Consider the following 72,089-nt stretch of genomic DNA (forward strand, 5'->3'; position numbering starts at 1 on the left):
AAAAATGTCAACCGAACACATCACACCCTTGGTGGTGCAACCCTTTCCTAGACACTACATGAATGCGATATACTTTAATTTGTGCACCGGACTACCTTTTAGTGTCGATCGAACACGATACTAAAACACAAGATGCTTTGTGCATCAGACTACCTTTTATTGTCGACCGAATAAGATACTAAAATGTCAACCGAATACATCACACCTTTGGTGGTACAACCCTTTCCTGGATCCTGCATAAAAGCGAGATGCTTTTTACACCAGACTACTTATATATTATACGATACGAAAAATAATGTTAACCGAATACATCACACCCTTGGTGGTACAATCTTTTCCTAGATCTTCCATGAATGCGAGATGTTTTGTGCACCAGATTACCTTGTTGTATTGACCGGATACAACACTAATTTTTTTTTTTTTTTGCACAACCTCCTTCGTGGTAGCTGCATATATATATAGTTAAAATAGACCAATAAGATCCAGAAATCTATAGTCAAACCATGTACATTATTTTATTCATGTTCAATATTTCCCATATGAACAGCGTGCCTCACTATTGTTTCTTGACTTATCAATTCTAAGTTCCACGAAAACGACCTTCACTAATTACTGCACAGTCCACCTTCTTATGCCGTCCAATCTCACCATTAAATCATAGCTCCATTTCACCAATATTCTTTTGTAGCCAATTCTCCTAAACAAATTCTTGAAAAATAGAAGAAACAAAAACATAATCCTCACTCTTCTCTCCTCAGCAATGGCTAATCAAGATGGAAATAACTCAAGCTTATTCTCTCCTTACAAAATGGGAAAGTTCAATCTTTCTCACAGGTTTGTTTCTTTAATCACATCTTAAAATAATCTTTATACATTTTTCTGAGCTTTTCTTAACAAGTTTCCAAAAGGCTATTTTCTTTATATAAATGGATCATATGATAAATCTCATCACAATAAAAAAAAATTAATTTAACATGGGCTAGTTACCAATATTCTCCATAGGCCAGTTTCTGTATAACAACTTACTATAATTTACTGATTTGTCTAAGCTTTTCTAAATCAGAATCAAAAGGGTGTATTTATAATTCATATTTTTGGATCATGTAACAAATCTCAAGCTCTAAATGGACATTAACATCTTCAAATTTTAAGAACTGAAAATTTTCAATAAATTTTTTCTCAGCTTTTCTGATCAAGAATCCAAAAGGGTGTGTGTTTATAAATATTGATTATTTGACAAATCTATAACTTAAAATGGGGCAGAGTTATCTTTTACTTGTTGTTGGTGAGAGGTGGCAGGTGTCTTATGCACGCAAGCCGGTTCGGACTCCACGGTTAGGACTAAGAAAAAAAAAAGGCAAAATTTACAACTTTTACGTATTGAGATGATTGGATCACGTAAAATCTGATCTTGAATTTTTCATGGGAAAATGTGGGGGAAGATTTTTTTTTTTCTTGGACATATTTAGCCTTGATTGGGGATCATATTTATGTTTGGTTTGCCACGTGGCAGGGTAGTATTGGCTCCAATGACAAGGTGTAGAGCACTGAATAGTATTCCACAGCCAGCGCTGGCAGAGTATTATGCGCAGAGAGCAACCGACGGTGGATTTCTCATCACTGAAGGCACTATGATTTCTCCAACTTCAGCTGGGTATGTTCGTAAATTTGGTTATATTTCAGGGTCTTTTTGGTAAATAATACTTGGGGGTATTCAATTATTGATGCTCTTGGTCCCCATTGGACTATTTGAAAACTACTATTAAGCGAGTAATTTATTGACACGTGTACATGTACCACATAATTTACTAGTGGAATATTGTGGGTCCGAAGACACGCTTTGCATGATATATATATATATTTTTTAGAAAGTTCATATAATTTCGAAAGAATTATTAATGTAATGTCAGAAGAAGAGAAGGCCAGGGTTCGAGCCGTAAAAACAGTCTTTTGCAAAATGCAGGATAAAGTTGCGTATATCACTCACACAAAGTATATGTATTGCCTTTTAGAGGAGCTTTGTATATACATTCTTGAGTCATGTTGGTCGCCCGAGGTTTAGGATTAAGGCTTGTGATTCTTTTTAGTTTTATTTTCCCAATTACTAAAGTTAAGTGGGGATGGGAGACATGAGAACCGAACCAACACATATTATATTCTATAGTAAAAAAAAAGAATTTCGCTTCTCAAATAATAATAATAATTTTGTTCTTTTTGAGATGGGAGAGTATTTTAAGGTTATATTTACTTTTGCAACTTCAAAAGTTGCCAAAAAGAATTAAACATTGGTTAAATAAAGCATTAAATGCTTGTATCAAAATTATGGGACTTTCCATACATTACCTTATGGGCCCCACATTGCACTATGAGAAAAGTACTGTTAAGGACGAGTCACATCATGCCACGTGTATATTTTACCTCTATAATTTGTAATGTCAGCTCATAGTATATCTTACCATAATCTATTTTGCCATTATAATTTAGTTGTTGGAAGTTGTGATTTTTAGGCTCATACATTACTATTATCATCAATTGAACTTGAGTGAAGCTTGCTTTGCTAGATACTTTAGGAAAACAAATTCTACATTTTTAGAGATTACACAAAGGTTTAATTTATACACACATTGTTACTGTAACGAAATTTTTACGCTATCAGATAATTCAAAAGATATTTACACATAAACATCTTTGAAGTATGAGATTGAATTGGACCTTTAGGATTCAAAATCTAATGAAGTTGAGTAACATATTAAGCTTTGATATCTCCTTTCAGACAGTATAAATCATGTCAGACTTTCACATGGAAATACCTTGAATTGGAGAAGAACAAAAGGAATAAAAAGGAAAATATCAAAGTTTTTTTTGGTAATAAATATCAAAGTTATAAAGTTAGTAAATAGTACTCCATCATTTCAATTTATGTGACGTGGTTTGACTCTGTACAGAATGCAAGAAAGAAATAAAAAAATATTAAAACTTGTGATCTTAAACAAATTTTAATATTTTCGTGACTAACTTTTTAAACTTAAAGTCTCAAACATATCTTATCATTTATGTGGTTATAAAAGCTTCTCATTAAAAGTACAAGTTCAAGTTAAATTATTTTTTAAATATAAAAATATGTCAATCTTTTTGGAACAGAATAATAAGAAAATAATGTCACACAAACTATAACGAAGGAACTATAAAAATGTGAGATCCACCCTTTTTGCTCATATATTATGTGGTGTTTCAGGTTTCCACATGTGCCAGGGATTTTCACACAGGAGCAAGAAGAGGCATGGAAAAAAATTGTTGATGTAGTACATTCAAAAGGTGCTGTAATTTTTTGTCAGTTGTGGCATGTTGGTCGCGCATCTCATGAAGGTAATAAAACTGACTCGAACACCACGGTCATTATAAAAAAATGGTCAACGTGGTTATATTTACACCAAAGAAGATCAAGAGTGCCAATATTGTTTAGACAATCTTCTTTTTCTACTAGAGTTGTTGGCCACTACATTAGCTGTACTAATTGCTGGGGGCAAGGATGCATTGCTAAATTTTAATAGTTTTTTGGCAACACTGGATGTTCTTTCATTATATGTTCATTTCTTGGGACAGTTCATGCATTTAATTTTTTATAATCGAGAAATATTCGATGAAGGAGAATGGTCAAGTCGTCTCCAAGTGACCTATAGGTCAAAGGTTCGAGTCGTGGAATCAGACACTGATGCATTCTTACATTAGGGTAGACTACCTACATGACACCCCTTGGGGTGCAGCGGTTCCACTTGCGTGCCTTGCGTGAATGCGGGATGCTTCGCGCACAATGCTGCCCTTCTAACCAAGAAATATAGGAGAGTCAACTGCACACAAAGGCGGAACTATATTATAAAATGAGGGGTCATCGGCATCCATAAAGTTTGGCAAAAAATTTATATATACATGCATATGTCTTTAAAAAATAAGATTGTTTAGTAGTGGCACCTTATATACAAAGCAAATTTTGGCTGAATGTAAAAGAGCTCCCGCTACATCTAAATTGTGGCTCCGCCTCTGACCATACAGGATTCTGAAACTCGATAGATAATGGACCTGCCCCTCTACCTTTCATGTGACAATTAATATATAGAAGTTGAATAGTTTCAAATTGTTAGTTGTCTAACCAAGCTTGTATATATATATCTATTCATTAGTGTATCAACCTGATGGAGGTGCACCAATATCTTCAACTGAGAAGCCAATATCAAAGAGATGGAGAATACTAATGCCAGATGGAACTCATGCTATTTATCCAAAACCAAGAGCTCTAGGAATCAATGAAATCTCACAAGTAGTTGAAGATTATCGCAAGGCAGCCTTAAATGCTATTGAAGCAGGTTAGTTCTAAGTACATCTCAGTTTGAATATCTATTGCTTCTTTGTTATATCATTCTGTACAAGATTGGACCAGCCAAGCCAGGGGCGAATTAAGTGTTTCGGCACCTGGTTCAGCCGATCCCAGTATTTTTGACGTAAAGCATAAATTTTATGTAAAAACTCCCCAAAATTTCAAGAATTCATAATTTTAAAAGTACATTGAGTTCAGTGGTAAGAACCTTAAAGGTCGAACAGATAAACTTAAAATCCTGGATAATTATGTACAGGTTTTGATGGTATCGAAATCCATGGAGCTCACGGTTACTTGATTGACCAATTCTTGAAAGATGGGATCAACGACCGGACAGATGAATATGGTGGATCGCTAGGCAACCGTTGCAAATTCATAATGCAGGTGGTTGAAGCAGTCGTTACAGCAATAGGTGCTGATCGCGTAGGTGTAAGGATGTCACCAGCAATAGATCATCTCGACGCCATGGACTCAAATCCACTCAGCCTAGGCTTAGCAGTTGTTGAAAGACTAAACAAACTCCAACTTCAATTTGGTTCCAAACTTGCCTATCTTCATGTGACTCAGCCACGATACGTTGCCTATGGGCAAACTGAAGCAGGTAGGCTTGGAAGTGAAGAGGAGGAAGCGCGTCTAATGAGGACACTGAGAGACGCGTATCAGGGGACGTTTATTTGTAGTGGCGGATATACTCGGGAGCTAGGAATCGAGGCTGTGGCACAGGGTGACGCTGATCTCGTGTCATATGGTCGCCTTTTCATTTCTAATCCTGATTTGGTTATGAGGCTCAAGCTTAATGCACCTCTAACTAAGTATAATAGGAAGACATTCTATACTCAAGATCCAATTGTAGGGTACACAGATTACCCTTTTCTTCAAGGGAATGGAAACAGCGTACCCTCGTCGCGTCTGTGAGAAGAATAATTGGATTTTGTATGAACTGTGAATGCTTGATTTTGTTGGGCAGTTTATTAAGTAAACAAGGTATTATTGAGTTGTATATGCATCTATTTTGAGGTTGTGATGAAGCTGATTTTATGGAGAAAATTGTACTATTAATATAAAAGGTTTGATCAGCTAGATATGCTCTAAAATTACTGTTCTTAATGTTAAGCATAGGAGTAACTTTACCTTCTGTTTTTTCCTTCAAAGTTTATTTATTCCGCCTTCCATGCCTAGGTTGAACTCGTTAACCTAATGCTATGAAAAGATCATACACAAACAGCGTACAGAAGTTAAACTCATACCTATTCGAGGACGATGAATTCTTCTGGTGGAGGTGGTTTGTTAGTCCCTCAAACAAGCCGCTAGCAATGTGGCACGACTGTGGCAAGGACTTGGCATGTTGCAGCGAGTGTGACACGTAGTTAAGACGCTAACCCAAGATTGTGTAAGATAGTTTGTTATTGGCAAGTTGGAAGTGGGATTCTTCCCACTACGGAAGAAAGAAGTTCCGTGCCTGTCATGTGAAACACTCCCGGGACCGACCTTACTCGTACCGTGCTTGTTAGCCTCGGAATTGATCATTATGAAATAGCACATAACAGGCACGGGATTGTCTCAACAGGCACGAGACTGACTCAACAGGCACGAGATTAACTCAACAGGCACGAGATCCTAGAGTTAATTATTTATTTGAATTTTAAATTCAAAATTCGAATAAATAGTCGTGTCTTGTTTGTGAAACAAGACATCTTTTCTGAAAGGGTCTATTGGTTGCCTATAAATACACAAGAATTCCAACGAAGTGGATATAGAAAATCACAAGTGTTACTGCAGGCTTTGTTGTATCCTGAAGAGAATCGTTTTGTATTTTCCCTAAATTAGTATACAGGCGATAACTCTTTAAGGACAGTCGATTTTCACGCCTCAAAGCCAGTTTTGATTATTATTTTTCTAACAATCTTAAAGAGTTATTCTGCTATGGAGAAATTGATGTCTGTTGTTGAGAATCCGAAGGAGTTCATCAAACTTGATCGCTTTGATGGAACGAACTTTACCCGTTGGAGAGACAAGATGATATTCTTGTTGTCCGCTCTCAATATCTACTATGTTCTTGATTCTGCCTTGCCTCTGATGCCTGAGCCCACAGCAGAAGATTCTGACGTAGTCAAGGAAGAAAGGAAGAAACGAGAACATGATGAACTGTTGTGTCGCGGCCATATTCTGAATACTTTGACAGATCGACTCTATGATCTTTACTGCAATCTGAAGTCGCCAAGAGAGATTTGGACTGCTCTACAAACTGCATACCAGAATGAAAAACGAGGTATTGACAAATTCCTGGCTCTGCAGTACTTTGAATTTAAAATATTTGATACTAGGCCTATAATGGATCAGATTCATGAACTGCAAATCTTAGTATCAAAACTAAGTGATCTTGAAGTTAAAATTCCTGATGCACTTCAAATAGGTGCTATTCTTTCGAAATTGCCTTCCTCTTGGAATGACTATAGAAAGAAAATCCTACATTCTATGGATAAAATGACTGTGGAACAATTTCGTACTCACATTCAAATTGAAAGTGAGACTCGTGCTCGTGATGTTATTAGTCAGCCTTCGAGTTCCGCAGTCAATTTTGTCAGTCAGAATGATTCAGGAAGTGGGAACAAACATCTGAAAGTTTCCAAAAAGTCTTCTTTTAAAAAGAGAAAGAACTTTAGTTGTCATCATTGTGGAAAGAAAGGCCATATGATTCGGGACTGCAGATATAGAAAGGCAGGAATAAATTTCAATGCAGGCAAAACCGAAAAGTCTAAAAAGATTAAAAAATCTGGAAATTCTGAAAAGGCAAACTTAGTGGAAAATTCTGCCCAAGGACTGGTTGCCATGGTTTCCGCAATGCAAATTGGTATGGTCACAGAGTTGAATGTGGCTACCGCTGCTACAAATACTCAAGACTGGTGGCTAGATTCGGGTGCTACTATTCATGTCTGTTATGACAAGAAGATGTTCAAGACATATGCAGAAGTGCAGGATTCTGAACAAGTCTTGATGGGAAACCATGTTGCGGCAGATGTTGCTGGAAAAGGAAGTATTGAGATTAACTTCACATCTGGCCAGAAGTTGACGTTACTGAATGTGTATCATGTTCCTGATATGAAGAAAAACTTAATGTCCGCTGCTTTGCTGTCAAAGAAAGGCTTCAAGATAGTTATTGAGTCTGATCATGTAATAGTGTCTAAGAATGGTGTTTTTGTTGGAAAAGGCTATAACTGTAACGGCATGTTCAAATTGAGTATTAATGAAATAAATTATGTTTCTGCTTACATCGTTGAGTCTGATTCTTGTTTATGGCATGCTAGACTAGGACATTTAAATTTTGGCTCCTTGAATTATATGTCCAAAAATGGTTATATCTCATGTAAAACTCAACATATAAAATGTGAAATTTGCATACAAGCAAAGATGACAAAGAAACCATTTCGTAAAGTTGAAAGATCCACAGAACTATTAGATTTAATACATTCAGACTTGTGTGAATTAAATGGAGAATTAACTAGAGGAGGCAAAAGATATTTTATTACTTTTATAGACGACTTCTCTAGATTTACATATGTTTACCTACTTAGAACTAAGGACGAAGCTTTTCAAAAGTTTAAAGAATACAAGTCTGTTGTGGAAAATCAAAGGAGTAGGAAAATTAAAATTATTCGAAGTGATAGAGGCGGAGAATATTTTCCTAACGAATTTAATAAGTTCTGTGAAGAGCATGGCCTAATACATCAAATGAGTGCCCCTTATACTCCTCAACAAAATGGGTTAGCGGAAAGGAAAAATAGAACTTTGGTGGATATGGTTAATGCTATGTTACTTAATGCACATTTGCCACATAATTTATGGGGTGAAGCACTACTAACTGCATGTTATATTTTAAATAGAGTGCCTTCAAAGAGTATGCATATTTCGCCTTATGAGCTTTGGAATGGTAGAAAACCAAATTTAAATTATTTTAAAGTGTGGGGGTGTATATCCTATTATAGAGTACCTGACCATCAAAGAACAAAATTGGGTCCTAGAGGAATTAAAAGTATTTTTGTAGGATATGCACAACACTCCAAAGCTTATAGACTGCTAGATCTAGAATCTAATGTCATTATAGAATCTATACATGTTGAATTTATTGAAAATAGATTTATAAATGACAATGTTGATGAAATGACTGAAATAAATGGAAAACGTATCAATGCTAATAAATTGTCGCTTTCTGAAATTATTAAAACTAAGGAAAGAAGTGACGATATGCAAATAGAACCAAGGAAAAGCCAAAGAATAAGAAAAGAAAAACATCTTGGTTCTGATTTTATTTCTTCACAATTTATAGTATTTCTTGTTGAAGGAGATAGGACAAACGTTTGTAATCAAATTTCTATTATATTAAATGTTGAAGAAGACCCAAAGACGTTTCAAGAAGCAATGTCTTCTAGAGACGCTGCCTTTTGGAAAGAGGCCATTAATGATGAAATGGACTCAATTATATCCAACAACACTTGGGTTTTGGTTGATCTTCCTCTTGGATCAAAACCTATAGGTTGTAAGTGGGTCTTTAGGAGAAAGTACAATACAGATGGTTCTGTCCAAACCTTCAAAGCAAGATTAGTTGCAAAAGGTTTCACTCAAAAGGAAGGCATAGACTATTTTGATACATATGCTCTTGTTGCAAGAATAACATCCATTAGAGTCCTTTTATCCTTAGCCTCTATCTATGATCTTTACGTACATCAAATGGATGTTAAAACAACCTTTCTAAATGGGAACCTTAGTGAAGAAATATATATGCAACAACCTGAAGGATTTGTTCTTCCGGGAAACGAGAAGAAAGTTTGTAAATTGATAAAGTCTCTTTATGGTCTTAAACAAGCGCCTAAACAGTGGCATGAAAGATTTGATAGTGTAATACTATCAACCGGATTCGTACATAATAATGCAGACAAGTGCATTTACTCTAAATTTACAAAAGAATATGGAGTAATAATTTGTTTATATGTCGATGACATGCTGATTTTTGGTACGAATCTACAAGGAATTACCGAGACCAAGAAGTATCTAACCTCAGTTTTTAAAATGAAGGATTTAAATGAAGTTGATACTATTTTGGGAATCAAGGTCAAAAGAGATAACAAGCAAGTGACTTTGTCACAAGCACATTATATAGATAAAATCCTTACTAAATTCAGTCATTTAGGAATAAAGGGGTATAATACTCCTTATGATTCTAGTGTTAAGCTAACTGCAAATACTGGAAGAGCAGTAGCACAGTTGGAGTATGCAAGTGCGATAGGTAGTATGATGTATGCAATGCATTGCACTAGACCCGACATTGCATTTGTTGTTTGTAAACTTTCAAGGTTTACCAGTAATCCAGGTAATGATCATTGGAAAGCAATAAGTAGAGTACTTGGATATTTAAAATATACAAAGCACTTAGGCATTTGCTATAATGGTTTTCCTAATGTATTAGAGGGATATTCTGATGCAAGTTGGATTACAAGTGTTAATGATAATAAATCCACATCAGGATGGATATTTACTCTAGGCGGTGGAGCCATTAGTTGGGCATCCAAGAAACAAACATGTATTTCTCATTCTACTATGGAATCTGAATTTATTGCATTAGCAGCTGCTGGAAAAGAAGCAGAATGGCTGAGGAATATGTTACTTGATATAAAGTTGTGGCCACAACCTATGCCAGCCATTTCCATATTCTGTGATAGTGAGACTACAATGTGTGTTGCTCACAATAAAATATATAATGGGAAATCGAGACATATAAGCTTGAGACATGCTTATATAAGAGAATTAATTACAAATGGAGCTATAACTATAATATATGTGAGATCAAATAAGAATTTGGCTGATCCACTTACGAAGCCATTAGGTAGAGATGTAGTACAACAAACTTGTGGAGAGATGGGGCTGAGACCCTTAAATTAAATACAAGGAATAGGAACCCCACTTTGAGTTAGTATACACTCTAACAATATAAGTTCAATAGGTAATAACAAGTTACTTGTATTGTTTAAGCACTGATCTCCTCTTTAGGAGCCCTAATTCTAATGTACTACTTACTGTTATATGAGGAGTTAAGGAGTTGTTAAATTCTTGTTATAACAGGGGCATAAAGACAAACTCCAAAGTGCATACTGTTACATGAAGAGGTTGATTAATCTTAATGGAATTATTAATGTCTGGAGTAATAGGGACATATTAACTAATTCCACCTATATGAATATTGAAGTGGTGCCGCTTCTAGCAAGATTTAAAGGGTTGATCTTGTAAATATTCATGAATTCGGGATGAGCACATGACCGCAAACGTGCTAAAGCGAATACTGGATTTTCTAAGCTACTAGATAATGCTGTGTGTGTGGTATTTTCGGTTTTGGCACAAGGAGTTGTGGTTCAAATCTTAAGATACCATTAACTTCGTCAAAACTTTAATATACTTACACTAAAGGAAAGTTCAAATCTGTAAAAGATACTTTCAATTATTCACAAGTGTTATGAAGCGAAATAACAAACTAGTGGGGGATTGTAAGATAGTTTGTTATTGGCAAGTTGGAAGTGGGATTCTTCCCACAACGGAAGAAAGAAGTTCCGTGCCTGTCATGTGAAACACTCCCGGGACCGACCTTACTCGTACCGTGCCTGTTAGACTCGGAACTGATCATTATGAAATAGCACATAACAGGCACAGGATTGTCTCAACAGGCACGAGACTGACTCAACAGGCACGGGATTGTCTCAACAGGCACGAGACTGACTCAACAGGCACGAGATTGTCTCAACAGGCACGAGACTGTCTCAACAGGCACGAGACTAACTCAACAGGCACGAGATTAACTCAACAGGCACGAGATCCTAGAGTTAATTATTTATTTGAATTTTAAATTCAAAATTCGAATAAATAGTCGTGTTTGTTTGTGAAACAAGACATCTTTTCTGAAAGGGTCTATTGGTTGCCTATAAATACACAAGAATTCCAACGAAGTGGATATAGAAAATCACAAGTGTTACTGCAGGCTTTGTTGTATCCTGAAAAGAATCGTTTTGTATTTTCCCTAAATTAGTATACAGGCGATAACTCTTTAAGGACAGTCGATTTTCACGCCTCAAAGCCAGTTTTGATTATTATTTTTCTAACAGATTGCATCAGACTCGGCGGATATGTATATATAATATATATTGAAACCCAGCTTCTTTACTTTTATATTTTGATACCCGTTAGTGGAATTTTTTACTCTGCCGCCCCTGGAGTTTAACCAAACATGAGGAACTTTTAATTCATATAAGACTTGTAATATTAAACGATAGAGTGTTGCAACTCAAGTTTGGGAAAACTTCAATCATCTAATTAACGATGAAACAGAATATTTTCCCTTACTGATACCATAGATTTTGAATCTGAAATTGATTGACTGATGCAGTTTGGAGAAAACTATGGATTGTTGGTGGGATCGATGTAACAAGATGTCATGCAGAAGCGAAAAATAAATCAAACGACAAACGAAAAATACACCAAAAGAGTTGATTAATTGACTTACATACAGATGGTGATAAAGAAAAAATCTACTATAAAAAGATATATAAAATATCGAGAGAAACAATTCTTCCCTTAAACAAGATTCTTAATGACTACATTGTGGATGATATAAAGCGAAAAAAATAATTATCAATTTATAGAAGTCCAAAATATTTTTCGAGCGGCAAAGTATTGCTAAATTAGCGTATATAATGATGGAAGAACGCAACTTTTCTCTTAATGATCAAACAGAGGAGTAATAATGCTTATATTTTACCGACTCAACAACGTCAATTGAATTTGATAGCCATACAAAGAAAAATTGTTTAAGAACAAAACTTTCAACCTAAAAATAATTAAAAACAATACTATTGCATAAAATAACAACAAACTAAACTTAATTATAAGAAAACATGACTAACAAAAATGGTTCCACCAAAAGCAATATTAAACTATTCTAATCAAAGAGACTAAAATTAAAATCTTCTTCATCAGACTCTTCCTTCACCTCAACTTTCTTTTCCTCTTTTTTCTCTTCAACTTGAGCAACATTATTTTCAGCACCATTGACAACAGAAGAAGCAGCACCACATCCAAAAGCCATAGAAGTAGAAGCCAATTGTTGTTTGCCAGCAGCAATTAATTCAGTAATATCTTTGCCTTTGACTTGTGATAACAATAATTCGATTTTCGCCTCATCAATCTCAGCTCCAACAGGCAACAGAATTCAAGATTTTCCTTAAATCATCAGCTGAAGGATTAGTGTTGCCACCCAATTGTGCCAATAAATAGGCTGCGATCACCTTCATATTTAGTTAAGTTTCAAGATTCTTGAAAATAGAGAATACCTTGTTTTGTTCTAAAGAATACGAGAGACTGATTTTTGTTTAATGAGGAATATGTCTCCTATTAAAGGGTATATATAGGCACCATGTTGGGATTGTAGGAAATCCAATCCAAATTAGGACAGGTATAGGAATACGTAATTAAGACCATATTTCAGTTGGATTCTGGTACATAATTCCTAGTACTAATGGGATTGGGAAAGAGAGTAAAAGAAAAAGATTTAACTTGTATATACTACAGTCCAATAGTTTTCTTCCGTTTTAGCATATATTTTAAGTTAATTACCAATTTTACTGTAATAAGTGTTTCAAATAAGCAAACATTTAATTAATAAATAAATTTTAGTTGATTCTAAAGTCCTAAATATTAGAAAAATTATTAAATATCTATTTTGTCTAGTATGAACGTTATTTTTAAAGGCAGACTGGGACGGTCACGAGAGAATTCTTCAAAAAACTTTTTTTTTCAGTTAGAGTGAAGCCAAAACAAGGTGAAATACATCTTTAAAATTTTTAATTTCAAATATTTCTATTTATTTCCATTTACCATTCTCAATTCTTTCAGTTTTATAAATAATAAAGGATATCGATTATTACTTATCTAGTAAATTGAGATCTTAGTTCTCTCCTTTAAATGATTGTGATTACCCAAAAGGTCATCTCGTATTTTAAAACCTAATTCGGGGTTCCGAGGCCTTCAAAATTCCATTTTCTTTTTTCTCGATTTGCGTGAGCAGTTCGGGCGCGTTTCCGAAAAGCCTTTATATGAAAATTTGAGAAAATACTAAGTTTTGCCTTTAAAATTGATTTAAGCTGACTTCGGTCAACATTTTGAGTAAACGGACCCGGACCCGTGCTTTGACGGTCCCGGAGGGTCCGTAATAAAATATGGGACTTGGGCATATGCCCAGAATCGAATTCCGAGTCCCTAGCCCGAGGAATGAATTGTTGAAGAAATTTGTTAAACTGAAAATATAATAGTTTTTAGAAAATGAATAATGCTTGAGCTTATTGGTATCAGGCCCGTATTTTGGTTCCGGAGCCCGGTACAGGTTTAATATCGTATTTCAGTCATGTCTGTGAAATTTGGTAAGAAACGGGACTGATTGGACGTGATTCGGATCCTCAATTGTGAAAATAGAAACTTTAAGTGTTCTTGAGAATTTCATTGATTTTGATGCTAAATCCGTAGTTTTGGGTGTTATTTTAGTGATTTGTTCACCCGAACAAGTTCATATGATGTGTTAAGACTGGTGTGCATGTTTGGTTTGGAGCCCCGAGGGCTCAGGTGAGTTTTGAATAGGCTACGGGATGTCTAGGCTTAGAAAAGACCTTATGTAGGATAGTTGCAGGTCTCTGAACCTAGGAGCGCGGCCGCGCTGGAAACTTCGCGGACCGCGGTGAGATTTCATGATCGCGGTGGAGGGCTTCGCGGACCGCGGTGGGTAAGGCCAAATTTTCTCCGGTCGCGCCCATTAATTCGCGGACCGCGGTGAGGTTCGTGGGCGCACCCAATATTTCGCGGCCTTCGTAATAGGGATCAGAGAGGGCTATATAAATCGGACTTTTCATTCATTTTTCAATTTTTCAAAACCCTAAACCATAAGAGGCGATTTTTCAAATACTTTTTCTTCCCCAAATCATAAGTAACTGATTTTAAACTCATTTCTTTCACTTTTTAACTTCTTTTTACAAGATTTCATCCTAGAATCTAGGGTTTTCATCGTGGAATTGGGAATTGTTGGATAGAACTTATAAATTTTGAAGTTTGCGGATTTAGACCTCAAATTGAGGTCGAATTCCAAAACCAATTGTATATCCGGGCTCAGAGGTGAATGGATAATCGAATTTTGGTCTGAATTTCGGGTTTGGACCAAGCGGGCTCGGGTGTTGACTTTTGTTGACTTTTTCAAAAATGACTTAAATTGAATTCCTTGCTATCATGGGTAGTTCCTAAGGCTTAAATTTAATCTTTTGGTTGGTAATTTGCTAGATTCTATTGATTCGGAGGCTTGTGTGAAAGGAAAAGTTGTGATTGAGCTTTGAGATCGGCTGTGGAATCGAGGTAAGTGTTGTGGCTAACCTTAGCTTGAGGGAGTAGGTATTGTTGCCTTATTTGCTACATGTTTAGTTGTTGAGTACGATGTATAGGTGAGGTGATGAGTATCTATACGTTGTTGTCGGGTCATAGCATACGAGTGAGTCTTATACTTGTGACTGTTGTGTTTTTTATACGTATTATTCATGCTTAAACGGGTTATTCTTCATGTTAAACAAGTTTTATTATGTTTTCCTGGTATTGAATATTTGTTGAGTATTGACTCAAGTTGAGATTTATATTGTGAAGTTAAATGTTGAAACGAGGCTGTTTAATGATGATTCCCTTGTTGGGTTGCTATTGTTTCTGCTGTTTGGGTGAGGAAGAGTGTAAAGTACGAAGGGTAATGTCGTGCAAAATTATGTGTGAGTGATAAAGCACGAAGGGTGATGTCGTGCCATATTCTGTGAGTGTTAATGCATGAAGGGTGATGTCGTGTCGTATTCCATATTGATAATGTACGAAGGGTGGTGTCGTGCCATGTTATGAGAGAATTAATGCACGAAGCGTAATGACGTACCGCTTATGTTGTTTCTTATGGTAAGGACGAGAGTAAAAGCACGAAGGGTGATGTCGTGCACATGTTGCTATGTTATTATTCTGTTGGTTCAAAGCATGATATTTACTGTGTTTCTGTACTGTACTATTTTTAGAATTTGACATTCCCCTCAGCATGTTTTCCCCCTTCCCGTTATTATCTATTAAATTTCTGTTATTATTATTTTCTCGTAAATAATTTAACTGCACGGGTTCATGCTATTTGTTGTGTCCTAGCCTCGTCACTACTTCGCCGAGGTTAGGCTCGGTACTTACTAGTACATGGGGTCGGTTGTACCGATATTGCACTCTGCACTTTCTGTGCAGATTTTGGTGTCGGACCTCGTGATTAGAGTTGGGTTGCTGCCTTCAGTCCATCAGGTGACCTAAGGTAGATCTGCCAGCGTTCGCAGACCCTGGAGTCCCCTTCCCTCTATCTTAGTTTTCCTGTCTCCTTTCATTCATGAACAAATGTATTTCTTTTAAACCAGTATTTGAAGAAAATTCTTAGAAGTTCGTGGATTGTGACACCAGATTTTTTGTGATAGTCGTGTATTAGTATTTTAAACTGTTATAAAATTTTCGTACTTCATATTTGTCTAGTTTAAATTATTGTTAATTACTGTTTTGGTTAATGATTAATGTGTTAGAACCGTATCTGTTGGCTTACCTAGCATTCTAAGAGTTAGGCGTCATCACGATCCCGACGGTGGAAAATCTAGGTCGTGACAATGATAAATTAGACATGTCAATAAAATCCAATATTCAAAAAAAAATAGTTAATATGTTTATTAAAGAAAAAAAGTTGGGAAAAACATCACTGGAAAAATAATTAAGATAAATGTTACACGGGAAAAACTTCATAAAAATAAGGAAGGTATTGTAATGGAATAAATATGATCTTTTTACCCTTAGAGGCTTCGGGTTCGAGCTTCTAAAATAAAAAAGATCTTGATCGCTACTCCTTTTAATTGAGAAAATTGTAGTATTGAAACAAAAGGTTTGATAAGCTAGATATGTTCTAAAATTACTATTCTTTAAGCATAGGAGAAGATAGTTTATTTTAACTCCACAATATCGTATAGGTTATACTTAGTGACGGGGCCACCTTAGTCTAAGGGGTGTTAGACACGTCTTAGCCAGAAAATTACATTGTGTAGCTAGGTCCAAAATGTTCTTATATGTATATATACATAAGGGGTGCCAGACACGCCTTAGTCTAAGGAGTGTCAGACACGCCTTAGCCGGAAAATTACATAGTGTAGCTAGGTCCAAAATGTTCTTATATGTATATATACTATATGTTGAAACTTCTTAGCTTCTTGTAATATTAATCAAGAGATTATGATGCCCTCAAGTTGGAGGAACCTTCAATCATCTATCTATGACCAGGTCCATCTCAAGAAGATTGGGGCCTAAAGCCAAAATTCAGAGAGATGCCCTAAGTAAGAATATCAACAATAAAATTTGCAATGAAAAAATATAAAATAAAGGTAGAATAATAAAACTGGCTCAAGAATTTGATAAGCTGATATACAACAACAACAACAACAACAACATCAACAACAACAACAACAACAACAACAACAACAACAACAACAACAACAACAACATGCCCAGTGAAAACCCACAAATTAAAGTAGGGTCTGGAGAGGTAGAATATACGCAGACCTTACCTCTGTCTTGGAAGGTAGATAGGTTGTTTCTGAAAGACCATCGGCTCAAGAGAAAGCACGACAAAATAAAGGCCAGATAAGGACAATCAATTCAATGCAGTATGAAAATGAAAGTAACAAAAGCGAATAAGTCATGATAAAGCAGTCTGAAAAGGAACAGTAGCTATCACATATAAATAAAATAATCGAAGTACAAGAAATAATAGATAGTAGCAGAAATCAAAGGGTAAGAAACTATAGAGCAAGATAAGTTGATATAATGATATCGAAAAATATTGCATTGCTCCAATATAATGATTGTTTGTTGTAATGCTTTGAAGAAGACAACTTGTAAGCTCCGGTAAGTTGTCGATTGAGAGATTTTTTGTCACGACCCCAATCTCCCACCGTAGGATGTCGTGATAGCACCTAATCTCTAAGACTAGGTAAGTCTAACATACATTAAGAATAACGGAAATAATAATAGAAATTCAAATTTAAACCAACCAGCTATCATCAAAGAACTCCACAATACAGCTGACAATAACTCTCAAAATCTTGTGAGACTGAGTCATAAGTTCTATACGAGTATATTGAACGTCTCTAATATATCACTATCTAAATAAAGAGTATGCAATAGAAAAATAAGGACAGAGGGTGACTCCGAGGCATGCGAACGTCGGCTGTATACCTTGAAGTCTCTGATCAGGAAGATCTACTCATTGGTGCCTAGCCTGGTATGAGGTACCTAGATCTGCACAAAATAATATGCAGAAACGTAGTATGATGCACCAAATAGTACCCAGTAAGTATCAAGCCTAACCTCGGTAGAGTAGCAATGAGGTCAGGTCAAGACACCTACTGGAATAAATAAAGAAGCTGAACAGATATGGTACAGTATAATAATGGAAACAAGAAAATCATACAATGAAGAAATACAACAATATAAGTTACACTGAAACTAAGGCAATAAAGGCATCAAGGGAGGAACACATAATAAGAATAACAGGGAAAATGTGCAGACAAACACAAGTGATGTAAATGAAAGATAACAACAAGATTCACAATCACAATCTTTCCTTATATCACCGCGGGAGTCTTACTTTTAGTTTTGAAAATTATTTTTTTCGAAATAGCTACCCGCATTTTAGCCCACCTTATCACACCGCGTGGCTTCAAGTAGTTCCCCGACTAGCAACACGCGTATCAAGCGCACCTTATTTCACCGCATGGGTACAACCCTTATTCGTATACCACCACATGCGTATCAATATCACAATTTGCACCTCAAGTGTCCAAATATCACAAGTTGCCAAAAGAATCAATAATAATAATGTTTCCACAATAAATAACTCATGGCTCAACCACAATGAGTACAAGAGTCTTAACAATATCAATTGAAAGTTAATATCTCAACAAGAATAGTATTTCAATAATTTACAACTTTGCCTCAATGTGATCACGGCTTTTACAACTTCAACACCAAAACTCAACAATAAGATATTCCAGAAATAATAACTTTAAAAACAGTAACTCAACAGTCAAATAATTAACAATGCAATAAGGAAACAGTAACTTCAACTAAGCATGTAAGGGAAAATAATAAGTAAGAGATGAGACAAGTATAACAATGTCAAGTAAAGCAAGTAAGGATAGATTAACGATGATGAATATAACATATTATAACAATTCGATTAAAAGCATGAAAAGAATATACATAGCCTAAACCGGTCAATTATCACATATAGCCTGTATAACCATTCGTCATCTTGCGTACACAACTTTTACGTACCACAATTGACACAAAACAACTTCAATCCTAAGGGGTAATTTTCCTACACAAAGTTAGGCAAGATACTAACCTCAAAACATGCAAACTAAATCCACTAGTAAGCCTTTTTTTGAATATCCAACTATGAACGGTTCGAATCTATTCAAACTAACTTTATACCATAAATACAAACCATAGAAAACTATTTCGGACAATAAAGTTGCAATCTTTAAAGAAAAATAAAAAGTCAGGTCAAAAAGTCAACTCTGGCCCGCGTCTTGGAACCCGACCAAACTTATAAAATCTGAACACCCATTAAATAATGAGTCCAACTATACTAAAGTTATTCAATTCCGACCTCAAATCTTAAAAATATAGCTTGTGAGTTTTCACAAATTTTCTCAATTTTTCTAACCCAAAACACTAATTAAATGGAAAATCAATGATAGATTCATGTATAATAATCAAATCCGAGTCAAAATCACTTATACCCCGATCAACTCCTTGAAAATCTCTTCAAAATCGCCCAAAACCGAGGTCTCTAGCTCAAAAGATGGAAAATGGAACAAAACCCTCGAGTTGAAAATAATATATTGCTGCCCAGTTATTGCCTTACGTGATCGCGGAAAAGCACTCGCGATCGCGGAGAACAAAATTCTCCCTGCTCACAAAACCTCTTACGCGATCGCGTGACCTCAGTCGCGAATGTGGTAACCCGTCATCCTCAGCTTACGCGATCGCGGTCATGGCCACGTGAACGCGAAGAAAAACGCGTGCCTCAGCTCAGTCTCTCCTTCCTTATACGCGAAAAATGGTCCCACGCATGCGTTCGCGATGCACAAGCACCCCAAATTACGCGACCGCATCCCTGACTTCGCGAACGCGAAGAGTAAAAATCCATCAGTCACTAACTACTCTACGCGATCGTGCCATATCCTCTGCGAACGCGATGAAGGAAACCAGAAAATCAGAAAACCAACAATCTCAATGCAAGCACAAATGGTCCGAAGTCAATCCGAAACACGTCCGGGGCCCTCGGGACCCCGTCCGAACATACCAACAAGTCCTAAAACACGATACGAACTCGCTCGAAGCGTCAAATCACATCAAATAATACTAAAATCACGAATCGCACATTAATTAAAGCCTAATGAACTTATAAACTTCTAACTTCTAAAACTAATGTCGTAACTTACCAAACCAACTCCAATTGACCTCAAATTTTGCAAACAAGTCATAATTATACAACGAACCTATTCTAACTTACGGAATCGAAATCTAGACCCGATATCAGTAAAGTCAACTTTCGGTCAAACTTCTCAATCTTCCATACCTTCAACTTTCCAACTTTCGTCAATTTAAGCCAAAATGATCTACGGACCTCCAAATAAATATCCACACATATGTCTAAGTCCAAAATCACCATAAAAAGCTATCGGAACCATCAAAATTCTATTGCGATTCGTCTACACAAAAGTCAAACTCCGGCTAACTCTTTCAACTTAAGCTTCCAATTTTGGGACTAAGTGTCCCGTTTCACTCCGAATTTCATTCGAAACCAAACCAATCAACCCTGCAAGTCACATAACCACAATATAATATAGAGGAGGCAATAAATAGGAAAACGGGACTAAAATACTCAAAATAACCAGCCGGGTCATTATACTTTTCAATATTAAGAATAAGAATAGTAAAAGAAAAAATTGAAAAGGTAAATATTAAATAATAATTCGAGCTCGTATTAGTTGCTAGGATATAAATGAGGCAAAAAAATAGCTACGCTGCCCATGCAAGGAAACAACGATCCTCACATTAAAGTTTCGCTCCAAAAATTCTTTTTAAATTTAAATATACAATATATCTTTAAGAAAAAAATGGGGCCTCAAGAAGTTAGGACCCCAAGCGATTGCTTTACTAGCCTTATAGTCGAGTCACCCATGTATCTATCTAACGATGATATAGAATATATGTCCGTTATTGATGCCATAGAATTTGAATCAGAAAGTGATTGAGTTTTGCAGCTTTACTAGAGAAGTTGTTAAAGAACAAAACTTTCAACCTAAAGAGAGCTAAAAGCAGCAAACTACATATTCCATAAAATAACAGCAAACTACACTTAAATATAAGACAACATGACTAACGAAGATGGTTCCACCAATAGCAATATAAAACTATTCTAATCAAAGAGACTAAAGTAAAAATCTTCTTCATCAGACTCTTCTTTCTTTTCCTCCTCCTTTTTCTCTTCAACAGCAACTTCAGCAACATTACTTTCAGCACCATTGACAACAGAAGAAGCAGCACCACATCCAAAAGCCACAGAATAGAAGCCAATTGTTGTTTGCCAGCGGCAATTAATTCAGTAATATCTTTGCCTTTGACTTGAGACAATAATTGTTCGATTTTCGACTCATCAATCTCAGCACCAACAGGCAACAGAATTCAAGATTTTCCTTAAATCATCAGCTGAAGGATTAGTGTTGCCACCCAATTGTGCCAACAAATAGGCTGCGATCACCTTCATATTTAGTTAAGTTTTCAAGATTCTTGAATATAGAGTTTTCTTCAAAAGAATACGTGAGACAGAATTTTGTTATTATGAGGAATATGTCTCCTATTAAAGGGTATATATAGGCACCATGTTGGGATTGTAGGAAATCCATTCCTAATTAGGACAGGTATAGGAGTACGTAATTATGACCATATTTCAGTTGGATTCTGGTATATATTTCCTAGTACTAATGGGATTGGAAAAGAGAGGTGAAAAAAATATTTAACTTGTATATATTATAGTGTTTTCCGTTTTAACGTATGTTTTAAGTTAATTATCGTTTTTACTATATTTACGGGGATGGATATGGGGCTTAGCAAATGGGACGGACACGAGAGAACTCTTCAAAAAACTACTTTTTTCAATTGGAGTGGAGCCAAAACAAGGTGAGACGGATCTTTAAAATTTTTTGTTTTAGATATTCCTATTTATATCCATATCATTCTCAATTATTTCAATTTTATAAATAATAAGGGACATCGATTATTACTTATCTAGTAAACTGAGATCTTAGTTCTCTCCTTTAAATGATAAATTAGACATGTCAATGTTAATATGTTTATAAAAAAACAGCGTTCAAATAAGGAAAAAAAAGCAATCACTAAAAAAACAATAAGTATAAATGCTACATCAAAAAAAATTCATACAATAAAGAAAGTATTGTGGTGGGAGGGATAGGATCTCTTTGGTCTCCACCTTTAGAGGTCTTGGGTTCAAGCTCTTAGAATGAAAAAGATCCCGATCGCTACCCATTAGTTGGGGCTTCAAAAAGAGTACCGAACACTGGATAAGAAATCGGGAAAAAAAAGAGGGGCACAAATTGAAAGTCTTAGGGTAGAGAGGTTGGGTGGTACAACAATTTGACGGGGAAGACTTGCCCTAATGTCATCCCTATTTTAATTACCTTCATAAAGGGATGAAGGCAATTCAAAATTCAGATCTTCCATATAAATCTTCTCATATTCTGTGCTCTACAGTAACTTCAAAGAATATATAGCTGCAAATTCAACTCCCCCCACCCTCCCAAAACCAACTACAAACCTTACAAGTCTAACGTTATATATCAGCGGAAATCTCCACAAAATACATGTTGTGTTCAGTCCTAACTATCCCCTTAGCCATTTCCGTTCCATTATCCCCAATGTAATAGAAATTTAAAATAAAAAAAGAAAACCTTTAAATCACCACCCAAAATACCCTTGATTCAACTGTCGGCTATCAGCGGGCAAAAGCCAGGGGTTTGTTTTCGTGCATTTCCCCCGCAAGCAGATAGATCATAGGGAATAAAAGGAAATAATGTATGGCAATTAGTCAATTACACCAACCCCATCCAAAGTAACTGCAGCTGTACAGTAAAGCCATAAGACTGGTTGAGGATTAAAATAAATTTCTGAAAGAAATGAAAAGTTCAAGGTTCATCTCTTGAGAGTTGAGAGCTCATAAACCTCTTTAGATATTTCGAATGGGAACTAGATTGGGGCTCTCTATAAGAAAAATACATCTCTAATAGGTGGTATCTGCAATAACCAAAACATTTTCAGCCACACCACGATTTCCTAAAACCTAAAGACTGTAACTCAAAGGGAAAACATAAAATTTAATAAACAAAAACTTATTCCTGAATTGAGCTATATATATGGTACAAATCCTCTATGAAGGGATTCCTGAACTACCTGCTAACTCATTAGTGAAAGGCGGGCTGGACAAGAACAGTAAAACCCACTGATATAAATCATCAAGATGAACCATTTAAAGTCGGACTGCCTGGTAGGAACCTAATCCGACTGCAGTGTTTCAACTTGATGAGAGCTTCGTGTGCTCTCCCTCGCAACAGATCCACGTATACTGCAGTAAGAATAGCTTCAGGACGTTGAGGTTTTATGGAAAGTGCTTGTACTGCATAATTTTGGGCCTGTTCGATGTCTCCTTGCATCACAGACATGGCAGCTAAGTTTGCAAAGAGCATTCCACGTGCCTCTTCTGGATTGAGGAATGCAAACGCTTGAGATTCCTCTGATGGAAATGAATTCAAAGTCGCTGATCCACCATTAGTATCTTCAGAATCCAATGTTTTCTCCTGTCTCCACATTTCAGAATCCTCTTGACTAAACGGCAGATCAACACCCTTGCCACCGGCGATATATGTTGACAAATAATCCACGGCTTCTTTTGGCCGGTTTAGCAAGCACAGAGCCTCAGCTGCATACACATTGCCAAGAAAGATATATATTTTAGAACATTCTTGGACTTTCAAGAGAGATTTTGCAATTGTAAGGGCCCTCAATGGATTTCCCAATTCCAGCTCTACAAAAGCCAAATCAGCCAATACAGCTTGCTCAATCATCAGATTCTCTTTTCTACCAATGGCTTCATACTCACAGATAGAACTCGATAAGGAGGCATGTTGACTGCTCACACCCTTTTGCTCCTTCACCTCCCCGTTTGCGTTAATCTGACCTGATGCTGCCACATTCAGTGACTTAGGGTCACCACTTGACCCATTCTTACTGTTTGCACTCTTGGATGGTACTGCTTCTCCTGTTTCACTTTCTTCCAGACCAGAAGCACAAGGTTGCACGGACTTGTGACCTTTTGATTCAGAACCGTTCAATAAATGCAGTGCATTCAGAAGACACTGACGAGCCAGTAATACTGATAGCTTAGGATGTCTATCATTAACCACCAAATCTTCGGTACCTGAAAGACATTCCTGTCCATTTCTTAATATCCCATCTTCCATAACAAGTTGCCTCCATTTTCCTTTTCCAACGACATGAACTTTAACTTCAGACCTGTCAGAAGCAGCACCACCACTGGCCTTGAGCAGTCCCTTTTCAAGGGCCATCAGACAACATTCTGCAATCCGTAGCCATAAAAGAGGCCTATTATAGAAAACCTGAGTGGCCTTATAGAAACAGCTTGCAGCTTGTAATGGTTTCCCACAAGCCAGGTACTGCACACCACAGTTATATGTTATGAGAAGAGACTTATCCTGTGAGATGGTTGAGAGCTTTAGAGGCTGCTCTTTCCGGAGAGAGGAACTATTACTCAGAGCCTTGGCAAAAAGTACAGAAGAGGTATGATGCTTGCCAAGTCGATAGTATATGCACCCCAGATTGTTGTAGTATATGCTAGAAATTCCCATTTCTGTCCGATTACTTGATGCCATCAAGAGCTTGATCGCTTTTCGATGATTCCCGCGAGCATATTCAAGCTGGGACTTGAGATAGAGAGCCATAGAATGATCCTTCGCCCGTGCTGTGTTCATAGCCATCTTAACTTCACGCTTAGCTGCCTTGAGATTCCTGGTGAGGAGAAGAAACCGGACCTTGCAAAGGTGCAGTTTAATCCTCATATCAGCAGTTGAGATAGATTCATCAGTTTGGCTCCTTATTGAATCATTTTTCGATTTCAAGCCAGACTGTCGTGGTAAATTCTGCCCACCAATCTCCATGGATGATATTAAATGCAGAGCATCATCTTCAAGTCCATCTTCTGATAACGTCCTAGACAAAGAACCTTCAGAGGTAATTCCTGTAGCAGGTGAATCTGGATTGGATGAATCAGGAATAGTTGAATTGCTAGGAAATGAAGCCGATTTCACCACGACGGATGAAGCTGTTGGCTGTGCAGAGTTTCCGTTGTCAACTTGACTCAATAAACTACTGCTACAAAAGACCTTCTCCACATAACTGATAACATCCTGGGAGCAAGAATCATGATTAACCCATTTGATACAAGGAAAAAAGGGCGCGCTAAAGAAAGTCAAAATGGAAAAGAAGCAACACACTAGAAAACAAACATGAGATTCCTACATGATTCCACCATCTCAGCAACGGTACAGCAACATCTCAGCAAGAGGAAAAACGGAAAACAACCATCCTTTTCATGCGTATATAAAATTGGTAATCATCATTTAGCTATTAGAAATAATAAAACTAGAAATGGAGTCTGAACATATAATCAACCTTTAAATAGAACAATCATGATTACAACAAAGTCAAAAACCATTACAGGCATCTTACATGACAAAACTACTGACGTTAAACCGTAAGTCAAAAAGTTCAAAGTCAGCAATATGTATAGAAGCACATTAAACCATAAGTCACAAACATCAAAACCAGCAATAATTAAAAGAAGCAAATATTCACTGCCCAACAACTGCCTAGATTCACCCACACAAAAAAAAATTGAAAGTTATTCAAAACGAACAAAATAGATAAATATAGAACCAAAGGTTAATCATGCAGGAGACAAATACAACAAATGCAAATAGTACCCTTGTAGAGGTGATACTAGGTGAATTGTTTCCTCTGTGAGCTTTAGTTGACAGAATTATCTCGTACTTATGGGGACAGAAGATTGCATGTACATCATGGATTAGTTGACATGTAGGTAAGCTGCCTAGACACCATTGTTATTTAAAAAAACGAAAGAGTTGCGCAAATGTAAATGGCAATCTCTCACAAGGAAATCTGTTTTTGTTTTTTAAAATTGTTAAGGGAACCTCTATGATTAGGCGATGCTTCAGCTTACCGAGGAAATGACCCTTGATAGGAGGGTGTGGAGGTCGAGAATTAGGATAGAAGATTAATAGGTAGTCGAGCACTTTTCTTTTCTCTTCTTTTTTGTACCAGTAGTATTAGTGTTAGTCTTATTTTTTCTATTACTACCTGATATTTCTTTTACTTTGGTTTTTATTATCTTGTTGTTGTTACTGTTTGTTGCTACTGCTTCTTTTTTTAACTTTTCCGAGTGTCTAGCCTCTCTACCTTCTAAGGTCTGTGTACACACTACCCTCCCCAAACCCCACTTGTGGGGTGACACTGGGCTTGTTGTTGTTTTTGTTGTTACGGGACCTCTAGTTTATTTTTTCCTGATAAGAGATGAAATTGTTACGGGATCCTTTAGTAAGATCACCTACTTCTGTGTGAATTCACTTTATATAAAGTTAAAAACTATAGGAAGCAGTTTTTAAGCTTTAGATGTCACATTTCTGTGGTCTGCGGAATTGCAACAACATCAGTATTTCTTACCTTAGACCAAAATGAGTAAAGAAAATAATTCTATTCCACTTATGCTGTCCTGAGATAAACTGATCTCGAAACATTCTACCTCAGCACTCCAATAAATTATATCACTTCAAAACTTAATGAAAATGAAACTACCAATAAGTCATACTTAGTGGTTTGCCATGTACGCAATTGAACTACCGCTAGGAGATGAGATATTGGTTGGAAAGATAAGATATCACCAGGTTGGCTTTATATCTTCGAAAGGAAACCCGGAAAAATACTTCAATAAAACAAGCTGATTTTGTGGAACACCTGCTTCAAGGTCTAAATTCATTTCTGTTAATCAGATCGAGAAGAGACATCACCAGACAAACAGGAAAAAAAGTGGAGAACTGATAACGCCAATGATGGCTCACTGACACGTGGAAGCTATTAAGAAGTCACACCTAACATCCTATGGCGAGATCACATGCCAAGCAACTCCAAGAGAAGTTAGTCGGTTTGCAAGTGAAGATCAAGAAGTGTTTTCTTCTTGAAGAGGAGCTCAAACGCCTAGGAATACCTTGCAAATACTTTCATGTGCTCGTGACATTATTGAGAGATGAAATAGAGTCATTGGAGGGGCCAAAGGGACCAAAAATGGATGTCAATTTAATTTGTGGTTGAACTGCAAACTATGCTGCAGCACAGACTGTATTTTTATGAAGCTTGCTGAAGTGTGCTGCAGCGCGAATGGTTCCGCTCAGCCAAACTGAAACTTTACTTTACGGATATTATTGGAAATTATTTTTATTATTTCCAGTTTTTCACTAGTTAAGAACTGACTTTTCGTGATAATTGTGACATTATTGAGATAGGAAAACCAATCTCATTTGTTCTTTGAACAACTCTTGATCTTTGCAAGGTAATTCGAATGGTTCCGCTCAGCCAAACTGAAACTTTACTTTATGGATATTATTGGAAATTACTTTATTATTTCCAAGTCCTATTTAAACCCAAAGTTTTTCACTAGTTAAGAACTGAGTTTTCGTGATAATCGTGACGTTATTGAGATAGGAAAACCCATCTCTTTGTTCTTTGAACAACTCTTGATCTTTGCAAGGTAATTCGATTCCTTGTTAAGATTTCTCCGTGATAAAATTGACTAGTTTTCTATTCTAATTCTAGGGTTCTTCGTTTTTATATGTGGGCTTGTAGGGTTAAATTAGAACTCAAATTGGGTTTCCAAAATTGAATTGTTGTTCGAATATTAACAAGGTTTTCAGTTTTGAATACCTATTATTCTGTTAGTTTCAATCAAAACATATCTTTACTTAATCGTCTCATTCTTTATATCATTGAATTGGAATCTATTACAAACCGTAGAATATGTTTGATATTCTTCCACTATCGCGAATGCTATCAAGAACTATGAGAACTTAATCTAGCAGAAAACTGTGGATAATATTCTACATTAGTAGCTTTTGTTGCTTCGTATGTGAGCTGCATTCCAAGAATGAGAGTTCTACTGATAAAATTTAATGGAAGGAAAAGAGGAAAAGGCTTTTCAAATAAACTCCTGACAAGTTATACTACCTTTTTATCTTTTGTATGGGTCTTAACAAGTTACAATAGTAACAAGATCAAAAGACAAAAAGTTCAAGAGAAACAAACAGTTGGGCATGCACGACTTACCGCCGATCTTGCTGCATTTTGAGTAAGTAATGCAACATCCAACAATAAGAGGCAAATGCGCTTGGCTATTTCCTGTGTGCAAATTCATTAATCAATGATCTGATATGAATTTCTGATATTTCAGAATCTGCAGTAATAGTGTACCTCGTCGATTGGTTCAATGTTCTGAAACAATCCTTCCAAAATTGAAAATGCTTTTGCATGTTCATGCAAATGAAACCAGCAAACTGCCTGTAAAATTCAAACGCATACATTAGCACAAATAAAGGTCCTTCACAAATAAACAGGGCATTTGTTTGGGAAAAAACTAGCCAAGCCAGCACCAGGTGAACATACTAGATTGTACATGGTAACTGAGGGGTCAAACTCATCAGCGTAAACAAGAGTGGAACTCTGTTGAGAAGATAGCTCCCGTGGCGCACTGTTACTTCCATTAACTCCTGTCACAGCTTTGGTTCCAACATTGTTAGCAGGCTCTGCTTGGTCGCTAGCAGCACGAGCAAGCTCTTCACTTCTTTTCTAAACATTGAAAGCAATAATAATGTATCAGGACACGGAAATAAGACCAGCTAAATACAGTTATAATACTACATTAAGAATTATAACAGCCAAAGTAGACAGAAAGAGAAAAGTAAAATGAAGAACTGAGAAAGAGCAATTTTTGAGCTACTCTATACCACACATTTAGAATTAGATTAACTGAGTCAAATGCTCCCCTTTCCTGCTAGATAGCTCTCAGGTAAAAAAGAAAATTCGCACAAGAATGGAACCAAGGTGCCACCCCAAGCGTCAAACCAATAGACGAAAATGACTCTAAGAAGAAACGGATAAAGAAAATGCAGAAATCAACTTCACTAAGAGAAGGTAAAAGGAAGACATCCACGATTTAGGCAGATCAATATCCATAAGCAAATAACAACCATTGTTGTTTTAACCTTTACCTTTTCAAAAAGAAAAAAACAATTGTTTGTTTTAGCCTGTACGGGAAGTCAATATTTTAATCACTTAAAGAAAAACAAATATCTAATTGAGGCATTAAACTCCTTACTGCTGCTAGTCATAAGTGCACTAAATATAAAAGGACCATCTTCATGGGGGATGCTATCAAATTAGGAATTACAGAACCTTTTCAACAGAAAAGTTGAATTTTTTCCAAGAAGCACAAATCAACAAAAATTAGTAACTACATTAGGTGAATCTTGTTCTCAACCACTTAGACAACATTGAATATTCATGAATGGAAGACACAAAGACGAATTTATCTGATCATTCCTTATATTAGTCCACCAGACTGCCCTGTGTTAACAAAGTTTGACTAGAATGGAGATTAAGAAGATAATCCAACTGGTTCAAATATACAACTTGGAATAGAGGAAGTACATCCTTAATTTCTGTTACTTTTTAACTTTATAACTACCAGACTAGTCCTATGCACACCAAAACGAGAAACTAAAGGCTGTAGCTCCTCAGTCGTGTCGCATCCTTGAACAAGAACTTTTAGAATGAAAATCCCTTTCGAAAGTAAATGAAATGCCAATACCTTGTCAAAAAAGAAAATGAAAAGCGAAAGTCAGCCGATATTAACATCTAGCTCTGATTCTGTATCTCTACGACTGAGGAAGCTTTATAATCTCCTTTGTATGCCCAACTTACATCAAGGCTTTTACAAATAGCAGTAGTAATCTGATCCTTATTATAGGTAACAGTAGTAATTTGATCTGTTGGAATGATGCCACAATTTCTTGCAGGTCTATCTACTGGGAGTTTTCCCACTCCAATGGATTAAATTACTTTTTTTGGGTTATAAAAAGACTTCATCCAAGCATATAAAAAAATGAATGAAAAGAGTCAGACTTATAGATCGAATTCAATTCAGTGACATCCTTCATTCACCCCTTTTTTCCGCCACTAACTCTTTTTACAACTCTTTGACCCTCCCACCCCCACCCCACCCGAATTTGGAGTATCGTACACATAATTCACAGTGTTCAACAGGAAAACAATATTTCACGACAAGGGTGGTTCAATCCCCTACATTCAGAAGGTTTTTTGACTCCGCGGGGTGCACTGGCCCCGATTAATTATATTCCTAAATATCCTTTAGACTTTATGACTGCCCTAAACCAGTGGAGGTTCATACATACATAAAGAGATACAAACAGGTATTAACTTTGCATTTAAAATGCCTAAGCATGTAACATGTGAACTTCTGCAGAACAAATCAAGCTCACAGAAAATACAGAACCATCTCAAAATAAATAAAAGGAGCAAACAAACAGTACCACAACCATAACACTGATGAACAATCAGACTACTATACCTCAATACCTCAATGCTAGCTTTACGTACCTTAGCACTATTAAGTTCTTCAATCAGCTTCTTAGGATTGGAGCAACCATCTTGAAAGTTCTCAGCAATGGCAATGTTATGTAGAACCTAGAGCATGAGGAGCAAAGGACAGCATAGATAAAGAATGGATAAGTTAAAAGTGAAAACAATGAAACATCATCATGAAACCAAAGCAAGAAGATATATCAACAAATCCAACAGCTTGATAATTCGATCAACATGATTATGGTGCGTATAACACCAAAATCAACTATGCCTAAATCTCAAGCGACTCAGGATCAGCATTACGATCTCTCTAAATGCATTATGCTCTACACAGCCCATTTTACAAATTCCAATGACAGCAAATTCGTTGTCTTTTACAGCAAATTAGAGATTCTCAAGGATTTGTGCTTATCTCTATCCAAATCTAACGTAAGTGTACGAACAACAGCTAGGTCCCAAATAGTTGATATCGTCTACATAGCTGATTTTGCATTTTTTATTGATCGTAGGTCTACCAAACAACTTTTCTCTGTGATTTTAAGCTTAGCTCATCTCCTTTTAGTACTTTCAATCAGTATAATGTCCTACTTACAAACTGGTGCACATTTAAATGATTGCATAGGACATGGTCAAATGTAGACTTATTAATGGACTCATTAGTTCAGCCCCCACAAAGCGGAAATTAAACCAAAGTCCCTTCTCTTAACATATCTACGCCTATCCGGTAATTGATAAATACAAGATATATTTCATTTTTTTCTCCAAAGATCAAGTGCAAGTATCTATGTTGGGCTCATTGCTGTGTTCCAAAAACTAAATTCAGGCCTTAGCATACTCCATTTATCCCAATTATAATAAACACCTTAAATACCTCTGCTGCAGCAAGCCTTGTTCTTCCCAACAACCCAAACCAATAATTCATATTCCAAAGCAAGTACTACCTATTGTGCAATGAGTTCAGAGCACTTAAAACGAATTAAATCCACAATGCCGGTTTAAATATTCCAAAACCAACTTCCAAAAAATCCACAGATGGCTCATTTCACCGAACTCATTTAACTCCCCACCTATCAAAAATCCTCAATTATCAACCCAGTATTCCACAGAAACAATTTCCACCAACTAGAAAGGACCATAAACACATTTTTATTCAACTCTATAGCATCTTATGAGATAACCTTTCTGTTAGTTAAGACTAATAAACATAATTTTTTTATGATACTGGTATCCGAGCCAGCTTGCCCATAGCTCGACTATTCCACCGGATACTAGCTACCTCACAACAACACAGATACAGGTACTGTATAACTTTGCCCCCGAAGGCTTAGGCAGATGGGAAGAATAATAAGCATGACTATTAAAAATGTTATATTAACTAAAATTTATTATAATTTGAATCGAATTTGAACTTGAAAAACAAATTGAGCTCGAAGCAATCAATACAATAAAAGATACTCCAAGAGAGAAAACAAAAAATAACCGTATATCACTTAAAAATTATAGTCATCAATACACTAAAACCGCTAGAAATGTAAAAAGCTACAAAATGTAAAAAGCTACAAAATGCAAAAAGCAAAAAAGAAAGAACACTCACTTTAGGATCGCGTTCCTTTTTCTGCAACAGTTGATGCAAAACTCTACAACAATCGGCGAATTTCCCCGACTGGAACAGCAACGCAGCCTCCTTCGCAAGTCCTGAGTTGACAGAGAGTGCGCCATCGTCCTCCGCCGCGGAGGACGTTGTCGAAGACGGAGCAGCATCTCTGTTAATCGCTAACGACGTCGTATCCATTCAAAAATCCTACAGATCCACAAAATCAAACGAACTGTAACAAAACCAAAACCCTAAGTTTTGAATCTGAAATTCGGATATAAAAACCCTAGGGCTCGCAATGAAATGGGTATATATATGTATGTATCGATTGCGATGCGTTGGATTTAGAGAGAGAGAAAGAGTGATGGGAGAATTCGGATAGAGAGAGAAAATCTAGAAAGAGAGTGAAGGGGGAATTTGTTTTACACTTTCAGTATACTATAGGGTTGCTGTTTTCAGAATTAAAACAAAATGAAAATTGAAAACAATATTTGGAAAAAAGAACAATATACTCCAACATAGGAAGTTTTTAAAAGAGTTAATTGGAGTTATGGTGGGAGTTGGGAATGAGGAGTATTAACGAGTCAACCCGATATGATATATTGAACCGGAGACTTTATGATTTTTTCCTTAATCACTATATTATATTTTTTGTTATGAAATAAAGACTATAAACTAAAGGCAAGTATAGAGAGAAACTGATATATTATTCGAATTCAAACTGATGTACATAATGAACTGAAATCTCTTCTATTTATAGAAGAAAGGAAGTTGCTCTGTAAGTTGCTACTACAAGTTGTTGTGTATGCTGCTACTACAAGCTGCAGTGTAAGCTACTATAAGCTGATGTGTAAGCTACTACTACAAGCTGCTGTGTAAGCTGCTACAAGCTACTGTGTAAGCTGCTGCTGTACCAGATATGGATAATCTTCTACTGAGAGCAATATTTATCCATAACGGAGTACTGAATGGATAAGCTTATTATATCTGGTATGGATAATCTTCTACCGGGGGTAATGTTTATCCATAACCGGGTACCGAAGTGATAAGCTTCTTCAGGAAGCTTATTTCCAATATAGTACTAAATAGATAAATATATTTACGGTGGAGTCCCATATGGATAAGCTTCTTCAGGAAGCTTATTTACAATAGAGTACTAAATGAACATCCATAATATAATATATTTATAACACTCCCCTTGGATGTTCATTAAAAGATAATGTGTCTCATTAAAACCTTACTAGTAAAAAACCACGTGGGAAAAAAAATCTAGTGAAGGAAAAAGAGTACACATATTTAGTAATACGCATTGTTAGGTGCCTCATTAAAAACCTTATAAGGAAAACCCCATGGGAAAAAACCTTAGTAAGGGAAAAAGAGTGCATTGCGTATTTTACTCCCCCTGATGAAAACCTTGTTTCAAATATTTGAGTCTCCGCATTCCAATCTTGTATACCATCTTCTCAAAAGTTGAAGTTGGCAAAGATTTAGTGAATAAATCTGCTGGATTATCACTTGAACGGATTTGTTGCACATCAATGTCACCATTTTTCTGAAGATCGTGTGTGTAGAATAATTTTGGTGAAATGTGCTTCGTTCTATCTCCTTTTATAAATCCTCCCTTCAATTGGGCTATGCATGCAGCATTGTCTTCGTATAAAATTGTGGGTCTTTTCTCACATTCCAAACCACATTTTTCTCGAATAAAATGAATTATTGATCTCAACCATACGCACTCCCTACTTGCTTCATGAATAGCTATTATCTCAGCGTGATTTGAAGAAGTAGCAACAATAGATTGCTTTGTGGAGCGTCATGATATGATAGTACCTCCATATGTAAATACGTAGCCGGTTTGAGATCGAGCTTTATGGGGATCACATAAATAACCTGCATCTGCATAACCAACAAGGTCTGCACTATCTTTGTTAGCATAAAACAAACCCATATCAAGAGTTCCCTTTAAATATCGTAATATATGTTTAATCCCGTTCCAATGTCTCCGTGTAGGAGAAGAACTATATCTTGCTAGTAAATTAACAGAAAATGCTATGTCAGGCCTTGTAGCATTAGCAAGATACATTAGTGCACCAATTGCACTGAGATAGGGTACTTCGGGACCAAGGAGTTCCTCGTCCTCTTCTGGAGGTCGGAACAAATCCTTATTCACTTCAAGTGATCGAACAACCATTGGTGTACTCAATGGGTGCGCTTTGTCCATGTAAAAGCGTTTTAAGACCCTTTCTGTATAGGCAGATTGATGGATAAAGATCCCGTCTGCTAAATGTTCAATTTGCAGACCAAGACAAAGTTTTGTCTTTCCAAGATCTTTCATCTCAAATTCTTTCTTAAGATATTCAATTGCCTTTTGGAGCTCTTCTGGAGTTCCAACAAGATTTATGTCATCAACATAAACAGCAAGTATAACAAATTCTGATGTCATTTTCTTTATAAAAATACATGGACAAATAACATCATTTATGTAACCTTCTTTCAGCAAATATTCACTAAGGCGATTATACCACATGCGCCCAGATTGCTTTAAACCGTACAAAGATCTTTGTAATCTGATTGAATACATTTCCTGAGATTTTGCTTCAGGCATTTTAAATCCTTCAGGAATTTTCATATAAATTTCATTATCAAGTGAACCGTACAGATAAGCTGTAACTACATCCATTAGATGTATTTCAAGCTTTTCATGTAGTGCTAAACTGATGAGATATCGAAATGTTATGGCATCCATAACAGGTGAATATGTTTCATCAAAATCGACTCCAGGTCGTTGTGAGAATCCTTGTGCAACAAGGCGAGCTTTGTATCTTTCAACTTCATTTTTATCATTCCTTTTTCGCACAAAAACCCATTTATGACCAACTGGTTTTATACCAGCAGGTGTTTGGACTACTGGTCCAAAGACCTCTCTTTTAGCAAGTGACTTCAATTCCGATTGAATTGCCTCTTGCCATTTTGGCCAATCAGATCTTTGTCGACATTCTTCGACAGATCGAGGTTCAAGATCCTCACTATCTTGCATAATATTAAGTGCAACATTATATGCAAAAATATTATCCACCACTATTTCAAATCGATTTAAATTAATCCCATCACCGTTCGAACTTATTAAAAGTTCCTCACTCACATGAGCTTCAGGTTCATTGATTTCTTCAGGAATCTCAGAACTAATCAGATTTTGGGTCTCTTCAGGGGATCCCTTCATAGTATCGTTTTGATCATTTGTCGATTTTCTTTTTCGAGGATTTCGATCCTTAGAACCCAAAGGCCTACCACGCTTCAGGCGTGCTTTAGGTTCACTAGCTCTCATGCTAGTAGATGGTCCTACTGGGACATCAATTCGGATAGGCACATTCTCTGCTGGGATATGTGACTTAGTTATCCTTTTCAAATCAGTAAATGCGTCTGGCATTTGATTTGCTATATTCTGTAAATGGATGATCTTCTGGACCTCCTGATTACATATAGGGGTACGGGGATCAAAGTGAGATAATGATGAAACTTTCCACACAATTTCTCTTTTGATTTCCTTTTTCTCTCCCCCTAATTGTGGGAAATTTGTTTCATCAAACCGACAATCTGCAAATCGAGCAGTAAATAAATCTCCTGTCAATGGTTCAAGATAGCGAATAATAGAGGGTGATTCAAACCCAACATATATTCTTATCCTTCTCTGTGGTCCCATCTTACTACGTTGTGGTGGTGCTACTGGCACATATACAGCACATCCGAAAATTCGTAGATGGGCAATATTTGGTTCATGACCAAAAACTAATTGTGATGGAGAATATTTATTATAATGTGTCGGTCTAAGACGGATAAGTGATGCTGCATGCAAGATAGCATGGCCCCAAACAGTAATGGGCAATTTTGTTTTCATAAGTAGTGGTCTTGCTATCAATTGCAAGCGTTTAATAAATGACTCTGCAAGGCCATTTTGAGTATGAACATAAGCTACAGGATGTTCAACTTTTATCCCAACGGATAGACAATAATCATCAAAAGCTTGAGATGAGAATTCTCCAGCATTATCAAGGCGAATAGCCTTTATAGGATAATCTGGGAATTGTGCCCTTAATCGAATTATTTGGGCTAATAGCTTTGCAAACGCCAGGTTGCGAGATGATAGTAGACACACATGAGACCATCTTGAAGATGCATCTATTAGGACCATAAAATATCTAAACAACCCACTTGGTGGGTGAATAGGTCCACATATATCCCCATGTATACGCTCTAAAAAGGCAGGGGATTCAATATCAACCTTCATTGGTGATGGTCTAGTGATCATTTTTCCTTGATAACAAGCATCACAAGAAAATTCGTCATTTGTAAGAATCTTCAGGTTCTTTAATGGATGCCCACTCGAATTTTCAGTAATTCGTCTCATCATTATTGATCCGGGATGGCCCAAACGGCCATGCCAAAGCACAAAAGTATTTGAATCCGTAAACTTCTGGTTTACGATAGAGTGTGCTTCAATTGTACTAATTTTTGAATAGTATAAGCCAGAAGATAAAGTTGGTAACTTTTCTACAATGCATTTCTGGCCAGAAATATTCTTTGTAATACAAAGATATTCCCTGTTCATTTCATCTATTGTCTCTACATGATACCCATTTCGGCGGATATCTATAAAACTCAACAAGTTTCTTCGGGACTTGGAGGAGAACAATGCATTGTCTATAATAAGTTTTGTTCCCTTAGACAGAAATATTATGGCTCTTCCGGAGCCTTCAATCAAACTTATATTACCAGAAATTGTTGAAACATTTGCTTTTTCCTTATGCAAATAAGAAAAGTATTTCTGATCGTTGAATATGGCATGTGTTGTTCCACTATCAATAACACACATATCTTCATGATTTGTCTTTGATCCAAACATAATTTGAGGGTTATCCATATTCTTCAAAATAACATAAATAAAATATATTATAGTAAATATCATTATCAAAACATAACTTTTATTTATGTACAATAATTACATAACCATACTATTTATTACAAACAACAAAAATTAAAATATTTACATTTCTACAGATTCACTACCGATTACATGACTTATTTCTCCTTCTGGGAGTGCAAAGTAATCAGCTACATCCAAATGCATGAAGTCTAAATTATCTTCAGAAATAAAATTTGCTTCAGCATTTTTCTCTGTCTTCTTCAGGGAGGCTTGATAAAGCTCAACCAGGTGCTTTGGCGTACGACAAGTACGTGACCAGTGCCCTTTTCCTCCACATCTATAGCATGCATTTTCTGCATTTGGCGCTTGCACCGCTTCATGCTTTTGTTCCTTCCTTTTCCACTGCTGGTGGTGAGGAGGCTTCTTTGGTGCATTATTATTACCATGATTGGGGTTTCTTCCCCGACCACGGCCATGACCACGACTGGGGCCACAACCTCTTCCACGTTTAGCTTGGTGGAAGTTCGTCTCATTCACTTCAGGGAATGGACAAGAACCAATAGGTCGACTTTCATGATTTTTCATTAATAGCCCATTATGTTGCTCTGCTATAAGAAGATGTGAGATAAGTTCAGAATACTTTTTAAATCCCATCTCTCGATATTGCTGCTGCAGGAGCATATTCGAGGCATGAAAAGTGGTGAAAGTTTTCTCCAACATATCATGATCAGTAATATTATCACCACATAATTTTAATTGGGAAATAATTCTGAACATAGCAGAATTATACTCACTGATAGATTTAAAATCTTGTAGCCTTAGATGAGTCCAATCATAACGTGCCTGTGGAAGAACGACCATCTTCAGGTGGTCATATCTATCTTTCAAATTATTCCACAGTATGACTGGATCTTTAATAGTGAGATATTCCATTTTCAGGCCCTCATCAAGGTGATGGCGTAGGAATATCATTGCTTTGGCACGGTCTTGGTTTGATGCCTGATTTTTATCCTTGATGGTGTCTGCCAGACCCATCGCATCAAGATGAATTTCAGCATCAAGCACCCACGACATGTAGCTTTTGCCCGATATATTCAGGGCTACAAATTCAAGTTTAGAAAGATTTGACATTATTTAGGAAAAGAAAGTTCTTACCTTAGATACTTTCAAAATATTTGCTCGAGATGGTAGAGCTTCGTGCTGATAACGTGTTATGAAATAAAGACTATAAAGTAAAGACAAGTATAGAGAGAAACTGATATATTATTCGAATTCAAACTGATGTACATAATGAACTGAAATCTCTTCTATTTATAGAAGAAAGGAAGCTGCTCTGTAAGCTGCTACTACAAGCTGCTGTGTAAGCTGCTACTACAAGCTGCAGTGTAAGCTACTATAAGCTGATGTGTAAGCTACTACTATAAGCTGCTGTGTAAGCTGCTACAAGCTGCTGTGTAAGCTGCTGCTGTACCAGATATGAATAATCTTCTACTGAGAGCAATATTTATCCATAACGGAGTACTGAATGGATAAGCTTATTATATCCGGTATGGATAATCTTCTACCGGGGGTAATGTTTATCCATAACCGGGTACCGAAGTGATAAGCTTCTTCAGGAAGCTTATTTCCAATATAGTACTAAATAGATAAATATATTTACGGTGGAGTCCCATATGGATAAGCTTCTTCAGGAAGCTTATTTACAACAGAGTACTAAATGAACATCCATAATATAATATATTTATAACATTTTTGTAAATATTGTCACCTTTATTATTCACTACGTCGTACTTTTATAAATATCGTCATATTGTATTATTATATTGATTTTTCACTCGATAATGGTGATTTTATGCGAATACTACTAAGATTTCATATATTGAATGCATAAGGTAGAAAAAGTCAACTTGATCAACTGACCATAATAAAAATTACAAGTTTTAAATAATAACATGTATATCGACGTCATTGAACTCGAGACTTTGTAATTCTCCCTCACTTATAATGATCATTACGTCACATTTTTGCAAACATTGCCATCTTGTATTATTAATATGATCTTTACACTTTATAATGGGAATTTTATATGAATTCTAGTAATCGGACGGATAGATTTCAGCTGAATGCATAAGGTAGAAAAAGTTTATTTAATCAATTTCAAAAGCGAATATATTACTTACTCAAAAAGTCTCTTCAAATTAAAAAATTGATGTTTTGAACATATTGTGATAGATTTCAGCTGAATGCATAAGGTAGAAAAAGTTTATTTAATCAATTTCAAAAGCGAATATATTACTTACTCAAAAAGTCTCTTCAAATTAAAAAATTGATGTTTTGAACATATTGATATTACGCAACAACAACAACAACAACAACAACAACAACAACAACGACCCAGTATAATCCCACAAGTGGGGTCTGGGGAGGGTAATATGTACGCAGACCTTACCCCTACCCCGAAGGGTAGAGAGGCTGTTTCCAGGAGACTCTCAGCTCAAAAAAGCAACAGGAGACGACATATTAGTACCATAAAAATGCATAATAAAATAACAGCTTTATAAGAGATATGAAATACAGAATACGAAATACGAAATAGATGGCTGGTATAGTAAAAACTAGCAGGTAAAGCCCTGCATCAATAGAAGACCAATGGCATTCTTAGTCTAACTCCTAACTGGCTAGTCTCACTCTATTGTGCTGTAGAAATATTCACAACTTTCCCCTAACCTACAACTTTAATGCTCGACCTCCATAATTCCCTGTCAAGGGTCATGTCCTCAGTAATCTTAAGTCGCGCCATGTCCTGTCTGATCACCTCTCCCCAATACTTCTTAGGTCGCCCTCTACCTCTCTGCGTGCCCACTACAGCCAGTCGCTCACACCTCCTCACCGGTGCATCGGTGCTCATATTGATATTACGCATTGATTGAATATTATATTTGATTAATCATACACGTGGAACAAGACAACAAAACTTGAGATAATTAAATCGATAATTTATTTTAATTTAATAGGAATATCAAGTTTCATAGCATTCACTACTTGGCGTTAATAGTAAAATTCTAAAATTTGTTTAATTACTTATTTGATTGAAATTATGTTACATATTATAATATTTTTGTTATAATATGCACAAACTTTAATTCTTTTTATCTTGTTCTACTATAATTTAGGAGATTATTTTCATGTACTAGCTTTGAATCCTTTGACGTGAGTTATATAGTGTATAACTAAAAGATAATTTTAGAGGATCATATTGTTCGATCTCAACTAACCTAGTTAGTTTAGTCTATATTATCATGGTTAATTCGAGGATCTTACATGGCGGAGCAAACTCTTTTCATGTTATATTTTCTCTACGTACCCCTCTCCTTAGGTCCGTCATACTAGAGCAATTTGAGAAAGAATAGTTTAGCTTATATTCTATAATTTGAAGACAAGAATCGACGGATGCTTGGAGTTATACATAAACATTTATCAATGGAATAATTTTCTCATTTATTTTGTGATTGCAGTTATTTATTTTGTATATTCCATACCCTTATCGTATGAATGCAATCTTCAAAACTTTATAAGTCCTGAAAAAACTTATTGATTAAAGCAAAACATCAGAACTCTTCACCTTCAGATACGTAGGAAGTAGGAACTCAGCAAAGACCACCTAAAAGTTCAAGAAAATCTCAGGCTAAAATTTTTTAACAAGACGACACATGATTAAAGAAAAATGCTGCTCTTAATAGCAGATTCTTATGAAGAAACACAACACAACACCTCATTGCATAAACTCCTAACAAAAGAATGTACAGGGAAAAGAATAAACGGTCAGAGCCAGAATGAAGCAGCATTAGAGACGGGAAGATTAAGATACATGCAGAGGCGGAGTCAGGATTAGAAGTTTGTGTATTCGGGATTCTAGTTCTTTTAAGTAACTAGGTTCTAAATTAACAATTTGTACATATTTAATTGATTTCTCAAGACAAATACAATAATTGAACCAAAGTTACTAGGCTCGACTGAATCCATAACTCAAAGGCTAGCTCCGTCCTTGAATACATATATACAAGCAACAACAACAGTGTATTCCCTCAAGTGAGGTCTAGAGAAGGTAGTGTGTACGAAGCATGTAGAGAGGCTGTTTTCTATAGACCCTCGGCTCAAGACAATAGTACATATATACAAGCGGTATTGTAAAAGTTACAAGATAGCATAAAGTTAAAACGCAAATTTTAATTAACTTTGCGCAACATTTCCAAAATAGAATCTGCATCTCTAACGTCCTGGCTTTCTTGTGATTCTTCATTTCCTTGAGAGAAATCAACACTGGTATATGTCCAGATTCCTGGACCATGTCCACTACAATCCATTGATCGACCTTGCTGTGCTCTTCTCACTTCTTTTTGATGTTCTGTCAGCTCAGTATGCCTTCGTTTTGACTTTGGATAAATTCTGTCATTTCCCTCTGAACTATTAGCTGCGTTCCCCAAGAGTTCAACTCGTTTTGAGCACCTACGCAGTGTTGTTGGCACCTTGTATCTATTTGGAGCTGTAACTTTATCTACCTCAGAATTGGTTTTACCATTGGGCGACAGGCTCTTTTTGCAAAGTTTTATTTTTCCTTTCCTTGACAGCTTGTCCAGGATTGGAAGTAAGCTTTGAGGGTAATCTAACTTCATCTGTTCTCCATATGTAGAATTCCAGAAGTTAACAGTAGAGTCGGAAATGATGGGATCTGGGTGATCAAGAGTTTTCTCAAGAAGAGGCTCCTGGAGCTGAAGAAAGGAGGAATTGAATTCTATTATTGGTCGCAGTTTCTGCAAACAGTTCAGTGTTTGAATCCATAACTGTTGAAGTTGATCTTTGAAGTTACTTTCTTGAGCTTCAAAATGTGACAGCCACAGAAGTAGTGAACTGGTCATGATCTGATGAGAAGAAGTGGTAAAGAATTAAACCTCTGTACTAGTAGAGAGGACAAAAAAGAAAGCAAATTAAGTAATGGATCTAAACTGCTGCTAATCATCTCTGTTTCCCTTCTAATAATTCGATTTGTAGAGTGCACACATATGGGAGAGATAATTAGAAGATGGAAAGATGATGCAAGGTATGACTTACCAACCTTAAAATGGAAAAGAAGAAAAACATGGCAAAGGCTCTTTACAATTTGAGCATAACATATCAACATAGTTTAAATTAATAGTTCATACATATTTTCCATCTCAAGACTAGGATCTAATGGCACCATAGCCGTAGGGATCGAAGAGTCTAAGTACATACCTCAATGAATAATGTTACATCCTTCTGCAAGTGCAAGCAGCCGACAAAGTGAATCAGTGACGATAGCAGCCTGAAATTCTCATAGTTAGCAGCCATGCCATGCATCATTCAACAAAACTAGTAAGATAGGAAGCCATTACCTTGTTTTGATGAGGCTGGTTGATACATTAGTTTCATCCTTTTCCCAGGATAGCTTCACGAAGCTGCAGAAGCAGCGGGCGCATAAAAAACAAGTAGAGATTTGAAGTACATGCAGAATAAAGCTTATCTAAGCTTACTCAAGAGTTTTTCGATGATCTCCCACTCTTTCTTCAACTGTTTTCTTGCTTAAGTCAATTGATTGACAAATTTTGTTTTAAAGGAAATGGTACATGACAATGCTCTTCATATCACTGAAAGACTCAACGTAAGTGATAATAGCTAAGGATACCATTAAAAGCTTTTACTTAGACATATTATAATGTTGTCGGCTTCTCAGGAAAGCAAAGGAGCAAGTTAAAAAAAAAGGAACTTTGGTTATTTACTCAATAAAATGGAGGAAAACAACAAACAGAGTTTTCGATCAAAATAAGGCTGTCAAAAATCCAAGTATTCTTTATGACGCAGATCAGTGTTTCAACCAAATCATTCTACCTGTACAGCTTCCAATTGCAGCAACACATTTTTTATGAATTTGCAGTGCTAAAGTTTTCTATGGAGCAGCAATCTTAAAATAGGACCAGAATAATTATAGCCTATAGGTAGAGAAGTTAAATGGTATGTTGCTGGTTCGCCTGTTACCTAAACATCAGTAGAATGATTCAATATTTTTGACCTGTCAAGAGGCCTTCGCTTTAACTTCTTAAATATTCTAAACCACCAGCCAATCTCAACAGTGAGATAGGTAATTGCTTCAGTAAGTGGAAATTTTGCAATATCATGTTGCTTACCAGGACGCGAATTCCAAGCTACTCTTGATATTGCTGGATCTCCAACTTTCGCTCTCTTTAGCTTTAGATTTTGCTGTCAAAGAAGCTTGTTCTACAGCACATATCATTGCTTCTCCAAACAATAGAAGAACATCGATATCCTGACCCTTTACACTTGACTGAGGTTCAGCGACAAAATCGCCCTTAGTTAGTGCTTCATTGAAATATGAGCAGAGCATTGAGCACAGGTCCTCAGTAAGAGTAGGATAACCATTTTCCGATGCCCGACTAAGAGAAACATAAAGTGATATCCATGCTTCGATTACATGCTGAAGCTTGAGATGCACGTTAGGGCAAGAGTATGCAGCAAATGGGTAGCATAGGAAATGTATTGTTGTAGCATAACCAGGACTATCCGGCTGCAATTTGAAAAGTGAGACAAAGCTGTTACTATCTATGTAATCTTTCAGACAGATTGCCAGAGCTACCCAGATCTCAAAGCAACGAGACATCTTCTCACTGTATAGTAAACTAACAAAGAGATGGAGAATTTCAAAAGGCTCATATGAGGAGAGCAAAAGCTTCACAAATTTGTGTATCCATTCGACTATATCATAATCAGGTGCTTTCAACATTGACTTGGTTACTGAATGGAAATAGAGAAAAGTTATACATGCAACTGGTGATACCTTCTCCTTATAATTCACAAAGCAGATATCTGGTATCTTTGCACTTTTGAATCTATAGACTGGTTCAGACTTTTCAAAATTTTTTAGATCTAATGCCACCTTGTAAAGAGGGGATTGCAAAGTTGATGGTTCTAATTCTTCAACGAAAGCCTCCAGAAGCTGAAGTAAAAAAGATTGCAAATCATCTATACCACCATTCCTTGAATGCATACTCTCATATACACTCTTCAAAAACTTAAACATCATATTCAAAGATAAGATAATCTCGTCATATGTTATAATGTCGGATTTAAATAAATGTTTAACAGATCTCAGAAGAGATCGAAACAAACTTGAGGCAGCACCGTACGTCAGTGTCCTGACTTCATGGGACAGAGTAATATTTGACCCTTGCGTGATCACACCATGAATCATGTTTAGGGAAAACTCCAAATTTCCAAAATCCAAAGGTGACCATTTAATTGGATGATACTTCCATGAGCATTTTGCAGATTCTGGAAGTTTCATTATGAAACTTTTAGATAACCGATCAGCTTTCTGGTCAATTAACTTACTATTTACATCTTTGTTTCCTGCTGAAATGAAATTATCGAGCAGCTCGATGCAGAAATTCCACGACCATATACTTTTATTGACAGGTCCAACCTTGATGACGACTTCCAAGATGGGCTCCCAAACTGTTTTAACCACCGAATGATAGCTAGCTAATTTGTCAAGCTTATACAGAAGATAAGACCATGTATTCAGGCAGGATACATGGACAGATGCATCACAATTACTTGACATGATTCCTATCAGGGGCGTCATCACAAGTTTGATCTTCTTGGAAAACCCATCAGCTTCAGTTGGATTGTTTCCCTCGAATACAGTTTGGTCCGCAGAATTCTTTACAAGTGCATTGCTTTCAGGATTATGAAGTGTCGAGCAGATTAAAGCATCAATGAGACATTCCCAGGCAATCTGCAGGAATACGGCATGCATTTAACTTTAACTATCCTCCAATTATTCAATAAGTTGAGTTAGTGGAAGTGCTTTATTTTCCATTTTTTAACTTTAAAAAAAAAAGAGGCAATTAGAAAAAAGGGCACAATGAGCTGAACTTCCTGCAATGGAAAAAAAAAAACTTCTTGGCACTAACAACAAATTGAGCAGTTAAGAATTTTCAGACTATAGATAACAGAAAATATACAGTATTCAAATAGGGATTGGGGCAGATATGTGCTATAGGAGGTTACAAATTTCTTACACCAAACATTTGATATGACGCTCAAAATACAAATGGTATACAATTAAGCAATAAAAAACTGAATATGCACTTCAGGTTAATCTCATAAGATTAAAAGAATTTTAAAGTTAAATTGATAAAGTTGATCTCTTTTATCGGGATAATATCCTAGATTCTCCCTCAAATCAATTATTCATGGACGAATTTGAATTAAGTTACTCGTGAGTTTAAAAGATTTTTTAAAATTAAATTGACAAACTTGATCTCTTTTATCAGGATAATATCCTAGAATTCTCCCTCAAATCAATTATTCATGGATGAAATTGCAATTTGTAACTTGGTCAAAGCACTATTTAAAGTTGGCTCATTTTAACAGGTATTTTCTGTGACTCCAAGCAAGCAAATCTAACAAAATCAGAAGAATTTATTTCTTAGCCTTTTCTATTACTTAAAGCAAGCAAATAAAATAATGAAGAATTCATTTAACTAAAGAAGTTGTATTAAGAAAAGGTTAAAAGGAAGGGAATTTTAGCTTCTTGGTATGTAAGAGATGACTGTAAGAACTGAATTTCCAGCTACATAGATAATGCAGAAATTTTGGTTGGACACTTTTACACTTCACTGATAACACCAGAAGATGTGTAAGATGCTAATCAATGTTCATCGAAGTGAAGTCAATATTAAGCAAGGATATCAACATCACATAAAGTTGATATGGTCATTTTAAAATTAAGAGTCTGGTAGACATGTTAACGGTGCCAATGAAGCACTCATAGTGCAAACAAAACTACAGCTTTTTCAGCTATGTTGCTCGGACTCTCCAAAAGTGTTGCCGCACCCGTGTCGGATCCTCCAAAAATGCTCTAAATTTGGAGGATCCGACACGCACCCAACAATATTTTTGAAGAGTCCGAGTAACATAGTTTTTCAGAATACTTATGAATATGTATTGGAGCATCCCATGAAAAACCAGCCGCTATTGAATCCCGTAATTAATGTCAATACTAGGGAAGTACTTTTGCTTAACTTGAAGTTGCATTAAATTCTCTGGAATTGAATTGAAGGATGTGCCAACTTTAGGTGAATGAATAGCGTACCAGTGAAGCACTCTGAATCTGTGGATCAAGGTCCGGAAAAGTTTGTTCTGTAATTTTAAGCAATTTGTTCACCAAATGCTTATATTTCATTCCATAAGGTCCAAGTAGACGCATAAACCATCCCCATGCTAGAAGAGTTTGAATCTTCAGGCCTTGGTTCAGTAGCTCCTCCATTGTCAAAAGCAAAGTTTTCTTCAACTCTATGGCAACGGCCTGTTTCATAAAAATACAAAGAAAAATCAATAAAATATGTCACCTAATAGTTAACATGAACTATAGCCATTTTATCAAATTTTATCCTCAACTTTTTCTTTCCTATTTTTTTAAATGATAAGGGTTTTGGGTGAAGGGGAATTCTGCTTCATCACTATAACCCCTTTTTTTCTAATAGGTAAAAGGTAATTTTATTTATAAGAGCATTCAATACCAAGCTAGTACTGAACAGGCACAAACATAAACAAGAAGGAATCTTTTGAATCTGCAAGGACTCCAGTAACTCCAGAATAGCATCAAGGTCATAACTAGAATCGATTTTACACAGTTTTAAGCATAGGATAGATCTATTCTTTACAAAGCAGAAATTTCCCCCCTTTCCACCAAAGCATCATTGGTTTCTCTCTAGACAAATGCTCAACATTATGCATAAAGGGCTTGTCTCTAACACAATTTTTGTTCAGCACGATGCTGTACAATCAGGAAAGAGGCAGTTAGTGTTCTCCAAAAACCATTTGTCTCCCATAATTTTAAATCTTCTCCCATTTCCCAATTTTAATCCAATAAGCTCTTGAAATTCCACCAACAAACAGTTTATATGTCTCCAGAAAGCACATCCATGTGGTGCACTTGTATTAGCTGTCTCCCCATAATTCTGAAACCCAAATTTTAAATTAATTACATCTTTCCGCTGCTACCTTAAGCTATCATTCCACCTCAACAACCATTTGGATAGTAGGCTCTTACTATGGAGTCCTATAGTAATAAACAAATATCAACAGGCAATTAATGCCTCCTATTCTAGATATGCATTTTTATAGTGTTACGCGGATCCTTCATTCATGCATAATTCTTCAAAACACTAAATATTACTCCCTCCGTTCCAATTTATGTGAAACTGTTTGACTGGGCACAGAGTTTAAGAAAAAAATGAAGACTTTTGGAATTTGTGGTCCTAAATAAGTCAAAAAGGGGTTCAGAGTATTTGTGTGGTCATAAAAGCTTCTCATTAAGGGTAGAATGGAAGTTCATTCTTTTTGGAACGGACCAAAAAGGAAATAGATTCACATAAACTGGAACGGAGGGAGTAGTAAATTGGAAACATACCCGTTCAAGGGCACAATGGAAGAAAAATATATGTGTAGGAGATACAAATTAGTTGTGAATATATTTTAACCATGTTAGTACGTTCCTTCAGGTCCTATGCTTTCTAGGAGCCTTTTACCCTGCTAGAGATTTATATGCCGGCAAAAAATATAGAGAACTTCTAGTAATTTTTAATTTTTATTTTTATTTTGTATAATATTAGCATGAGGTGAGTTTAAAAGAAGAAATATGGCTATAATATCATATTTTTAGTGCATTACTTATCTTGCATTTTGGTGTTTTAATGCTAAATTGCATCATATGTGTGCTTAATTAAATTTATTTTATGTGTAGGTACTTTGGAGATGAAAATGGGAGCAAAGTAGAAATTTTATGTGTATTTTATACACTACAATAATAGGCTCACGATTCTCTAATAATTAGTGATGATTGAAGACATAATGATGGGGTGATGATTAAAATAAGAAAGGAAACAAGAAGTGAAAGGAAGAATACATGAAACAAATGCAAAGAATTGAAAAGTGAGGAAAAGAAGGGAAAACGTGAGAGGCAAAAGTTTGGCATCAAAATTGAAAACGGAACAGCAGCTGGCGAAGCGAGACTTTCTGCTCGCGTTTGAGCACGCGACGCGCGGTTTGACGCGAGGTGCTTCGTGCATTTAGCGTAGCGACGCATGGTCCTGGTTTTGAGTCTATTTTGTCTCCTTTTTGGCTTTTGGACTTGGCTATTTCGTCTAGGTCTTTTCCCTATACATATAAATAGTCATTAAACACCATTTTTGGGGAGATTAGACCGAGGATTCGACCTAAGGAGGCAAGAACACACTAGAAGCAAGGCGGAGAATTCTTTTTTTTGATAAGGTAAATTGTATTAATCAAAAGGGAGAGAACTCCCGTATACAAGAAGTATACCAAAAAGTAGAGAATTTACATCAAAACATGATTCTCTATAAAAGAAGCCCAATCTTCTATACAAATGGGGGCTATATGAGTGCACCAAAAAGCGATCAAAAATAAAAGACTATTCTTAAGATGTGAAAAAGGAGACTCAATCCCCTCAAAAGCTCTCCTATTTCTCTCCCCCAAACTATCCACATGAGAGCTAACGGGGCGAACTTCCACGCCTTTTGCTTTCTTCTTCTACGGAAACCGGCCCAACTATATAGCATTTCCTTTACAGTGCTTGGCATCACCCATTGAACACCAAAAAGGTTCAGGATCGCCCTCCACAAAACCGAGGACACAGGGCAATGCAACAAAAGATGATCAACTTCTTCCCCTGAGCTTTTACACATATAGCACCAACTAACAAGTGTAATTCCCCTCATTCGCAGATTCTCAACAGTCAAAATCACTCCCATGGCCGCTAGCCATGCAAAAAAGCACACCTTCGTGGGCGCCATAGGAATCCAGATCGAGTATGGAAAAGAGGCCTTCTCTCTCACCAACATACTCTGGTAAAAGGACTTTACGGTGAACAGACTATCGCCACGCAAACCCCATCTCCAAGAATCACAAGATGGCTAAGGCAAGTCTTGCCCATATAGTAGTGTCAATAAATCTTGGAGCTCCGCAATCTCCTAATCTTGCATGTTCCTTCTAAATGAGAGGTCTCATACTACCCCCCCTGCATGTTCCTTACGAATTTGTTGGACCATCAATTCCTTTTGGTTTGAAACTCTGAAGAAGTGGGAGAAGGAGACCCTTAGAGTATCCTCTCCACACCACCTATGATTCCAAAAGCTGATTCTCCTTCCATTTCCCACCCTGTAAGAGATGTTGCCACTGAAGGATTCCCAATTCTTCATGATGCTCCTCCACATGCCACACCCGAAAGGTGTTGTGATTGCCTTGGTCCTCCAACCCCTCCCGTGGAATCGTACTTTTCTACTATGACCTCCCTCCATAGAGCATGCTCTTCTACCCCGAATCTCCATAGTCATTTCCCCAACAAAGCTCTGTTGAATACCCTAAGATTTTTACTCCAAGTCCACCCCACTTCTTTGAGGAAGTGACTGTCTGCCAATTCACTAGACGATACTTTCTAGTTCCATCCGCTGCATCCCATAGAAAGTTCCTTTGAAGCCGCTCCAGTTTTTCTGTGATGCTCACAAGAGCTTGCAACAGGGACAAGTAATAGATGGGCATACTCGATAAAATGCTTTTAATGAGCACTTCCTTTCCGCCTTTTGACAAGCACCATTTCTGCCAGCGTGCTAATCTTTTTTCAGCCCTTTCGATCACTGAATTCCAAACCGTATCCTTATGCGAAGCGCCCAATGGGAGACCCAGATAAGTAGTGGGAAGGGAGCCCACCTTACATCTGAGAACATAAGACAAAGCATCAATGTTAGCAACCTCACCCACCGGGAAAATCTCACACTTGCCGGGTTGATTTTGAGACCTGATACTATCTGAAACCACTGCAGGACCTGCTTCAGGTAGGTCAACGGATCTATATCGGCATCACAGAAAACCAGGGTATCATCCGCAAAAAGCAAATGAGAGACTCTTCGGGCACTGGGCACCCCGATCGAAGCTGAGAATCCTCTCAAGAAGCCTCCGCCCGCTGCTCGATCCATCATTTTACTCAAAGCATCCATCACTAGAATGAATAGCATAGGGGATAGGGGGTCTCCTTGCCTGAGACCCCTGGAACAGCCAAAGAAACCACATGGGCAACCATTAACCAGGACAGAGAATCTGACTGAGGAAATGCAGAATTTGATCCATCCCCTCCATCTTGCCCCAAACTCTATCCGCATCACAATGAAATCAAGGAATTCCCAATTGACATGGTCGAAAGCCTTCTCAAGGTCCAACTTGCATAGTAAGCTGGGATCTCTGTTTTTCCTTCTGGAGTATACAAGTTCATTTGCCACCAAAGCGGCATCCAGGATCTGCCTACCTTCCACAAATGCATTTTGGGGGGACGAAACAGACACGTCAAGAACCTTCTTGAGTCTATTGGAAAGCACTTTAGAAATGATCTTGTAAATGCTTCCTACGAGACTAACAGGCATGTAGTCGCTCATACAAGATGCATCTTCTTTCTTAGGCACAATAGTAATAAAAGAAGCATTGATATTTCTCTCGAAAACACCATTCACATGGAAGTATTCAATGGCTTCATCAACTCCTCCTTGATGGTGTCCCAACAGAGCTGGAAGAAGGCCAAGGAGAAACCATCAGGGTCGGGGGCCTTATCACCAGCACAACTCGACATAGCCTCGTGCACCTGCTCCTCCTCGAAAGCCCTTTCTAGCCACTCACTATCTCCCTCCCCTATGTGGTTGAACTTTATTCCCCCCAAAGTTGGCCTCCAACTAACTTCCTCTTTGTATAAGTTCTCATAAAACCCCACTATCGCCCATTTTACCTCCTCTTCTCCCTCAATCCTCACCCCATCCACAACTAAGGACTCTATGAAGTTTCTCCTTCGATTTACAATCGCCACCCTGTGAAAAAAATTGGTATTCGAATCCCCTTCCTTTAACCATAGCGCCCTCGATTTTTGCCACCAACTAGTCTCCTGAGCTATTGCTAACTCAACTATTTCCCTCTTAACCTCCCCCAATCTCTCTTTCTCAAATTCATCTAACTCCCTCGCCCTTTCCCCTTTCTTCTTCCTATTTCCATTATTGGTTACGAATTTTAGTATTGTAGTTATGCATACTATTATGAATAGCTAATTTGTTATCTAGAGTTTTGATAGAACCTTTTGTAGGATAAATTCTTGTTATGTTTTTATATAATTGAGCCGTTGGATTTCTCTACTTGTTCAACTATGTGTTTATTTTTGTTGATTGAATGGTCATCAATTGACTGTGCCTATTTAGTATGTATTGCTTGGAAAAGGGTACATATTTAGGTAGTTGTTGAAGTTGAACAACATCACTCTTGACGTATGTGAGGAATCAATACGAAGGGTTTAAAGGTAGGATTAGGAATAACGAAACCTTGGTGCGATCTTAGTGAGTGGTAAACTAGTGTCAGCTAGCGTAGTTCGGAAGAATATGTCTAGTAAATTGAGGTAGTTGCTCAGAAGAGAGAATTATGACACCCGAAGTACTCACGGTTGGTAGAGAATACTTAGGCGAAATTATAGAAGGCATAGCGGGAAGGATTCCGACAATTGGGGAAATCATAACTCTAGACCTCCTTAGTTTTGTCTCAAATTTCATCCTTGTTAGTTGATAATTTTACTACTTTATAATAGTTGTTAGTTAATTAATTAGAAATAAACATTATAATCTCTATAATTAGGAAATTGTTTGGACTTATGTTTCTTAGCAATATTGAACAACTGTAGCTAAGCCTTAGTTCTCTTGGGGATTCGACTCCGGACTTGTAAATCGGATTATATTTGCAACGACCGCTTAGTCCTTTTTATAAGGCATAGTTAGGCGTGATCATGAGGATTCATATAGTTGACCCCAACTTATTTGGAACTGAGGTGATAGCTTTTTGTTTTGGAGAATAAGTTGAAATACATAATACTATAGATGCAATTCTTTTTTCATCTGCTACCTTTGAGAGATTTACTGGTGGAGGACATATCACGCTAGAGACTTTTAATAAACAACGTTCTGACATATCTCTTTCCCTTTTATCACTGCTGACAAGTCTTCTATAAATTGGAGGAACCCATATGTTTGACATGGCTCTCATATCTTGAGCTGACGAACTCGCCAACTTCATTACAGCCTGTAGCAGTATAATCACAGAGAAATCAGGGGACAAATTTTCAAATATATATATTGGCAGTGCATTTGGCTTATAGGCAAAAGGTGTACAAAGAGAAGTCCAGTACGCAATACTTTTTTAATAAAAAATTTGCAATTCTGATTCTGTTAATATTCAGGTACAAAATATAGCTTTTCTCCTTTTATTTCTTTTCTCATTACAGTATCATGAGAATAATTTGAGGTGTTGCATGCCATTTTGGGAGAAACTATACTTGCTCTATTCAACAAAAACAGACATTATACTCCTTTCAAATGAATAAAAAGCTGGGATAAACATTATATTTAGCGTTCATCTTTTGTTCAGTCAAAGAGAAGGATGATGCTTCTTTTCAGCATAGATTACTACAAGCAACGCAACTATCAGTTTTCTAGCAGAAGTGTTTTTCTTTACTCATTTTAAAAAAGCTTGCTAAATAAATTCTGCTCATACAAATATTTCAAAGAGCTGTTCCTCTACTTCTAAGTACCAAATTTCAGCACGATAATGTTGATGCACCCTGTATCGTGACAGTAGTATACTAGTATACCCTTTTTTAGCTGAATGAATCACTTTTCACATATATGATATTGAGGAGAGTAGACAGAAGAGTTTGAACTCCTACTCATTGACAAGATCCAGACTATACACAGTATTAGGTTAGACAGATTATCGCACAATACACTCAGATATACCTGCATAGCCTCAAATGTGACTGAAAGAGACCCAATAGGATTGTCAAGGGCATAGATAATTGCCCTCAGCAAAGACTGGAAATGTGCATCCAAAAGCGACGAGTGGAACTGTTGCATCGATATACACCAGACGCCCAAGTTGCAAACAGACTGCAATTAGCAATAGCTACGTCAAATTTTCCGAGCATACTTCTTAGGAAATGCTTTCTCAAGTACACTATTTTGTTGCCTATCAAGAAGTTCAGAGTACCTTGATCTTGGTGGTCGTAATGACCTCAACAAGAGAATCAACAATAGCTGTGGCATCGTCACCTACATTCAGTCACCGAAGCTAAATTAGCACCAGAACTCTGAATCTGCCCCAAGACATGTACTTGTACATTAGCAGTAAATGAATAACTTAAACATGTGGCTTTGTATGAATGACATAAAAAAAAGGAAAGAAAAAATATCTATCTCCTTCATATTTGTGTTTGTGGCATATTTATCATGTTTCAAAGTACATACTTTAATTTTTCAGACATACTCTTCAACTTCATTACATTCGCCCTGATACAAAATAAGATTTTTCTTCTCTTTTTACTCTCTCTCCCGAAGCGTTTTGTCACTTCTCACTTTGTAATAGACGAGTATACTAAATTTGACAACCACTTTAAAGTTGGACTTAAAATTTCCAACTTGTGGGTTGTTTCCTTTTCTTGAGCCTTGGAAAGTACAAACGTCCAAAATTATGAGATTGAGGGACTAACTAAGGACACCTCTTTTGAGAGTTCAGATGGACAACTAAAAGGGAATCTTATAAGCCAAAAATAGAGAATACAAAAACAAAAATATAAAGGGCAAAAGAATGAACCTTTGATTGAGCCAACTATAGATGGGTGATAAATCATAAATCCCAAGCACTTCAAAGCCTGAGCAGCACTAAAAATATTGAGGAAACAAACCAAAAGAAAAGAAAACCAGATCAGTTCCTGAAACTTTCAACGCAAAGAGATAATTTTGGTAAAGAGAGTTGAAGTTTTGTACACAAAGAAAAAAAAGTTAAATTATTATATCACTTAGAAACCAAGTAGAAGTAACCATCTATAGTAAGTGTAGCTTGTTAAACCTGAAAAAGATGGTAACTACCTGCTACAATTCGTTAGTGTAAAAAAATTTTACACTAAAATAAACATTATCAAGTTACTTAGAAATCAATTACAGGTAACATGTCTACGATATGTGTGACCAGTACGTTAAATCACATCTTCAACGTAATTACAATAACTATTATTATCAATGTCAGTCTATAAATTGAATCCTTTTGAAATGGGATTTAAGTAAAAATAACTGAGAATAGAATTTCTTTTACATCCGCAAATCTTGTACCGCAAAGCAGTTTAGTTATCATTTTTATCGAATTAATTGTTAGCACCAGGGGCGGAGGTAGTGTATGGTTTATGGGTTCGGACGAACCCAGTAACTTTTGCTTAGACCCTGTTTTATATTAGAAAATTCATGAAATATATATAAATATTTAACAACGAACCCAGTAACTAAACGAGCTATGAGTACGGTGGCAGATTCAGAACCCATAAACTCAAACCCATAAACTTCAAATACTGGCTCCGCCTCGGGTTAGCACGATTTATGAGATTCACTTTTTTTTAGTACCGAAAAGAACAACACTTTTTTATATTTAGAAACAGTTTGACTGTAAACTTCTCAAACTACTATAAAATGCAACGATATAGTAGTAATAGTTATCAAGAGAATAAGCTGTAATTAGCTAATAAGTGACATGATTCTACTTTTTGCACTGTCATTAAATAGAACTTAAACTCTTTGAAAAGATGGTTAGAAGGAACTCACATTTCCTCATCGTTATTGGATACGTCGACGAGAATATAGGGCAGGATGATAGAAGCCGAATCGGCGAGCAATTGAACGAAAGAAGAGTCTGTGCCGGATTGTTGCTGGAGATGAAGCAGCGTCGAGTAAGCCAACGGTTTATTTGATGAAAGTAAAAGAGTTTGTATCTGCTCGAGTTGCTCTTTGAAGGTTTCCATTTTTGTGGATTTTGAAAATTGAAGTGATGAGTTTTGCCCTAGATTAGAGAAGTGTGTCAATGGTGGATTTACGCGCCAAATTCGAGAAAGGAAGGGGGAAAAAAGGAGGGAGGGAGAGGACAGTGTGTGTAAATGGAAATGTTTTCTAAATGGTCCTTTTGTAGATTTTTGAAATGTGGAGTTTGAGTCTTTCTGTTGTCTAAAATAACAAATGAGCCCTTTAACTTAACTGCTCCAACTTAACTGGCACAAGCGTACAGATAGCCAATATTTAGCCTTTTGGCCGTTATTTAAAAAATAGCCTAATTCGTTTAAATTTAAGCCACATCGTGTCTAAAGTTAAATTTGTAGATAGCCAATTTAAAGATTATACAATTTATTAATTACAAGTATCACTTTTTATCACTCGATGTGCATGAGAAATTTTACGTTTAAAATAGAAATTTTTACCTCCTATAGCAAAGGTTGATACCTTATTTATTTTAAATAAATACCCTTTAAAAAATTATATTTCATAGCTATCTTTTGATTTTTATATCCAAATATCTATTTATGGTCACCTCCTACTCTTAAGCCATAAAATACGTATTGTATTATTTTTCTCTCTTATTCTTACGGATTTTTCTCCACCCTCTTTCTCTCAACTCCAATCTTTCTCCGTGAATACAAGCACAATTCTCTCAAACACAATTCTCCCAAATACATATCGAAACGGGAATGAGAGAGAAAATTTGAGGAAAGCATTGTAATGCCAGAAAATTGTTTGCTGCTCAGATCAGAACGTGAGGGTTCTAGGGTTCTGCGTCTTCCTCTTCTCTTTAGATTATATTACCAATCTGGAATTTAGAAACAAAATTCTATATAAATCTTCGTCTTCCTCTTCTCTTCGTCGTTCTAGGGTTCTGCCCAATCTGGGGGTTTTCGTCCCAATCCACAAGCGCCATTCAAATTCAATTGTAAAGAATAGGTTTTTTGAAGCACACATGAGGGTATTATGATAACAGGAACAGTGACGTTTCGAGTCAGAATCACGGGTCTCTCAACGAGACGACATTAGGGTTGTTCTTGAACAATGACGACGGAGTTTGGGGCTGAGCAACTTGAATTTTCTGTTAATATATTTCAATGTATCTCGCTGTATTTCCATGTGTTTCATTGTATTCATTGTCTTTTTTTTAATTGTATTTCAATGTATCTCGTTGTATTTCATGTATTTCATTGTATTCACTGTCTTGTTGTATTCCATGAATGTTTTCATATATTTTTTAATTAATATAATTTATGTATTCAAATGTATATATGTATTCAAATTACTCTGCTTTTGTTGTATTTATCGACTGGGAAAAATATTCAGCATATTTTCTCTGAAAATTGCTATGTTTTTGGGTATTTTTCGGTTGAGAATTTTTTTTTATAATTAGAAATACAAATTTTGTGTGTTATTATTGAGTTTGTTGAGTTATATTAGGAGTCTATTATGTTAATTGATTCACTTTCCGTTTAAAAACAGTTGCAATCCCCTGTTTCACGCAGTTGAATACAGTCGAATACAAAAATATGTCTAGCTGCAATCCCCTGTTTCACTCCTAGAAATGCTACTGTATTCATGAATACAATAGCTTAAATACATCGAATACACTCTAAAAAATATGAAAACATAGATATAGGAAGTAATATAGTAAATGATAGCTACAACTAGCTAATAACCACTAAAACATAGTGATTTCTGAAAGTTTCTTCTTTAAAATAGCACCTTGAAAGTGGCTACCCTCGTTGCGACAACTTAATTGAGAATCCTCAGTCTAATATGTTTGGCTCACTTCATCCTTCTTTAATAATACATTAACATTCTCACAGGATGATATATAAAATAACTATTTTTTATGCCTGATTTTATAAAGATTAATCGTCCTATCTTATTGTTTAGAATTTTTGTGTAAAACATTTTTGCCTTGAAGCTTTTTTTAAAAAAATCACGAATTTGAGATTGGTGGGATTTATAATACAAGTTGAAAATAATAGCTTAGGTTTCACGTGAATTGAGTGAGTTTGCGTAGCATACACTTGTTTACCCTAAAAAATAGATAACAATTAAACTTATAATGTGATTTTAAGGATATGTGATTTCACTTAATATCAATTGACAAACGTAAAAATAAATGATGGAAATTGATAATAATATAAAGCAAACCAGTGTTCGGATAGAGCCCTCGAGCTTGAATACCCTTGAGCTACTTATGCCAGAACAGTTAAAATGCAACAAGCTGATAAACAAGAGAAAGAGAGAATATTGTATTGCTTTAGTCTGAGTGAATGTAATGTGTCTACAAATAACGGGGACTCCTCTTTATATCGTAGAGGAGTCCTAATTATGGTATATTTCTAATTTACATAAGTAAATCCCATGATTAGCCTAAACAACCGCCTTAATCTTATCTTTTCCGAGATTTCCGTCGTGATCTTCGACCAGTTACGGATATCTCGCATTTCCATTATTGCACTTCATTCGAAGTTTATCATATATGGTCTCGATCGATGTTGGCCCCGATCTCGACGAGCACCTCGATTCTCGAGCTTGATACTTTATCTTCGTGTTCTGACCTGATCCATTATAAAGACCGACCCTCGACGTGATTCCTTGGTCTCGATTAAATGGAAAAATCGGGCAAGTCCTATTTTAACCGTATACAGATAGTCCCCTCGTTTCTTGGAGTGTAATAAGAAGAAATGAACTGAGCATTCGATTTTATATCTCGACTAGTTGTGACGTCACCCTTGTGACGTAAGCGACTGAAGCAACCGAACCCAGGAGAAAAATAGAAATGTCTCTTACGTTACCCATAATATGTGGAAGTATCGACGTAATTTCATAGAGTCATTCGGTCTGAATGCTACATGAAGAACATAAGTCAGATGATGAAACGGGAAGATGCAGGATGTAGAAGATCATAACATGAGTGATTCGATAGATTTGGATTCATATATATATATATATATATATCCACCCATGTGGTACAAGCGTCTAATAAGCGTCAGTTGGTGGTCCGACACTAGTACCTTCGGACCGTTGCCGTGAATCCTTAAATAGGCCTTCCTCTCACTTCTTTAAGCTTTACTTTAGATTTTTCTTACACTAATCTTCAAAATCCTTCTGAGTTTTTCAAGTCTTTCTGGAAATATTTAAAGTTCTTCACATCTTATGAAGCCTAATCGTCTTTGCACAGTTTCTAGGACTCGTTACCAACCTTTTTTCAAAACTACAAATCTCATCTGTTTCTTTTCCTAAATCCATATAAAAATGGCAAATACATTAAAAACCATTCCTTAAAAGAATAAAGCTTTTTCATCCCGGACGACCAGAGACAAGACGCCGGTGGAGCCACGCATCGAGGAGTGTGTTCCCGGGGTGTGCGATCTTACTTCCAATTTCAAGGTTGAGAAACCCTCGTCGGTCCTTGGCCGATGTGAGCCAATGTCGAGATATATATGCTCGAAAATTGATAGCGTCCTTAAGCAAGTGAAGAAAGATTACCATTCGGAAGGCAAATAGGTGGTGATTCCGACCCCGAAGAGGACATCACCACATACGTGAAAAGGGTTCTTAAGTGTTTACACTTACCCTTTTACGCTGGGTCTCATCGACCCCGTTATCCTCGATTTCTGCCGCCAATACCAAATAACCCTAGGCCAGATCCATCATTCTTTCTGGCGCATTGTCATTTTACTTTGATTCTTCGTGAGCAAAGTCGAGGGGATGACTTTTACCCTCGACCATCTCATTAGATTGTACAACCTCTGTCTCTATCGAGGCGGATCAATAAGGCTTCAACATCTGGCCACCAAGGTGTTGTTCTCGATCATAGATGAGGACAAGGACCGAGGGTGGATGGCCGGTTTATCCGAGTGAGGACTTCCGACATAATTCCGGTCGAGAAGATGCCATTCCCCGAAGAGTGAAATATGAAGCGGAAGTACAAACCCCGCCCTTGGCCCCCATTTACTGTTCGTTCCTTTTGCTTTTTCTCATCGATGTTCATTCCTATGATGCATTGGTCTCTTGGGTGCCTGGTTCAATTCCAAACCTTGAGGGCTGGGTTCGAAAACTGGCATCGACTTCTTCATATGCCGAGCGCTCGTGGCATGATTTGGCAAGGGGGCGATGGGAGGCAAAAAATCATGGTAAGTTTCTTTTCATGTGTTTGACGCTCTTTTTCTGAAATGTCTCTTTTTTATTTCTACTTGATTTCCTTTCATACAGGTCTTAGAGATAACGCTATCATAAGGCCCCGTCTGGGGAGGAGGAGGCCCCGAAGCTGGCTAAGGATAAGAAGAGAAAAAAGGGTCTCACCCTCTGATACTCCAAAGCCCAATAAAATCAAGGCTTGCAAGTCGAAGAAAGATACTACCGCCCAGCCTGCAATGTAGTTTAGCAGCTACGAGATGAGGAAGAGGAGAATGAAGCTGCCGCCTTTGAGCTGGTGGCTCTAAAGAGGAGCGCCGAGGTCCCAAAGGTCACTGAGCCGGTAATGACTGAAGAGGTTCAGCCTCGGACTGAGGGTTTCTCGGAAGATGGCCCGAGCAAAGTCCCCGAGTCATCAGAGGCCGAAGATGCCTCCCGTCGTGATGGGCAGCCGGTGGACGTACCTAAATGGGCCAGTTCTGAGGCCTTTCAAAACGAAGAGAATGCCCCGAGTGACCCTCTTGGGGAAATAAATATTGACGATTCGTCGCCCCTCCCCATATTTTTTGAGGGGCAAATTCAGGAAGCCTAGGCCATAGAGACCCCCGATGTAGGAACGACCCATGAAAGGGAGGTCCTTTTTCCACGGTTGCTTCACGAGAGTCGAAGATACTTCCAATCTGGGTGATGCAACGAGTGTCTTCAGTGTGTCCCATCGACTTCTGAATCAGGTAAGCCTTAGCTCCCTTTATCATTTTTGTTTTTATTTCCTCTTGTCTAACTTTCCTTTCTTTTTTCATATGCCTTGACGTTGTTGATACCCAATTTTTCCCTATATATTTTCAATATGCAAGTAACTTCAAAATAGCATATGTATGCATATATAAGCATGTCCAAGTGTTTTATTATTTTTTCCATAATTTTAAAGGATTAAATTGATTTATTTTCTCCCTTTTTATCCGTAAAATACTCAATAATTATTTCCAAAATTATTGTTTTGATAATTCATCTATGGTATTTTTATATTTATGCCAAAAGATGGCTAAATTATATTTTTCATATTTTTACAATTATATTTAGTATTTTTAAAGTTAAATTGCACATAATTGCAATATTAGCCCTTTTAAGGTTTAATTATGTTTTATATGCATAAAATTAGATCCTATATTTTAAAATTATTAATTATGTATTATAAATCATTTTAGACCTTTAAATTAGTTTTCAGAAACTATTTACTATTTTTTATAAATTAAATAGAGAAAATAGCTATTTAAATTATAGCCAAATTTGGCTTTTAATTATAGCCAAATCAAGACCCAATTCCCAGCCCAATTTTAATTAAAAACCGGACCCCAACCCAATTGAAAACTCACTGGACCCAAGCCCAAACCCGGAACCCCACCTACCCCATTCGATCTTGACTGTTGATCATTCGGATCAATGGTCCTCCGATCTTTTTAGATCTGTGATGGATCTATGGGTTTCTTAAGGTTTTCACTTGTTTTCCTAAAAATGTTTCTCCGATTTCAAACAGTTTCTTCATTTTCCAAACTAGGGTTTCAAAACCCTTTTGCATAAACGATTCCTTTCTGATTACTGTGATTTTTAGCATGTTTAAACATTACCTGAGTCTTTCCTTTTGACTCGATTCATTTTTTTTGTCAAGAAGCCCTAATACTTCTGGGTTCGATTCGAAGTTTGAATTTGTTTGCGGTGTGTTTGCATGACTACCATGAACATTCTGGGCTTTATGTGTGTTCTATATGTTCTTGTGCTTCCTGTTTTAATTTGTTCTTAAGGTTTCTTTGATTTCTTCCAAACTCGTGTCACTTATGGGTTCGACCATTTGTTTTACTAATTGTTCACATAATTTATGGTGATTCTGTGTTATCTCCTTAAAGTTACAGCTTTGATTTTGTGTATTTTCCTTGTAATTCTATGCTGATTTTTTTTTTCCGAAATTGCTTCTTTACTTTTGTGATACTTTCCTTAGTTAGTACTGATTCCATGTGATTTTCAATCTCATCCGTGATTCTTTGAACAAATTGAGAATCAATTTGTACTCTGCCTTGTTTATGTGCACAAGTATGCTGTTAATTAACGTGTACCTTCCTTATGTTGAAACTATTATGTACCTAGTCCCTATTACGTGCTGCATGCTTTTACTATTCCTATTATGGCAAAACCAATCCTACAAGCAATTTTTTTCCTTACTTTGATACAACTTGTACCCGTTTGAACTATGACTCCCTAATTAAAGGAAGTCCAGGTCTTTAATTGATTCTGATTTGTATTATTTCTATAATTGTTCTAAGTCAGTACTTATTACCTTATTTTCCTGCCTATTTTCAAAAACTATAAATACTCTACCCTCTCTTTAGCATGACACGCGAAGATATAGTTCAGAATACACACATACACACTCAAACTCTCTCTCCTTTCTCTACTACTTGTGCTACTGCTTTGCCTAGCCGGCTGAAAGCCAAGGCTAGACTATGGAATTCTACTTGCTTTACTTTTCTGCACTTTGCTTCTTTTAACTGGTATGTCCTCGTTTAATTTCAAAGCTTCAACAACAACCTGCTTCTCTTATTGTTTCAGTTTCTATCATTTCTAGTCTATTTCTACTTGTGGTTCTGTTGTGGAACCTGTAGTCGAGTTACATTACTAGCATGCTATAATGTCTCCCCTTCCCCTTTAGATTAATGCACTCCTCTATGTGTGTTTCAAAGCCTACCTCGTCAATCACTTACTGTGTACTTACCATCTTATGAATCCCAAATCCATATCCCCTCTATGTGCTTATGTTCTTTCTGACTGGTTTGTGATCATGCCAGTATCAATCATTGCTGAGCATGTCCAAACCAGTCCTAAGACCCTTGATGGGGTTATTTGTTTTACAGTCAAATGTCTGTGTATCCCAAATCCCTCGACCCCCTGTGTGACTACTGATTCTATGGGTGTTTGAGTTTTGTTTACTACTACCACTACTTTCAACCATCTCTGTTACTGATTGCTTTCAAAATGGACTTGTCAGTCCAGTTTATTTTTTAAAACAAACTTCTTTCAAACTATGTCAAGCATTCTCATATATTTTTAGGCTACTAGGTTCTTCCCCTTTTGTGTGAGCCTTGCTTTGGGACCCTTGAGCTCCTTCTAAACCTGGACACATAAGAGTTGGCTCTTCCACACTGCACTTACTCTTGGTTATGCAATCTGAGTGTGAGCACTGCCTGGGACCCCTTGAGGTCCTTAGGGAACTCTAACACACCCAGATATGAGAAAGGTTATGGAACAATATTGGCATTCGAGGTGGTTTATTACATAACTCAGAGAGGAAGTCCTAATCTGGCTTCCTATAGTGTAGCTTCTTATTTTTTCACTTCTATTTATGTAATTCATTCACATGGCGTGTAATAATTTGTAAAGAAGTATTGGGGTGGCTAGTGAAAAGGGATGGGTTAAATATGCATGCCATCATTTGTTAAGGGTAGAAAACCTGTCATTAGGTTTATATTCCTAATTGTGCAATAGAAATCATGTTTAGGATTCATACATGTGTGAGCACGTGATTTTTGCCCTATGAGAACTACTCCAAAAAATTCAAAATAAAATGGTTTTGTGTTGTTTGTGATTTATTTGTATTTTGTCTGTGCATGTTTATTTCTACTTTAAGTAAGAAAAATACAAAATACATGTTGCATGCATATTTAGGATTTAATTTTGCATTTTTTAATTAATTAAACCATGTCCTATTTTTAAGAATGAAAATCACAAAAATAGGATTTTTGGTAGCTTTGTCATTTTTATGGTTTAATTGTGTGATTTTATTTTTGTTTGATCTTGTGTGTTAATTATTGTTAAGGGTTAATTAATATCTTTTTAAAATAAGCTTGGTTTTACAATTTAATTTAGGAATTAAAAGAAAGGAGTGAAAATTGGTTCTTAGAAAGGAGTGAAAATTGGACCAGATCGGAACTGGGTCGTCTTGATTTTGACCAAAACCAGGCCCAAATTTTACCCTTGTACCCGGTCCAGTCAATCTGGCAAAACGACCGCTCAAACGGCGTCGTTTTTGTCACGTTCAATCTGGACCGGTGATTTGTTTTGATCGAACGGTCTAGACCACTCCTCCCTTACCCGTTTTTGACCATTTCACCCTGGATCGACCTAGCCCCAGTATTACTTCAAACGATACGGTTGCCTGTCAAGTGAATTGATCCAGGCCGTTGATCGTGCTTGATCCAACGACCAAGATTAAAACACCCCCTCCGTATATATTCCTAAATCTTACCCCACGCCCCAAAGCCATACCCCCCTCACCTCTTCGTCTCTGAGCTTCAGAGACCAAACAGATCCGCCGCCTTCAACCATCGTGCTCCGCCCACCGGAAATCGCCTCACGGAGGTTCCGGTGGTCCAAACGACCCTATCTTCTCACCACTGATTCCCCTCGACCTCCCCATTCTGAATCCCTAACTCTTATCCCTCGAATCCCAGCCGTGTACTTCGAATGTTAGATCGAAAATTAGGCCGGAACCTTATCTCGTCCAATAGCCTCCAAATTCATACCACATCTTCCCCAAGACTTCCTCGTTCCAGTCCCACGCTCAGTTTTCTTCGAATCATCCCCGAATCTTAGATCAAAGGAATCGACCCAAACCCTAATCCGTTCAGATACCACCAAACTCACACCCTGCCACCCCCTGACCTCCCTCGTTCCCAAACCACCCTTAGTTCGCGTCGAATCACACCGGAAAGCCTTGAATCAAAAGTCTCAGAGTGGTGATCTGAAGCTAGTTCAAAGACTGAGGTCAAAACAGACCTTAGTCGAATGTGTTCTCGTTCAGGAACACTCGACTAGGGTCCATCTTGGCCCCAAGTCCAAAAGGCATCGGAGGTTCGAACCCAGGCCCCGTTTAATTGGTAGATTTTCGTTGTATCTTCTTTTTGTTCAATAAATTCATCCTCTACTCCTTTCTTATTTTTTGTTTAAATTTGAATGTTTTGTGCTTACTCTGTATTTTGTTTCTTCTTTTGTTTTCCTGAATGATTCGAATCAGTCAATATTAGTAAGTTTTGTATAAACTGTAGTTATTCCCTTAATTGCTTGCTATTACTGTTAGTTCAAAGTATGTCATCTGTGATCGCCCATCACTTTGTATATGAATTCAGTGTTTTCATTTAATGTATTTACAATGTTGTTCGTATTTAGGTTTAACATGGAATTATGTTTAGTTTATTCCCTGAATCTTTGTTCTTATGTTGATGTCATTTGATCTGATTTAAAATCTAGTTTGAATGGTCATTTGAATTCGAATTGAATTGGTTATAGCTAAAAGATATAGTATAGATTAAAGGGTTTACAGTAGGGGATTCTAGGGTAAATCACAGGGGTTTTCAGGGGGTATTTTGGGGTTTAAAAGGTTTGAAAATGGCTTAAGATGAATGGGCTGACAGTAGGGTACTAAAATACCATTAAACTAATGCAATTGTTTAGTGTTGATGGGGAACAAAACATAATGGTATGAAAGACTTAAAAGGGGATTGATTAAAATATGTTGCCCATACATGTTTGAACATTTAAATAAAGAAAAGACAAGGGTAGTGGGGAACAAGTGAATTAAAAGGAGAACAAAACATGTAGTAGTGGGCAGAAAATACTTTCTTAATTAGCTAAGCGCTCCTTAAAGCTGGAAAGGGGATGAGGTTTGGGTATAAATAGGGGTCTGGACAGAATTAGAGGGGATCCTTTTTTGGGCTAGTTTTTTTGGGAGCAGAAAATCAGTTCTCTTTAGGCTTTTTGAGTCTGGTCTGGCTGTTTCTTTTGGGCAGACCTTAAGAGGAGAACATTCTGAAAACCTTGAGGGTATTGAACATTCTGAAAAACTAGAAGAGTCTTAAGAGTAAGCCTAGTTCAACTAGTACTATTCCATTGAGACTGAAAAGAGCTCCAGCTTGACTGTGGAGTTGTATTTTCGAGTTTTCTCTTGATTACTGAATTCTAGGAGTGTTTCTGTTTGTGTTTTAACTGATATTTGGTTGCTGTCAAGCTATTTGGGGTCAGTTACTAGTTGTTTGTGTTGCTGTTGGTATTGCTGGGAATTCTAACTGGTTTCTCCTGAGTCGCTGCTGGTTACCTTTTGGTGCATTGCTATTGTGAACTGTTGTTGTACTACTGCTCGCATTCTGCTGCTGCTGATTTCCTCTTCTTCTTTTGCTTCTTATATTTCAAACATCCAGGTACATATCCTGGAACCTTCAAGCTTGTGGACATAAAATGAAATGCTGCTTGAGATGATTTCTGACTTCTCATGTCTTGTTTTAGTTCAAAAGTGTAGTGCAATTATGTTTATTCGAATTTCATATCACTTGTATAATTGGAGTATTTGAGGTCGTGTAGGATTGTTAACTCATTTGATTTGCGTGAAGAATTGAAACACCGATTTTAATCTGGTTTACTCCTCAATTCGTGTTGTAGTTAAATCTGATATTTGACTTATGATAGTTTAGCATGAGAGGTTTGTGAGAGTTAGTAGTAAAAATCTGATTCTCAAATTGTTAATGATATGGCTTGTAGTTAATTTTGAAATAATGGTAGACATGTAAGATTTGAACATTCTAGGCCATTTCAGTATATTAATCATAAGGACTGCATGAAAGTAATACCATTTGCCATGGTTATATAGAGTTGAACTGCTTACTTTGTAAAAATCAAGTAATTGCTGATAGTCGCTATTAGGTTGGTGAATAGTCATGCCTGTCTACGTACTTAGGTTCTGATTTTAAACGGGTGGTGTTTATGACCCAATTATAATAACTCTTAAACCATATAATTAACTAGGACTCCTCCTTTTATTTTAGAAACGAACTAAGTAGAACACTATAGATTACTTTAGGTTTGCCATTTAAAGATAGTAAAATGAGATGAGCCTCGCTGAATAAACACATAAATGGTGGGGCCCTCGTTAAATGTATATATTAAATACTTAGACTCAGGGACGGGCCGTTTAGCGAATTTCACGGCCTCGTCCAAAATAACAACGCGTTAGTCTCTTTAGGTGCGTATCTTAATAACATTACCTCCCTAAACTCGGGTGTGCATTTATGTGACCCCAAATCCAAATCTCAACGAAGTCGAAATGTGCTAATCCCGGGTACATCGATTGTGACGTGGTTCGAGATGCATTTCCACGACATTGCAAATTCCTTTTAAAAATATGAGACGAGCCTCGACAAACAAAAATACACAAGCTGTGGGGCCCTCTATACGTGTTGGTAAAATTACTAGACTTCGGGATGGGCCGTTTAACAAAATTTCACGGCCCTACCCAAATAATAATGATGTGCTAGTCGCTTTAGGCGCGTATTTAATAAATGTTATCTTCTTAAATTCGGGTGCACATTTATGTGACCCAAATCCAAATCTCAACAGAGTTGAAATGTGTCAATAACCACGGGTACATTAATGTGACGTGGTTTGAGATATATTTTCACGGTGTTGCAATTCTCGGTAAAAAATAATAATAATAAAAGCGGAACACAGTTAAAATTTGCACATAGGTTCAACATGTATTAAAACCAAATAAATAAGCCGAATATAACATTTGAGCGACCGTGCTAGAACCACGGAACTCGGGAATGCCTAACACCTTCTCCCGGGTTAACAGAATTCCTTACTCGGATTTCTGGTTCGCGGACTGTAATACAGAGTCAATCTTTTCCTCGATTTGGGATTCAACCGGTGACTTGGGACACCATAAATCTCCCAAGTGGCGACTCTGAATTAAATAATAAATCTCGTTTCGATTGTCCTTTAATTGGAAAAACTCCCTCTTATGCCCTTACATGGGTGTAGGTGAAAAAGGAGGTGTGACAACATGCATTAGAAATCATGTTCTTAGGACCTATGTCTCTTGCTTCAGCACCTCATTCATTAATTCTTTCTTTATGTCTATCACTTAGAAATCCTGCTCCTAGGACAAATAATAACATTGGCATAAAAACTGTTACTCATGAAGTCGTACTTCAACAATTATGCAACCCTTGTGTATATTTAGAAATCATGCCTTAGGGACTCTGTTTTTCAACAACCTTGCCATTCGCATGTGATATTAGATATCATGTTCTGGATCATGTTTGCATTTTGTTTAAAATGCTTAGTTAGTTACTGATTCATGAAAAGGTAGTAAAGTAATAATTTTCGCCTTATGAAGTTTCTGAATAAATTTGGTAACAATGTCTACAACTAGGACAACATGTTTTAGGTAAAAAATAATTTCCAAACTGTCTTAATAACTCGGAATAGCTATTGCATATTGCTTTTCGCCTAGGCCAGCCTTAGGTAATGACTTAAATAAAACTGGAACTGCCTTTGTTTAATTATCAACTGTTAAAATCCGTAGGCAAACCTGATTCGGACTTCTTTTCTGGGTTATATAATAAATCTAATTCTGATGTTATCACTTAAACACCCTGCTCTAGGATTTTAAATTCAGACTTTAACTGTGTATAAGTCATGTTGTCTATGTGCATTATTTGTGGAGGTATATCTGAACCTTCTGCTTGTTTATGTGTTTTCCCCCTTTAAATGTAGTCCTACCTGTTTTGTATGTCGCCTTAGTATTTTGCCTTTAAACCTAAGGGTTTGCCTAGAACCTCCCTCTTATAGGATAGGAGTCCTAAATTCCTCCGGGACTGATAGGAAGGGATGGGTAACATCATGCAAAAGGGTTCGAGATCAAACTTCGCTCTAATTACCTTCACGGGGTGGGAAAGGGTAGATATGGATATGATGACCGGTGCGCTAATACCACGTGTAGCCCCTCTTTTGAGAAATGTTATACCAAGTATTGCATTGATGTGATCCATATTACCAACAAACCTAGGACACCCCCTTTACATGCATAAGCATGTTAGATTGTAACCCTTTTCAAAACCTTGCTTTCGTTAATCATTTTCAAATATTTATATTTAAATCCCCTATTATTTGAGCCCTACTTGTTTATTTGCTAATTGCACAAATTTACAAAAACTGTCTGACCGGGAACCACACCAATGGATTCTGAGGGGTGCCTAACATCTTCCCCTTAGGATAATTTCAAGCCCTTACCCTATCTCTGGTTATCAAACTTAGTTGTAGATGAATCCTATAGGTGCCCTAACGCACCTTAAAACGTTAGGTAGCGACTCTTCAAAATTGCAAAACCCCTTTCCCAAAAGGAAAGAATTGTCCCATACCAAAATGTCATGAACCCGATTTTCGCGGAAGGGGGAAAAGGGGGCGCGACAGTATGACGACTTTGCTGGAATTATTTTTTAGGCTTTTACCATATCAGATTGTTCTTGTGAATTTGTACCTCCCTATGTGAAATTACTTGTTTAAATTTCTTTAAGCATTTCATTTCTTCTTCAAAAGTAAAGTTGACATATCTTTCTTGTTTCTTTCCTTCACTATTGCTTTAAATTATGAAATTGCTGTATTTATCGCTTTCTTAACGTGCAAATACATGTCACATGCTTTCAATAATTGCATAATCATGCTAAACATCATACTCCACTCCTTCCAAACAAATATTATAGCAATGCTTGATGAGTGGTTGCGCTCTTCCTATATCATTTCCCCCTAAATTCGGAAAGGCGTATTTGCGGTAAAACTAGTCGATCAGCGGTGCAGTCGACAATTCCGTGCCTTCCCCCTTGAGTTGTTCGCTTAAGGGTACCAGTCTAAAACCCCATAGAAACCTTACTCTGTTTAAATTGTACATGCATCGTGATCAAACCTAGTTGGATCAGTTATGTTGTCTATATAATGATCCTCTAAGATATATATAATCCCAATGGACGAAACCATGTTTTGTACATTAATTTGGAGAACTAAATGTCGATGTGCTGATCATAAATGTATAAATAGTCGAGTCCGATGGGGGTAGGGTCTAACCCTTTTGTTTTGCAGAAAATGAGGCACGAGGTACCTAGTTTCGGTATGGTTAGCACGCCCCCACTCTTGCTAGACTGGTGGAAGAGTCTTCCATCGAATGACCAAATCAATGAGTGGAAAGAAAGGGCCCCCAAAGCTAGCGAAAAGTTGGAATATCTGGAATACAATCTGCTGGAATTGGAAGGAAAGGTGAGGAAGAGAGTCACCGACTGGCAGAAAACTGAGGGAAACGAAGGAGAACACCTGGCAAAGGCATTTTTACTGGTGAACCTACGCGAACTGGAGGATTTGATCAACAAGAGTATTCAACTTGAGGAAGGTCCTTCTGAGGCCAAATAGATTAGGTTTACTCGCTTTCCAAATGTAATAAGACCAAGTATCAGTAGTGACTTATTATTATGTTAGTATCATTTTGGGATTCGTCTATTTTTATATTATGAAATAAAGCATTTATTAGCATTCGAAGTTCTCCAAGTCTATTTTTTGCTAGGCCTACCTCGAGCATAAAGAGGTTCCCAAATTAGGACACGCATTACATTCCCGCGCTATATGTTTAAATATTACACTACTTTTTATAATCCTCGCTAACTTGATTACCTTTTATTTTTGTTTTTATTATTCCCCTCCCCAAAGATTAGTTTGTGCACTCTAGCATCCTCATCTTATTTCATAAGATCCAAGGGTCCTCCACCCACTCCTCCTCTTAGTCCCATTAAAGTCAATAACAAAGGCAAGATGGAAGAGTTGAACAACATCAGGAAGGAAAACACGGCTGAACGGGTAAAGGCCACTGATAGCCAGGGTATTCGAGTTCCAAACGAGAATGTGTCACAGCTTGAACAGAAACTGTTGAAATTCTAGGAAGAGCTCGATCAAGTTTGAAATTTGGCAAACCTGTCATTTTCCCTCAACTCCCCAGATGTCAACTTCCCCAACACTTAAAACCCTACACCTCCTCAAAATATCCCAAAACAACAGAATTATCCCGCTCCTCACCAATACATTGCTCCACCAAAGAACCAATGTAACACCTGCCATACCCCAAACAACATTCCCCTACTCATCCCAGAACCTCAGAACTCCACACACGACTATTTCCACACCCATACACCAGGCCACCATAACACTCCTATCTACGTGGAGACCATGCTACACTCCACCCAACATATCTCAAGCACACTTGAATCTGATGAAAAGGATCTACTTATCAAGAACTTGGCCGAGGAGCTTAAAAAATTGACCAGCCGGATTTAGGGCGTCGAGGGAACAAAGAAATTGAGGGGTTGAACTATGAGGACCTTTGCATACAGTCCGATGTTGAACTGCCCGAGGGGTACATACCTCCTAAGTTCGAGATGTTTGATGGTACGGGTGATCCAAGGGTCCATCTAAGGACATATTGCGACAAGCTGGTTGGAGTAGGGAAGGATGAAAGGATCCGCATAAAGCTGTTCATGAGGAGTCTGAAAGGAGATGCGTTATCTTGGTACATCAGCCAAGATCCCAAGAAGTGGTCAAGCTGGGTAGGTATGGCATCTGACTTTATGGATAGATTCAGGTTTAATATAGAGAATGCACCAGACATGTTCTATATTCAGAATTTGAAGAAGAAGCCTACGGAGACATTTCACGAGTATGCTACTCGCTGGAGGTCTGAAGATGCTAAGGTCAGACTTGACTTAGAAGAGGAGCAAATGAACAAGTTTTTTGTCCGGACCTAAGACCCGCAGTACTATGAGCGGCTGATGATGATTGAGAACCACAAGTTCTCTGACATTATCAAATTGGGTGAAAGAATTGAAGAAGGAATCAAAAGCAGTATGGTTACAAACTTCGAGGCCTTGCAAGATACAAATAAGGCTTTACAGTCCGGTGGTGAGTCCAAGAAAAGGGACGTAAGGGCTGTGATGGTTGCACAGAGGACTAAATCTCCCCTCAAATACCAAACTTACCCAACACCTCCACTCACATACCAGCCAACCCCAAATTATCAAGCACCATCACCCTCATATCAAGCTCCGCCACCAACTTATCAGTCATCCCCACCTCCTACATATCAACCTACTTCACCCAGATACTCCCAACCCGCTCATGTCTACCAAACTTACAATGCTCAATCATCCCATTATCAATCACCCCCCTGCACGCCAAAATTTCCCTAGAACCCGACCTAATTTTGATCGCAGACCTCCAAAACAATATACAGCCATCGCTGAACCCATCGACCAGCTGTATGAGAGGCTCAAAGTTGCTGGTTATGTCACCCCCATCCCTGCTGCAACCCCTGAGAATCCTTCTCAGTAGGTTAACCCAAACAAATCATGTGCATATCACTCTAGCATGAAAGGGCACACCATCAATGAGTGTCGTTCCTTGAAAGACAAGATACAGTCTTTGATTGATAACAAGATTATTGTGGCAAAAGAACCAGCTCCAAACGTCTGCAACAACCCTCTACCAGGCCATAAGGGTGGAGGTATCCACATGATTGAAATAGAAGATGACTGGGATCCCGAAGGATCAATCGGGTTGATCGTAGAAGATGATGACCCAAAGAAGCCAACAATTACTCTCAATCCAATCATAGTCCAGATCCAACCGTCTGAGGACGCTGAGGTGAATATGTCTGTACCACTTGAGTTTGAAGCAACACCATCCGCAAAGATACCAACACCAATTGAGGTTGAATTCGTGTCGATGGCAGATGCACCCGCACCATTTAAGGTTGTAGTCTTTCCACCCAAGGCACATTTTCCATTCGAAGTGAGGATAGCTGCGCCGACACCAATGTCAATGTCAACCATGACACCATTCTATACCATGGGACTACACAGTCGAGGCAAGAAGGAAAGACAAGGTCAGAATTGAAGAAATTGTCGCAGCACAGGGTATGACGAGAACTGGTAGAGTCTATACCCCTAAGCATCTAGCTGAATCAAGCAAGCAGGCCTCCAATCGTCCACCCCTCATAGAGGCAGGTCCGGAAGACTTTTGGAGGAAAATACATGCCAAGGAATATTCGGTCGTTGACCAGTTAAACAAGATGCCAGCACAAATATCCATTCTCTCTTTGCTGCAAAATTCTGAGGCGCACAAGAACGCTTT

General features: G+C 37.0%; 3 protein-coding genes and 2 pseudogenes across 3 annotated transcripts; 1 reads left to right on the forward strand and 4 right to left on the reverse strand.

The window, feature by feature from the left end:
* Positions 1-480: 480 nt before the first annotated feature.
* Positions 481-5,466, forward strand: LOC104221778 (12-oxophytodienoate reductase 3). Its single transcript, XM_009772906.2, has 5 exons — positions 481-834; positions 1,514-1,654; positions 3,236-3,366; positions 4,179-4,361; positions 4,629-5,466. Exons 1-5 carry the CDS (start codon positions 761-763, stop codon positions 5,285-5,287), a joined length of 1,188 nt encoding a protein of 395 aa, XP_009771208.1. The 5' UTR covers positions 481-760; the 3' UTR covers positions 5,288-5,466.
* Positions 5,467-12,251: 6,785 nt separating this feature from the next.
* LOC104228278 (large ribosomal subunit protein P2B-like) lies at positions 12,252-12,945 on the reverse strand (annotated as a pseudogene).
* Positions 12,946-20,927: 7,982 nt separating this feature from the next.
* Positions 20,928-21,549, reverse strand: LOC104228277 (large ribosomal subunit protein P2-like; annotated as a pseudogene).
* Positions 21,550-22,720: 1,171 nt separating this feature from the next.
* LOC104228276 (uncharacterized) lies at positions 22,721-32,428 on the reverse strand. Its single transcript, XM_009780722.2, has 6 exons — positions 31,968-32,428; positions 30,389-30,475; positions 28,376-28,558; positions 28,184-28,270; positions 28,040-28,111; positions 22,721-25,053 (listed from the first exon to the last, which is right to left on the reverse strand). Exons 1-6 carry the CDS (start codon positions 32,163-32,165, stop codon positions 23,086-23,088), a joined length of 2,595 nt encoding a protein of 864 aa, XP_009779024.1. The 5' UTR covers positions 32,166-32,428; the 3' UTR covers positions 22,721-23,085.
* Positions 32,429-40,902: 8,474 nt separating this feature from the next.
* LOC104213422 (uncharacterized) lies at positions 40,903-54,974 on the reverse strand. Its single transcript, XM_009762920.2, has 10 exons — positions 54,669-54,974; positions 53,671-53,738; positions 53,068-53,129; positions 52,818-52,967; positions 51,928-52,104; positions 46,079-46,291; positions 43,089-44,716; positions 42,300-42,362; positions 42,160-42,229; positions 40,903-41,807 (listed from the first exon to the last, which is right to left on the reverse strand). The coding sequence occupies exons 1-10, from the start codon at positions 54,863-54,865 to the stop codon at positions 41,115-41,117; spliced, it is 3,321 nt and encodes a 1,106-aa protein (XP_009761222.1). The 5' UTR covers positions 54,866-54,974; the 3' UTR covers positions 40,903-41,114.
* Positions 54,975-72,089: the final 17,115 nt, after the last annotated feature.

The sequence above is a fragment of the Nicotiana sylvestris genome, chromosome 11 (genome assembly GCF_000393655.2).
Source record: "Nicotiana sylvestris chromosome 11, ASM39365v2, whole genome shotgun sequence".
Lineage (NCBI taxonomy): Eukaryota > Viridiplantae > Streptophyta > Magnoliopsida > Solanales > Solanaceae > Nicotiana > Nicotiana sylvestris.

Coding starts and splice junctions, on each gene's coding strand:
- LOC104221778 (XM_009772906.2), top strand. CDS start 761: ATGGCTAATCAAGATGGAAATAACTCAAGCTTATTCTCTCCTTACAAA. Junction 1,655..3,235: donor ATTTCTCCAACTTCAGCTGG/GTATGTTCGTAA, acceptor GTGGTGTTTCAG/GTTTCCACATGTGCCAGGGA. Junction 3,367..4,178: donor TGGTCGCGCATCTCATGAAG/GTAATAAAACTG, acceptor TCTATTCATTAG/TGTATCAACCTGATGGAGGT.
- LOC104228276 (XM_009780722.2), bottom strand. CDS start 32,165: ATGGATACGACGTCGTTAGCGATTAACAGAGATGCTGCTCCGTCTTCG. Junction 28,271..28,375: donor CAGTTACCATGTACAATCTA/GTATGTTCACCT, acceptor TGAATTTTACAG/GCAGTTTGCTGGTTTCATTT. Junction 28,112..28,183: donor ACATTGAACCAATCGACGAG/GTACACTATTAC, acceptor ATTTGCACACAG/GAAATAGCCAAGCGCATTTG.
- LOC104213422 (XM_009762920.2), bottom strand. CDS start 54,865: ATGGAAACCTTCAAAGAGCAACTCGAGCAGATACAAACTCTTTTACTT. Junction 44,717..46,078: donor AGATTCAGAGTGCTTCACTG/GTACGCTATTCA, acceptor GTATTCCTGCAG/ATTGCCTGGGAATGTCTCAT. Junction 42,363..43,088: donor AGCTTGGAATTCGCGTCCTG/GTAAGCAACATG, acceptor CTGCTTCTGCAG/CTTCGTGAAGCTATCCTGGG.